The sequence below is a fragment of the Manihot esculenta genome, chromosome 8, assembly GCF_001659605.2.
Source record: "Manihot esculenta cultivar AM560-2 chromosome 8, M.esculenta_v8, whole genome shotgun sequence".
NCBI classification, from domain to species: Eukaryota; Viridiplantae; Streptophyta; class Magnoliopsida; order Malpighiales; family Euphorbiaceae; genus Manihot; species Manihot esculenta.
The window spans coordinates 34,440,194-34,510,818 of record NC_035168.2 but is presented as its reverse complement, the minus strand read 5'-3'; the positions used below and the strand labels follow the sequence as shown (position 1 = coordinate 34,510,818).

General features: G+C 35.7%; 6 protein-coding genes across 16 annotated transcripts in view; 5 read left to right on the top strand and 1 right to left on the bottom strand.

Moving 5' to 3' along the window:
• Positions 1-6,149, top strand: part of LOC110621351 (protein PELOTA 1) — a 6,372-nt gene extending 223 nt beyond the window's left edge. The window contains exons 2-16 of one of the 2 annotated variants that reach the window (XR_006351773.1): positions 49-131; positions 232-307; positions 413-487; positions 565-621; positions 1,207-1,252; positions 2,212-2,287; positions 2,477-2,552; positions 2,757-2,789; positions 2,921-2,989; positions 3,164-3,270; positions 3,824-3,896; positions 4,066-4,109; positions 4,816-4,910; positions 5,500-5,606; positions 5,725-6,149. Coding sequence is in view for 1 of the 2 variants with exons in the window: in XM_021765607.2 (XP_021621299.1) it covers positions 49-131; positions 232-307; positions 413-487; positions 565-621; positions 1,207-1,252; positions 2,212-2,287; positions 2,477-2,552; positions 2,757-2,789; positions 2,921-2,989; positions 3,164-3,270; positions 3,824-3,896; positions 4,066-4,104; positions 4,816-4,910; positions 5,500-5,606; positions 5,725-5,798 (1,086 nt within the window). In the remaining variant the exon portion in view is untranslated. The remainder of the gene's footprint in view (positions 1-48; positions 132-231; positions 308-412; positions 488-564; positions 622-1,206; positions 1,253-2,211; positions 2,288-2,476; positions 2,553-2,756; positions 2,790-2,920; positions 2,990-3,163; positions 3,271-3,823; positions 3,897-4,065; positions 4,110-4,815; positions 4,911-5,499; positions 5,607-5,724) is intronic. The other variant, XM_021765607.2, reaches the window with a different exon arrangement.
• Positions 6,150-6,744: 595 nt separating this feature from the next.
• Positions 6,745-12,027, top strand: LOC110620239 (protein TRIGALACTOSYLDIACYLGLYCEROL 3, chloroplastic). 3 transcript variants are annotated; one of them, XM_021763884.2, is made up of 11 exons: positions 6,745-6,896; positions 7,201-7,457; positions 7,643-7,771; positions 8,544-8,639; positions 8,788-8,865; positions 8,955-9,016; positions 9,166-9,241; positions 9,572-9,679; positions 10,613-10,788; positions 10,861-10,945; positions 11,602-12,027. In XM_021763884.2, exons 2-11 carry the CDS (start codon positions 7,266-7,268, stop codon positions 11,638-11,640), a joined length of 1,041 nt encoding a protein of 346 aa, XP_021619576.1. In that variant the 5' UTR covers positions 6,745-6,896; positions 7,201-7,265; the 3' UTR covers positions 11,641-12,027. The 3 variants fall into 3 exon arrangements, with proteins under 3 accessions (XP_021619576.1, XP_043815243.1, XP_043815244.1); XM_043959308.1 differs by having other exon boundaries at positions 6,752-7,457; positions 7,661-7,771; XM_043959309.1 differs by lacking the exon at positions 7,643-7,771 and having other exon boundaries at positions 6,752-7,457.
• A 140-nt stretch (positions 12,028-12,167) lies between these two features.
• LOC110620238 (receptor-like protein CLAVATA2) lies at positions 12,168-15,049 on the bottom strand. The gene is made up of 2 exons (XM_021763883.2): positions 14,935-15,049; positions 12,168-14,812 (listed from the first exon to the last, which is right to left on the bottom strand). Exon 2 carries the CDS (start codon positions 14,474-14,476, stop codon positions 12,287-12,289), a length of 2,190 nt encoding a protein of 729 aa, XP_021619575.1. The 5' UTR covers positions 14,477-14,812; positions 14,935-15,049; the 3' UTR covers positions 12,168-12,286.
• Positions 15,050-38,516: 23,467 nt separating this feature from the next.
• Positions 38,517-43,072, top strand: LOC110620942 (CBS domain-containing protein CBSX6). The gene is made up of 3 exons (XM_021764896.2): positions 38,517-39,169; positions 39,252-39,613; positions 41,978-43,072. Exons 2-3 carry the CDS (start codon positions 39,270-39,272, stop codon positions 42,915-42,917), a joined length of 1,284 nt encoding a protein of 427 aa, XP_021620588.1. The 5' UTR covers positions 38,517-39,169; positions 39,252-39,269; the 3' UTR covers positions 42,918-43,072.
• A 4,070-nt stretch (positions 43,073-47,142) lies between these two features.
• On the top strand, positions 47,143-49,268 carry LOC110620631 (auxin efflux carrier component 5). The gene is made up of 5 exons (XM_021764437.2): positions 47,143-48,013; positions 48,092-48,177; positions 48,279-48,436; positions 48,620-48,696; positions 48,954-49,268. Exons 1-5 carry the CDS (start codon positions 47,343-47,345, stop codon positions 49,024-49,026), a joined length of 1,065 nt encoding a protein of 354 aa, XP_021620129.1. The 5' UTR covers positions 47,143-47,342; the 3' UTR covers positions 49,027-49,268.
• A 3,607-nt stretch (positions 49,269-52,875) lies between these two features.
• On the top strand, positions 52,876-57,660 carry LOC110620497. Of its 8 annotated transcripts, XM_043958812.1 has the most exons (16): positions 52,876-53,277; positions 53,741-53,863; positions 54,017-54,076; positions 54,185-54,280; positions 54,557-54,640; positions 54,729-54,847; positions 54,934-55,035; positions 55,402-55,518; positions 55,607-55,663; positions 55,810-55,876; positions 56,009-56,062; positions 56,477-56,566; positions 56,755-56,793; positions 56,922-56,960; positions 57,067-57,094; positions 57,235-57,371. In XM_043958812.1, exons 1-15 carry the CDS (start codon positions 53,260-53,262, stop codon positions 57,076-57,078), a joined length of 1,077 nt encoding a protein of 358 aa, XP_043814747.1. In that variant the 5' UTR covers positions 52,876-53,259; the 3' UTR covers positions 57,079-57,094; positions 57,235-57,371. The 8 variants fall into 8 exon arrangements, 7 of the variants coding, with proteins under 7 accessions (XP_043814747.1, XP_043814746.1, XP_043814745.1 ...); XR_006351616.1 differs by having other exon boundaries at positions 56,922-57,094; positions 57,235-57,309; XM_043958811.1 differs by having other exon boundaries at positions 57,067-57,377.
• Positions 57,661-70,625: the final 12,965 nt, after the last annotated feature.

Here is a 70,625-nt window from a genome sequence, read left to right as displayed (position 1 = left end):
GGGGCAAAAGATTCTTAATTCTTGTCGAATTTGTATGTGCTTGCGTAGATGACGCCAGTCGATTCAGATGATCTTTGGTTCGTTTATAATTTGATATCTCCGGGTGATTCGGTTATGGCGGATACTGTCAGGTAATCTCACATGCTCTCTCTCGTTCTGATTTTGTATGGTAAAGATTGAGTTTTGTCTTTTTTTAGTAGTTTGGTAAATGTTGGTTTCATTCTACCATAGGAAAGTTTTGAGAGAGGCGGCGTCCGGTGGGAGAGATGCTGAAAGAGTGAGGCTGAAGTTGGAAATAAAAGTTGAGGTACGAGAATGTTAGTGACCCAATAGATAATTGTGATATTTCGGTAATGTGTTTGTATATGCTTAGCAATTGTAAGAATTATTTCCTCCGTTTCCTGCTTGTAAGACTGTAGATTATGATAAAGTTGGGGCTGCCTTGCGAATTCGCGGAAAGAATATTTTGGAGAATGAATATGTAAAGGTGAGTGTAGCATCAACTGAACTGTTATTTAACAATCGAATGTTTCTCGTGTAGCACTCATCCTAGTTTCTTTGCAGATTGGAGCATTTCACACTTTAGAGTTAGAGCTGCAACGCCCTTTTGTTTTGAGAAAGGTGTGTGCCTGCTTAGTTTCTTTTTTGTTCCTGTCAAAATTTTAGCAAATCAATTTAATTTTACAAATATATTAAGATTTTGTTGAAGTTAATCTTGCACTGAGAACTAGTGGTAACTCCATAAATCACTAAAGTATTCAGGTTCTGCATATAATAAAATTGGTATGTAAAGTTCTCACAACTTTTCATATTAAAATACTTTTACATGGTTTTAGTGTATTTTAAAAAAATTAAATGAGTGGCTAAAATTGATATTTATTAAAAAGCTTTTTTTGATGATTTGGTATCAATTTAATTTAAATTGCTAAAATTGAAATAAACCCTTAAGGTAAGGTTGGATTGCCAAAATTGAGAGGAATTATGAGGTTGTTGCTTTTTGGCTGTTTGACCTTATTTTAACTGCTTTCATTGTTTCATGTACACTTCCTGTATATTGGTGTTACAGTTGCACTCCCCTTTTTTTTTGGTATCTTTAATAAATTAATTCAGTACAAACAGGAAAAAGAATTTATCTACATGATCTTCTATTTTGTTGTGTTTATAGCCTTTTTCATCTGCTTGCTTACTTTGGCCAATGTATCCTAGGAAGTTTGGGACTCAATGGCATTAGATGTACTCAATCAAGCCTCTGGTATGTTCTTTTGATCTATGAATTTTGTGCCTTTTCTTAATAGTTCTTTTCCTTTGGCTAGCTATTTCTGTTACTTGAATACATATCCATGTGGGAATAATTTCTTTAGAAGTTTCACACTGTTGGTTATTTAGAATCCCGTGGGAATAATTTCTTTAGAAGTTTCACACTGTTGATTATTTAGAATCCCAACCATGTGGTTTACATCTGTTATGCTCAAGCTGCTTGTAGTTAGGCGTTGACTCCGGCTATTAAGAAATTACTATTGGTGCACGTGGTGCTCTTTGTTGCAATTTTCCTTTTTATTTTTTAGTTGGAATAGTAAGAATCACTCATTTAATAGCATTATGTGCACCTTGATTTCATTGAAGTGTCAAATGCATCATGCAATTGACTATTTTTATAGAAAAGTTAAGCCCTGTCGGTGCTCACTCACACATCATAGTTTACTACTGAGCAATTATAATGCCAAAATGCAACTGAGCAATTGAGGATCCTAACTAATGAAAACTAAATGTGGTTGTCCTCCTATAAAATGCTCTGGTTTACCAGAGATGTTAAAGCTACTTGCAATAAATAGTGCCTAGAGGAGAATCTGGAAAAATAGTTCTTCTCTTCATAATCAGTGTCTCACTAAAAGGACATTACTGTACGGTGCATGGAAATGCATGCTACATCTAGAATTCCTAACCTGTTGGACCTTGATGGCCTAAAACTTAGTTTCTTTAGGCTGGGTGTTGTCCCTTAACTTAGTTTTTGCACCCTTGAGCATTACCTGCCTGGCAGTTATTCCTTTGTTGCTGATGCTAGCTGTTTGTGTTCCACCTACTGAAGTTGGTCCTTTAGGGTTTTATAGGTTTGGTGCTTTGAATTGCTCAAGTAGTCTAATTGATGAACTTAAATATGTATAGACTAATTTAATTACTTTGTAACTGATGTTTCTCTCCCTACAATTTCAGATCCCGGTGCAAGTGCTGATCTTGCTGTGGTTTTAATGCAAGAAGGACTTGCACACATCTTACTTGTCGGTAAAAGGTAAGATAATTCTTTGATTTTTTGGTTCATTTGTTTAAAAATAAATAATCACATAAACATGAAGCAACAAAGCCTATAGGGAATGACTTCCACCCTACTTCATATCTTATTTTCTCGAATATTTTTTTTATTGTCATGTTGTAAACTGTTATCCTGGTGCCTTATGGTGCTGTGAATAATACAATACAGCGTGACAACTACTCGATCAAGGATAGAGACTTCAATTCCTCGAAAGCATGGCCCTGCCATTGCTGGTTATGAATCGGTATGCTTCTTTTCTTCCAACACAGTGAATCCAAGTCATTTATATTTGAGTTGCTATTGGCTTATCAATTTACTGGAGTTGTTATTACTGATGTGGCTTCTATGGTTCTGCCTCCCTTCTTTTGCATGGATTCTAAGGATTCATGAATTTATCTGAAGTGCTTTAAAACTCTATATTTTACATTTCTTGTTCTCCGTGCTGCAGGCATTGAATAAGTTCTTTGAGCATGTTTTACAGGTGAGGACTATTTGATTTGTATTTTATGGCAGTACGCCTCTACCCTGCTTCTGAATTCACAATATGTTTCAGGCAAATTAAATACCTGAAGCATTTCTTCACCAGTTCTGATAGATTTTATCCATGTGTAGGCTTTCCTAAAGCATATTGATTTCAGTGTCATTCGGTGTGCGGTGATTGCAAGCCCTGGTTTCACTAAGGTTTGCAATAGATATGCCATTCCCCCCCCCCCCCCTTTCTAAATTGAAATGTCTCATCTATTATTCGTCCTGTTTTCATTCAAATTCCTACTTGCTAATATGGCTTTGATCTCTTGTGAAATGATTTTTTTTTCTGCAGCAATATATATAATAGTTGAGTGTTTTATTCTTCAGGATCAGTTTCATCGTCACTTATTGTTGGAGGCAGAGAGGAGACAGCTGAGACCCATTATTGAGAACAAGTCACGCATAGTGCTCGTGCATACAAGCTCAGGATATAAGTATGTTTGTTATCTTTGCTTCCAGTGTTAACAGTGGTTAAAACAATGAATGAAACTTTGCAGGGGTAGAGGTATCAAGCATAATGGCATACTGGAATATAATGTTTTGGGATAAATTTCTTGAGCATATATACTTTATGTTTATATAGTACTGGATTTTCTTGTTAACTTGGTTATGCGCCCTGAAGTTCTTTTCTTTTTCCTGTTCTCTTTTTTTCTTTTAGAAAAATTATCTTCATCCATTTTCATCTTTTTGTCATTTGGAGTGGAGATGGTTTAGCTGTTTGTAACTGGAAGGAGGATTATCCTACTACTATATTAGGTCACAGCGGCTAGAACACAACAGAACTTGTTTTGTCCTTCCTAAATTTAGTGAGATGCATAATTTTAGTCATATTCTACTGTATTCATGATGGGATTGAAAAATTTTCGGTGGTCCACCTGTGAGTTAGCTTATTACACATCTTGCCAACTGTTTGTGTTGATGGTAGATATTTTAAATGCTGTGCAGGTTGCTTCTTTTAATTACTGAACATTAACCTTTGTTACACAGGCATAGCTTGAGGGAGGTTCTTGATGCCCCAAATGTTATGAACATGATTAAAGACACTAAGGCAGCACAAGAGGTAGCGTGGACGACCAATTTTTCCAGCATTTTCAACTTGTCTCTTTTGTGGTTTGCTAGAAAATACTTGACCTGATGCTAATTCAATGCCCACCTGAGTTTGTGGAAGAATACTGTATCCAATGTCTGTTCAAATATAATAACAGTAACAGGTTGTTTGTCCTTTGCAGGTTCGAGCACTCGAGGATTTCTTTAACATGCTTTCAAATGTCAGGTTCTATTCTTGAGATAAATGGTCTCCTGTTTTCTTGTGAAATTTTCTTTTTATGCCCACAAAAACTCAATGATAGGAATGCATACTTGAAAATAATGTAATGATTTCAATTAACGCTGAGAACTACAACACAATGAGATCTGATTAATCTCAACATGCAAGTAGTTAGGGTTGTCCAATAGGTTGATTTGGTTCCAAACAGAATCAAACCAAAAAAGTGAAATAGAAGAACAAAAATAACTGAAGCAAAGTAGGGGTTGAACTGGACCTAACTGGAAGTTTGCAATTGATTCAATTTGGTTTATTAGTTTGGGCCTACTTTGTTGTGCCTGTTAATTTCTTTTTTTATTGTTCTTTGAGTTGAGCCTACTATAAACTACACACTTATTCCATAAAAGTTCATAAAATCAACAAAAATCAATTATGAGGTGGACAAATTGGTCGGTTTATCTTTTTGGGATTTTTTATGAAACAACCTAACAAAAATGAGCTTCCCAAAAAATGCTAACTGAACCGAGCTAAAAATACCAACAAATTAATCGAAACATAAGTAGAACATTTTGGTTTTGTTTTTCCATTGAGAGATTTTTTTCTCACCCTATAAGTAGTGGTAATTGGTTAGGATGTGCTTTTACCTATTCACATTCATGTATCAAGTCCCAAATAAATTATAAGGATGTGCTTCAATGTGGGGGTTTTCTGCTAGGATCCAGCTCGTGCATGCTATGGACCAAAGCATGTAGAGGTTGCCCATGAACGCATGGCTGTCCAAACTCTTCTCATCACAGATGATCTTTTCAGGTTAGTGTGATTGTATTACTTCTAATTCTTCAACAGTGGTGTTTTCTTGTTAAACTTGTATGCATAGGATGTATATACTCTGATTCAGGTGGATGGTAAAGCCTTGTATCTTTTTTTTTTTTTTTTGAATTAAAATTACTGTCATTTACAGGCTAAATGGCTATAGTGGCAACTTAGCTCACTTCGAATTTTTTTGCTGTAGACCGACCTTGTGCTCCCTTTTTCTGGGGAAGACAAGGAAAAGGACAGAGCTCTTAGTTGCATTTGATACAAAATGTTAAAAGATAGGAATATATCAGAATAACCCTTCTCTGAGCTTGTTTTGATGGAAACACCAGTTGTTAACGACCTTGTTTCTCATGGAGAAATGCCATTATTAGCTTTCAGAATACAATGTGCAAATTATTCTCTCACATGCATACTTTGACACATTTATGGTATGGCTCACCCATTTTTTTCAAAGTGCAAGTATGAAATCATGAAGTCTTCATTCAGTGGTTCCTTGCGAAGAGTCTGTGTCCTATTTTCTCACCATTCCTTCATCTAGTTTTCAATAAAGAGATCAACATTTTCTACTTGTGGCTTTCAGAAATGCCGATATACCAACGAGGCAGAAGTACATCAATCTAGTCAACTCAGTGAAGGGTTCAGGGGGCACTGCTCATATATTTTCATCAATGCATGTCTCAGGGGAGCGTGAGTATCATTTTGCTTTGCTTCTAGTCATTTAACACCCACATAAAATTTTAGTCAGAGAATGCTTCCACCTAATTATAAGCATTCTAAATAATACTGTTTTACCTTGTGGAAACAGAATTGGCGCAATTGACCGGCATTGCTGCCATACTTCGATTTCCGCTGCCAGACCTGGAAGACATTGAGATGTAAATGCACAGAGCTTGCTTTGGTGTAGTGGACTGGGACTGGGACTGGGACGAGGATGTGCCGTGGAAGGATTGGTCTATATACTAATTCTGCCTGTTGCCATCAGCATGTTGTACTATATTTAACAGATGCATTAATATTATACCCAATGCAGATAAATTTTACCAAAATAATTTGTGGGTAGATTGATTCATTAATAAACTAGGGCATTTGTACAACAGCCTGCCCCCCCTCCTAATTATTTCCTCTCCCCTTGTTTAAATTTGTCTGCTAAGGTGATAGGCCGACGTTGTATATGTGAAGGGGTGGTGGTCGTTAATATTTTAAAATTTACATAATTTTTTCTGTTTCTAATTGGAAATGGGTTAATATCGCATATTTCTTGTTTTTTTCTCCCAATAAATTATCTTTGTATATAAACTTAAAACTAATTTATCATCAAGTGTAAATTAAATATTTCTAATTGTACTTTCTTGAAATAATTAGTTTTGATTTTATAAGTAAATGATTCTTTACTAAAATATAATTTATATTTTCTTTGTGATTTTTTTTATTATCCTAATAACATATGAATTCAATTAGGACAATAGTTTCTCCACACTACTCAAATTACCATTAGTTTGTTTGAATTTAATTTAATTAATTTTTTTTAATAATTTTTTTATTTAAAATGAAAAAATTCAATTTATTTTAATTGTAAAGAACGAGTTTTACTTTAAATTATATACCTCTCCTTTGAGATGATTATTTACAAAATAGCCTATTAATTTATGCTATTTCATTAAATAAATTTTTTAAAAATGGATATCTTAAATGAAATTTCCGAGTACGCCGCCGCCTTATTGAACTCTGGTGTTCGCTGTTTTTGTTAAGGTCCAATAAAACGTTGCCGTATAGAAAATGGGCTTGGATACCATTCTAAACCAACCGGGTCGAGTCCATTCTCTCCTCGGATCACCGTCCTCCTTCTGGGAGGAGAGAATCAGAGACTTCCCAGAAAGGAGGAGAAGGAAAATTTGCGTCACAAGGGACCTCACCTAAGATTAAGAAAGACTGCAACAATCCCAATACGGTTCTTTACAAAAGCACTACAAAAACGTGGTCCTTTTCTATATTTGTTCTTTTTTACCCTTTATTTCTAATATCGTATTCATTCACATCGGCCTGCCTTCTTGGTTCTTGGCCGGGTTTTTGCAAGTGTTTCTAGGACATTTCATCTGGTATTTCGATCGCAAAGTTGATTTACCTCTAAGTTTCTCATTTTAATTGTGAAATTCGATTACTTTGTGAAATCTTGCCCATAAATTCTTCTGAGTTTGCTTCAAATTTCATTCTCCATCATTCATAACCTGTATTCCACCTCATTTTGGATATTGTTTGTGTTTTGGTAATTTTTGGCCTGAAGATCGATCTGGGTGTGCTTCACAATCAGTAATATCATCATCCAGAATCTCAATTGCTTCTGCAAGTATGGTTTCTTTGACTGGTTCAATGTTATTTCCTGCTGCTGTACAGCATGGCTCTACTGGGTCTGCTAGATTCTCTATTTGGGGTACGGACACAACCTCTTCGTTCTGCTATAATCAGAGAAAGGTTCTCTGCGCTTGTATGGCACCTCCGCGAAACATAGGCAGCGATGAATATGGAGCAACCAAATTCAATGTAATTCCCTTACGCTAAGTGTATTTGTCTAGTTTCTGTAATTTAGATTGTTTTTAGTTTTTGCGGTGTCTTGTTTGATCGTTTGTTGTTCAGCGCTTTTCTTCTTTTATCTCTTTTTGCTCTATCGTTAACTTAATTTGCGTCAGTTTCCTACTATGTTTTTCTTTTCTTTTTGGTGTGACCAGGACTCTTATAATTCAAAGCAATTAGGGACGGTATTGGAACCAGAGGATGATTCTGATGTTCTAATTGAATGTAAAAATGTCTACAAGTCATTTGGGGATAAGGATATACTGAGAGGTGTCAGCTTCAAGGTGCCTTTTGTTAGAAATTGATGCTTGTTCTCTTTCTATCTAATGGTTCTTTCTTTTATTAGCATATATTCTTACAACTGTTATGCACAGCATATTAACTCTTGATCAACATTCTTGTGGTAAATGTCGTTCTCTGTTCTGTTCACAATTCAACTTTTGAGTGATATTGAGCTATTGTTTTACTGCTTCTGCTTGTGGTTTGCCTATTGCACCAAACAATGTAAAAGAAATTATGGTAACAACTGGTTTTCGTTGAGCTAAGGCCTTTCATGTGAGATTATAAAATTTGATTCAAAGTTACATAATAAACTAACGACTCTTTTGAAGAATGAGCAAGGAATTAGGAACCAAGTATGGCTGTTAGATATACCTATTGAATTGTTGTTTAATGATTACAGGCTTTAGGGAACCAATCCCTGAATTGTCCAGTGGAGGGGAAGGTTTCAACATTTTTCTGTACTGGCTGTGTTATTATTTTGGTCTTGACCTTGTGCACAATCTTGAGTTGCATCCAGCTCTTTTTAGATGTTTGACTTGGTTTATGAGGTTTATAATGGGAAAAGGGAAAAGTAAATCTTATTTTCTTTGTTTCAATATTATTAGTCAATAGTTCAACCAATGTGTTTAATTTGCATTCCTTTGCAATAATTTTTAGAGCCACTATTGGAAGGTGATTATTTGATCAGTTAAATCTTGAGGGTGCCTCTGTCTTTGCTTCATATTTGGATTTTCCCTCTTTCTTTACACGTATATTTTCTCTCCACTTGTATAGATTAGACATGGTGAAGCTGTTGGTATAATTGGACCTTCAGGAACTGGGAAATCTACAATATTGAAGATTATTGCAGGACTTCTTGCTCCAGACAAGGTAAATAAACAAGTCTATTTCATATGCTCCTATCTTTGCTTTATTGTATTATTAGATTGAAACATGATGAATTAATTGTGGATGCATTACTTTTGTGCTTTATTGTTATAATTCTTAAACTGCTGTATATACAATGTTGATTGAGCAGGGTGAGGTTTATATTCGAGGTAGAAAGAGAGATGGTTTAATAAGTGATCAGGACATATCAGGGGTTCGAATTGGATTGGTAAAATTTGATTTGAGTTGCAAATAACAGTATGACTCTCTTGGCTATCTTACTAGTAATTTTTTTCTCGCTTTTTATGATTATTACAGGTGTTCCAAAGCGCAGCACTTTTTGATTCTTTGACTGTACGTGAAAATGTTGGTTTCCTTTTGTAAGAGGCCTTCGACGTTACCTCTTTCACTTTGGGATTTGGGACTGATAACATCTTTCACTTTCGGATTTGGGACTGATAGCATGCTTTCAATGTAATCCCATGTGGAAAAAGAATGTCTGAATAGCTTAATGTTTTGAATTGTTCAGGTATGAAAACTCAACCATGGGAGAGCATCAAATCTCAGAGCTTGTGAAGGAAACGTTGGCTGCTGTAGGTTTGAAGGTAAGTTTGGATAGTAGCTGAAAGCTTGTACATGGTCAGATGATTATTTCTTCAGTGTACACTTTGGAGTCAACTTTATATGCTCAATTTAATAGGTTAAGGCAACATGTACCTTCTCTTCCAGTGCGTATTTTTCATAATGTATCAAACAATAAAGTGCAATTTCCTGTCAAAAGCTTAGAAACTGTCTTATGTTCTTGACTTAAGTAATGCTTGCCAATTATATGTTGTGAACTTTCCTTTCTCTCTTCTACTATCTTAATGTTTCCTCTGCAGAGACAGAATCATAGGTTTTGATTGATTAAAATTCCTACATAAACTTTTGTTCAGGGGGTTGAGGATCGATTACCTTCAGAGCTATCTGGTGGAATGAAGAAAAGAGTCGCCTTAGCTCGATCTATAATTTTTGATATCACAAAAGAATCAATAGAGCCAGAGGTAAGTTTAATACCGACTGAATATTTCTAGAATGAGAAGTGTAATTTCATCTGCATAGTTCCCTGTAATGTAAGGGCTATTAGGCAGAAGAGACGAAGAGGACTAATGACACTGATAAGACATGGGGTAAAATCTCTGGATATATTTGCTTTTTGCTCTTACTGCATTGAAAGTTCTGTTTATTATTACAAGTTTATAACAACTAAGTTTTAATTTCAAACTCTCTGGGGTCAACTATATGATTCATATTTCACAATTAAGCTTTATTTGAGACCAGTTACTCTTCAATATTAAAAAGCTTTAGAAACTTCTCCCCACATCATTTTAAGTCTCTCAATTTTCCTTCTCACACCTTTTATCATTAACTTGTCACATTTTTATGCAGAGGTATTTAATGTACTACATTGAATGTGACTAAACTTCTTAATCAAACCTTTCTTATTTTATCCCCAGTGTGTGCTATTAGGCTTTCTTTCCTAAGCTTATCCATTATCATAATACTGTACGTAAATTCTAACACTTGCATGTCTGCTACATACATCGTATTGATATGTACCTCAGATACCCAACATTTTCTCCCATATAACATAACTGGCCTAATTGAGTTATGAGAATTTACCTTTACCTTTCACTTTTTCAGGGATCCTACAATTGCATAGAACACTCGTTGTACTCTTTCATCTCATCCATCCTATTTTAAGCCTATAAGTTACATCCTCATTTATTTCTCTGTTCTTCTGGATGATAGCACGTGAATACTTGAATTTGGTGCATTTTGGCACCAAAGTACCATCCAATTGAGCTTCCGTCCATTACCTTTCAATTAGATTTATTTCTTGTTGTGGTGTTATTCAAAACAAAAATTGTTGGTTTATGTATTTTGCCAAGTTCTTTTTACCTTTTCTTATGACACTCTTTCTTATTCCTGAACAGGTGCTTTTGTATGATGAGCCAACTGCTGGACTTGATCCAATTGCATCTACTGTAGTTGAAGATCTTATCCGTTCTGTCCATATGGTAGGAGATGATGCAATAAGGAAACCAGGAAAAATTGCGTCTTACGTGGTTGTTACGCATCAGCATAGTACCATTAGGAGGGCTGTTGACAGGTAAGCTGCAGCCGGGGCTGTGATCTGCCTTTTTTTGTTTCCTTCTGTATCTTAAATATTCTGTTTGTATAGGTTGTTGTTCCTTTATAAAGGGAAGGTTGTTTGGCAAGGAATGACTCATGAATTCACAACCTCCAGCAACCCAATTGTTCAACAGGTAATTGCTAAAAGTAGTTTCTGAAATATTAAGATTTTAGTTTGCAATGAAACATTTGATTGGTAAACATCGTTTCAATATGCCATACTAAAATAAGCTAACAGATTGGTTGGTATCAATACGGGACTGATTGTTGCATATTTGCACTTTTGCTCCACGCAGGAGCCTGCATTGTTAGTAGATTAGTGTTAGCAAAGAGTTCTACTGGAAATGGATTGTGGGTCTATTTGGGTAATCAATAACCCGGTCCGCCACTCTTAAGGCCACTATAGTGGCCAACTAGGCAACCATGGTTGTCTATCAACAGTAATGGAGGTGTGGCCCATTATTTTTTTACATGGATTAATTAAAACTCGTCTCTCAGTTGGATCTTGAGTCCTTATTTGTCCTTGCATACAAGGAAAGGACAAAGGTTTATCAGCATTAGTTCCATATGAGGAAAGGATACATCCTTTTCTTTAATACTTACTTCCTATGGTGTAAAACAGAAATTTTGAAGCTGTTATTTTGTATATGTTGCTTTTTTCATTTTGCTTTTTAATATGAGATTTCCCCTTTGAAACCCCTCTCTTTGTATCCTTTATGTTTCTATGCGCGTCTTGGAGAGAAATTTGATATTTGCTCTAAAGAGTTCCCTTTTTTCTGTGTGTTTTCAGTTTGCATCAGGGAGCCTGGACGGGCCAATCAAATATTAGGACACAAATCTTGGTGGTGTTTATTATGTAATTTGAAGGTAAGAATTGTTAGAAGCATTTACTGCAAATTTTGGCAGTGTCCACCTGATCTAGATTTTCGCACGCGTCAAGCTGACCGAAGCTGTTGGCGTCGGTAAAAATTAAACTGACCGCCGAGTCGTCAATCTTGATTTACAAGAGATGGGAATTTGACATTTAGAAAAGAGAGAGGAGAAGAAAGAAAAGAGAAGAAATGTGATATTCTTTGTAGTTTGTAATACAGTTCATGAAATTTGGCCATTTCTGTTAGTCATTGTAGGTAAGGGCAACAAATTATAGACAATAGCAGTTCCGATCGTACTCCCACATAACATAATTAAAGGTGTTCATCCTCTATTTTGTGTTTAATCTCTGTTTCTGCTTTTCCTCGGAAGATTTCTTGTTCTTTTTTGAAATGCAAGTGTCAAATTAGAATTAGTCAATTTAAATGAGTTGGGTAACAACCAAATTAATGTGAAAAATTAGATGGGATGATTGAGAAAGAGACATTAGCACAGAAGAAGAAGCTTTGCATCCCAAGTTGCAAGATTCTATGTATGTTAACTCGAGACGAGTAAAATTTCTACTGCAACACGGCCAGGAATGTACATAACTCACATAAGCTGGATTAGTCTTTTGAATGGAGAATATAAGTTCTCGCTCGAGTGGAACAAAATAGAACCATAACACCCAAATAGAAACTAACAAAAGCACTTAAACAGAATACCCAAACAGAAATCGGACCTTCCATTTCTTCTGATGACTTCCCAGGAACAGCTGGAAGACTAGCCGTGCTGCACGCTCCACCCGAGGACTCCAAACACAAACCTGGATTCCCAGCAAATGCTCCTGGAAACCTGCGATAGCCTTCCTTCTTGGGAACAATTCCTGAGAAGCTGTTGTATGATAAGTTCAGGAGTGTAAGACCTTTAAGGATAGAGATGTTCCCTGGGACTTGACCTGACAAAGAATTATGTGACAAATCCAATGCCCTCAAACTCAACATCTTCTCCAAACCTGGAACCTCACCATCAAGAAAATTGTATGATAAATTCAGGTACTCTAAACCTTGCAGTCCAAATAGTCCATCTGGAATCTCCCCATGTAATAAATTATCAGACAAATCAATCCCAACAACTGAAGATAGATGGTAGCTGAAGCTTAATTCATTACTACCAATGACCAACACTGATATTTTTATCTCCACGTTTCGCATCACATCAAAAGGCTCCATGGCCAATCTTTGAACAATGTTTCCATTGTTGAAATTTGAGCTAATGTTGAAGTTACCATCTGGGATGAAGCCAGAGAATTTGTTGCCAGAGAAATTCATCATTTGGATTGCTTCAAATGTGAACAACCAACTCGGTAGGCTTCCACTGAATTTGTTCCGAGCCAAGGAGAGATACCTGAGGTTTGACCATTTAGTTATTGCATCATTCAAATTCCCAGAGAGATCATTGGAGCTGAAATCTACTATCTCAAGTGATTTACAGCCTGCCAAAGTCAGTGGGATCTCCCCAGAAATCTTGTTGTTACTTATGTCCAATATCTTCAAGCTATCCAGAGCATCAAGTTCTGGTTGAATTTCACCAGAAAGATTATTATTATTGAGTACCAATGCAAGTAGCTGAAAGCACCCAACAATATTTAAAGGAATTGATCCCGACAAATAGTTATGAGAAAGATCTATCACTTGAAGGTAAGTCAAATTTCCAATCCTTGCTGGAATTTCCCCACTAAGAAAATTGTGAGAAAGAAACAATGCTTGCAAACTTTTCAGCTCTGTGATCTTCAATGGGATACCACCTGAGAAGTGATTGTGAGATAGGTCAAGGAGAACCAGCCCTGACTTATCTGTAGTCTCAGCAATCTTGGCTGGAAGTGGACCAGATAAGTCATTGAAACTCAAGTCCAACACAAGAAGCTCCTCTGAAAAAACTAGTCTTGGAGATAGTGCATAATCAATGTGATTAAATGACAGATTTAAATGTGTCAATTTTTTTAGAGAAGAAATGCATGTAGGAATACCCCCCACAATAGAATTATTAGATAAATTCAAAAAACTGAGATACTCTGCAGAAGCAGAAAAACAAGGCAGAGTACCCGAAAACAAATTAGACCCAAGATTGAGAAAAACTAATGGCTGATAGAAGTCATGAAGATCACCTGATAAATTATTGTTTCCAAGATCCAAATACTTCAAAGAACTCAAATAAAACAAGCTTTCAGGTATTTCCCCTTGAAACGAATTGAAGCTCATGTCAAGTTTTTCTAAATTTAACGAAAAATTTCCAACCCAACCCGGAAGGATACCTCCCAAATCATGGTTGCTATTCAAAACAAGCTCTCTCAGCTGCCCAAGCCTCATGAAGGTGTTTGGAACAAGACCAACAAACTTATTGTGACTAAGATCAAGGCTTCTGAGATTGTGCAACCAACCTAAGCACATTGGGATTTGACCAGTGAAGCTGTTCTCAGACAAAACCAAGGACTCAAGAGACGCAATTTTGCACAAATTAGGATGGATATGACCTGACAAATTCATGTTGGTCAGGTTTAAGGAAATGACCCTGCCTGTCTGATTCTGGCAGCCAATTCCAGTCCATTTTGTGCAGTTAGACCCAATCCAGGTGGCCAAGTAATGGTTTGGGTCTTGAACCCATGACCCGAATAGTACAAGTGAAGCCTTGTCTTTAGGATTAAGAACAACGGAATGAGATTGGTATGAACATAAAAGTACCAAAATCAATAGCGGCAGTTGATATAATTTAAGAGCCTTACAGTGTTCTACAGCTGGAACCCATTTCAGCTCCATTAGTGACTCAGGCAAACAAGCAAAACCGAAGCTTAAAAATTTTAAATAAAAGTAAAAAAAATCAACAGCAGAAACTTATCTTCTTCAGTGGATCACAGTACAAGATTGGCTGTAACATGGGATACACACTTGCACAGAGTGTCCAGTGGCAGTAAGTGTAAATTAAACACTACAAAAGGGTAAGCTGCAGAAACCCATCTTCTAAGAGGAAAGAAAAAAGCAAGATAATGGTGCCCTATGAACTGATAACACAAAGTGAAGGACTTGTGAGAGGTTATGTTCAGTGGCTGTACTCAGTAGACGTAAATGAAAACCAACAAAGGAGAGAAAACCTAGCTGTACGAAATCAAAGTAGGGGAAAACACAATCAAAATCAAACAAACAAGAACTAAGAAACTGAACATAGATTATGGTTAGAATATAAAAACGCAGAGAGAAGTAGAAAGCGAAAGACTCACTAAGGATAAAGATGAAGCATTCTTGGAGAGACAGAGAGATGAAGATGCAAAGTTCTGTTGAAAAATGGAGGACATTCTCATTCCTCTTCGCCTCGTTATGAAATTAAAGCATAAAGTGAAGATAGCACTTTCTTTTATTCCTTTTCTTTTGCTTTTCATTTGCATTATCATTAGTATGATAAATTATTATTTAGTTTTTAAATTATAAAAAATTTATTAATTATTTTTTTTAATTTTAAAAAATATATTAAAATATTTGTAAAATTTTAAAAAATTATTAATCAATACTTTTATTAATTTTAATTATTAAATATTATAAAAATAACTTTTATTATAAAAAAATTAATTAATAATTTTTTTATAATATTAGAGATCAATTAATAATTTTTTTAAACTATTAAAAATGAAATGATAAAATATTTTATGTGTAAAATTAATGAAACGATTGTTTAATATTTTTTTAAATTTTAAAAATATTTTAATATTTATTTCTAAAAGTAAGTAATCGATTTTTTTTGTAATATAGAAATTAGATAATAATTTATTATTATTATTATCTTCTGTTGTAATCTTTTAGAATTTTTTAAAAATTTATTAATTTATTTAATAAAATATTTTATATTTTATAAAATTTAATTTTTTATTTCATAAAACATTATTAATTAATTTAAATATTTAATATTATTTAAATTTCTATAATTTTATTTATATATATTATTAGTTTATATATTTTTAAATATTTATATTATTTAGTATTCTTTTAATTAAAATTAAAATAAATTAACTATAATTTTAGTCTATACTAATAATTTATTTGATAAAATAATTAAAGTATTGAATTTTACTAAATATATTAGATATTTTAAAATAAAGATAAATTAGTAAATATTTTAAAAGTTCAGGGATCAATTTGTTTGTTTAAAATATTTTTGTGAGCAAAATTTTTTATTAAAGATATTTTTTAAAGAAAATAATTTAATTTCTATTATTTAATTATACTTTTAAAATATGAATAAATTTATAACAATTAATATAATTTAAAAATAAAAAAAAGGCTTTTTTTTTCAAAAGTTTTCTGTTAAAAATATTTTTTAATAAAATAATTTATTTTTTATTACTAAATTTTAATTTAAAAATAAAATATACTAATAAATTTATATTTAGTGATATTAATAATATTTAAAAATATAAAAAATAGTTTCATATAATTTTGAATGAAATTGAATTGAAATCGAAACGTGATCAGGTCTCACTTAGGGGTGACCATTCGGTCGGTTCGGTTTAAAATCGAACCGAACCGAATAAACTAAAAATTGAAATTTTAGTGTTTATGAAAACCGAACCGAACCGATTTTGGTCAGAAACCGAATCGAACTGAATCGGTCTGATTCGGTTCGATTCGGTTCGGTTTGATCGATTTCAATTTTTAATATTTTTTATTTTTTACACTTTATTTTTTATATTTTAAAATTTAATTAAAATATTTTAATTTTAATATAATTTAATTTCTCTGTATTATTGAAAAAACATATTATTATCACTAATCGATTCGGTTCAATTTTTTCAGTTTTTTCTGATTAAAACCGAACCGAACCGAAATAACTGAAATTTCTGAAATTAAAAATCGAATCGAACCGAAATGTATAAAAAATCGAACCAAATTTTCAAATCAATTTGGTTTGGTCGATTTTTTCAGTTTGAACCGAATACTGCTCCCCTAAGGTCTAAAACTACTAATATGAAAAATTAATTCCTACAAACACAAAACTCTTGTACTAGTACTAGTGTTCTTCGAATTTTTAAGTTCGTTACTATAAGTCTTTTTGATTGAGGGTATTTAGATTTTTTTCAGTATTTAATGGCTAAAATTATTATATATATTAATGAATAAAATTTTTAAAATTTTAAAAATATTTTAATATATTTTTTAAAATTAAAAAATTAATTATTAAATTTCATTATACTAGAAGAACACGATCGTAATTTTTATAAAAAATAATTAGATATAAATGATTATTTTTTAAAATTTTAAGGGCGTATTTAGTTTAAAAAAATATGCCTATTTTCTAAAAAAATTATTGTGTTTTAAAAAATTAAAAAATAGATTTTCTATTTTTTAAATTTTATAAAAAAATAAAAAATGCTGAAATAATTAATTTCCATATATTCTTTATTATATTGAAAAGTTAAAAAAATAATTTTTAAAATAAAAAATACGGAATTTTGTATACAAATAGAACAAAACATGATTTTTTAATAATTTTATTTATATATTTAAGCATACATAAATTTTTTTATTTTAAGTTAATATAAAATAGATGAAAATTTTTCTTTATTTTAAATTTATATAAAAATTAATGTGAGAAATATTATAAAAAATAAAGATAATTTAAATATATTTTTTAGTTATTTTAATTGAAAATAATTTTTAATATTATATAAAACGAATATGTTTTTTTCATTTTTTTTATAGAAAATAAAAAAATAACACTAAAAATAAAAAATAAAAAAAATATTTTATATAACTAAACACATCCTAAATTTTTAATCATGACTTAAATAGCTTAAATGAGTTTCATCGTATATCGTGATTTCCCGTTTACTGACTTGATAATTAAAAATGAGTTAATGCCACGATATGAAAATTTGCAACTTCTCACAAACTTACGTCTAGACTGTTAATTAAAAAATTATGAAATTATAAGACTTTGTTTTTTAAATTTTTTTTAACGCATCAATAATAATTAATAGTGTTAAATAAAAAAAATTTTATTTATTAATTCATATAATTATAAAGTATCAGTTTGTCATATATTTAATTATAATTTTATTTTATTTTATTTTATATTATGCTTTTTAAATTTTTTTATTAGATTTACACTAATTATATATTATTACTTTTATTAAAATAATTTCAATGACTTTATGGTCTAAATTATATATAATTTTGAATTTCTATTAAAATATTATTGTAAAACTCTTTTTAAGTTTTTTTTTTCAAACTTTTCCCTTTTTTTATTTTTTATTTTTTAAAATTTCAATCCGTCAAATCCTGCCAATTTATTCCTTCGGTTCTTGATGCAATATTTAATATAAAAATTTTATCTCACTTTAATTAATTTTAACTATTAAATTATTACATTTATAGTCTTAATTTGATAATAAATATATAATTTAGAGATTTCAGATTTTATTTTTTCAATTTTTAATTTTTTTTTAAATTAAATTATTATATTTTCTTAATTATTAATATATATTATATTTAAAGAAAATATAATAAAAATAATTACACTTTAGTTATAATAAAATAGAAATTGAAATAAAATTATTATTAATTTTAAAGAATAAAATTTGAAATCTCTCAAAAATATTTAAATGCACTTACCATCATATTAAATTTGTTAGTGCATTATTTACTTTATTAATTTATAAAATTATAACACTATTTATAATTATTTTTCTTTCAAATTATATATAAATATTTTATGTGCATAAAAAATAAAAATAAGTGTAGAATTTTTATGATAATTTACACATAATGATTTATTTATTAGTAAATAATATTAAAAAAACACTATACGGCCGCATTTCCTAGACACTATAGCTCGTTATCAACTGAATAAAAGGCAAAAAATTACTTTCACTCTTATATATATCAAAACTAACACGTATCTCCTTATTTCTCAAACTCGATATTTTTTTCACTTTGTTAGATTAAAAGTTCTAAGTATATATTTTTTAATTTGATAAAATTAAAATTAGTGTCGAAAAGTAATATTGTATTATAATTAGTTAAAACTGTAAAAAAAAATATATGAAGTGTTGTTGTATGTCTACAACGGCCGCTCCGATAATCAAATTGAGAAATATGTGAATATAATGAAATATTTAAAATCTTAAAAGTATAAGAAATAGTGTAATTTTACCTATATGATTCTTTTTTTATATCTTAAAAAAATAGAGATAAATATAGATGTGATCGCTTGATAAGTAATATCGCTAGCTAATAAATTGGTAATTCTGCGATTACATACGTAATAGAAATACGCTGTAATTTTATATTTAGACTCGTTTCATTTAGAAAAGGGCGAGTTTTAATAACGAATCAAGTGTTTGAGATATTCAGATCTTTTATTTTTCGGATGGGATCCTATTATTTACTTATAAGCTACGGCTTGTTGAGATGTTACTTCCTTCGGATCGTGGATGGACGTTGGGGCTTTTGTGATTTTGCATTGTCTAGGTTGGAGAATAAGCTTGGTGCTTATGCTTTTGTCAAGGGTTGAGTGTTTGGAAGAAGGCCTAATATTATGATGTCATATTTAACTCTATGTGCGAATGATAACAGTTCATGACTCATTTTGTTATGTAATATTTGTGCAGAAGCAGAAAAAAGAGAGAGAGAAAATGAGAGCTTTTATTTAAAATGAGGAAAAATGACGTTACAAGCTGTTCTGGAAGCATCGCTTCCTATTTATACCAGACAGACCCACATGCACAGCATGTGCATACAGACAACTCAGCTTAGACAAAACGACACAGTTTAGATGTTCAATACAAAATAATAACTACAAGCATTAAAACGACGTAGCTTTTAACACCCCCTCCTCAAGTTGAAGCTGGGAGAGGCAAAAGATTCAACTTGCGGGTTAATGTGCCATGGCGGGAGGCTGGTAAGGCCTTGGTGAATAAGTCAGCCATCTGTTCTTCAGTAGTGACATGGTGAGGTAATATAAATCCCCTTTGAAGTTGATCTCTCACCAGGTGGCAGTCTATCTCGATATGCTTCGTGCGCTCATGGAAAACCGGATTGGTGGCAATGTGTATGGTAGCTTTGTTATCGCAGTGCAGTGGAATGGGCAATTGGATGTGAACCTGCAAATCCTGCAAAATATAGCTAATCCAGAGGAGTTCACACACAGTGTTAGCCATTGCACGATACTCAGCCTCAGCTGAGGACTTAGAAACAGTAGGCTGTTTTTTTGTTTTCCAAGAGATAAGGCAAGGGTCCAAGTATATACAATATCCAGATAGTGACTTTCTGGAATAAGTGCAAGCTGCCCAATCAGAGTCACAGTAGGCATTTAGAGATAAATCAGTACTTACAGGAAAACAAAGGCCCTGATGTAAGGAGCCCTTAAGATAGCGAAGCACATGTAAAGCAGCCTCCCAATGAGGCTTTCGGGGCATGCTCATAAATTGACTCAAGTGTTGCACAGCATAACATATATCAGGCCTTGTGAGATTAACATAAAGGAGCCTCCCAATGAGTCTCCTATATAAATCAGGTTTATCAAAAAGCTCTCCTGAATCAGGAGATAAATGTAAGCCTTGAGGTAAAGGACAAGAGGCAGGTTTACAATGAAACATGCCTGCATCTTTCAATATGTCTGAAATATACTTAGTTTGACTAAATAAAGTTGCTTGAGAGGATCTAGCAACTTCCAGTCCCAAAAAATATTTCAGGGGTCCCAAATCTTTGATAGTAAATTTTGAATGTAAAGCAAGCTTGCATTCATTAATGGCATCAATAGAGTTTCCAGTTAAAATAACATCATCAACATATATAAGCAATATCAAAGTTAAAACACCAGTGTGCTGTGTAAAGAGACAATGATCATGGGGGACTGTACAGAGCCTAAGCCCTTCAGAAAAGTGGTAAATTCAATATTCCACTGTCTGGAGGCTTGTTTAAGCCCATATAAGGACCGTTTAAGCAAGCAAACTTGCCCTGGCTAGGCTTTGTAATAACCTTGGGGAGGTGTCATGTACACCTCTTCATCAAGATAACCATATAAAAAGGCATTATTTATATCCAATTGAAAAATAGGCCACTGTTTGGAAGTAGCAAGAGCAATCAAAACTCTTATAGTTGTAAGTTTGGCCACAGGTGAAAACCTATCCTTATAATCCAACCCCTCAATCTGGTTGTAGCCTTTGGCCACCAACCGGGCCTTATATCTCTCTATATCCCCATTTGGCTTAAATTTCACTTTATAGACCCATTTACAGCCTATTGCTTTCTTACCCTTAGGTAAATTAGTGAGCACCCAAGTGTTGTTATTTTCCAGGGCCTGAAGCTCTTGCTTCATGGCTTCAACCCAATGTGCATCCTTAGATGCTTGAGTGTAAGTACAAGGTTCAGAAACCTTGTTGACATTGCAAATGTAAGATTGATGTAAAGGATGGAAGGTCAGAAAGGATATTTGCTGGGAATTAACATAGTCTTGCATCCAGATAGGGGCTTGTCTATGCCTTTGTGTCCTTCTAACTGAAGGATAATTCTGTAGGTCATCACTGGTGTGACCAGATGAACAGGATTCAATAATAGGGCAATCATTCTCAATCACAGGAATAGGAATCACATAGTTTTCAATCATATTGTTATCTTGGAAGGGAAAGATATTTTCATGGAAGATAACATCCCTACTAATAAAGAAGGTTTTATCACTGATGTTATAAAGCTTATAGGCTTTGTGTATGCTGGCATAGCCTATCATCACAGCTTTAATGGCTCTTTCTTGAAATTTGTCCTTCTGAGTTCCCACAGAAGTAGCAAAGCACAAGCAACCAAACTTTCTCAAGTGAGAATAGTCAGGTGAGGTCCCATAGAGCCTCTCATAAGGCATGGACCAACCAAAATGCTCCATAGGCATTCTGTTAATTAGGTAGGTTGCAGTTAAAATGCATTCTGACCAAAATTGAATAGGGACTTGTGATTGTATTTTCAAAGCTCTAGCAGTGTCAAGTATGTGTCTGTGTTTTCTTTCTACAACTCCATTCTGTTGTGGAGTGTAGGGGCAGGATCTTTGGTGCTTAATTCCTTTGCTCATGAGCAAAGAGCTATAATTATGGCTTAGAAACTCCCTTCCATTGTCAATTCTAATGACTTTGATGGTAGTATTAAACTGATTTTCTACCATGTGTATAAAGTACCTAGTTGTAACGACCCGGAAACCGGACCGCTACCGGCGCTAGGATCCAGATCGACTTAAGGTCGCCGGGACCCGTAGCAAGCCAAACATACATCCTGAATACCTGTCAAATCCCATACATTATCATACATATCCATAAACATGAGAACGTTTTCTTTTCTTTTACCAAGCTCAACCTGCATGCACATAAACATAAACATAAACCACACACTGGAGCCTCATCACATACTCCAATGGGGTATCTCATCAGACATCAGGCTTGGTTGAACATAAACATCATAAAACATAGATCATGTATATACATGGGATTATTCAAACATACTATGGTCAAGCACAATTCTAATCCTCAATATCAATATTACATAACATGACCGCTCATATTCTTACATCATTTTACAAATCATCATGTCCACATCTAACTATTACAAATCACATGACTTTACTCTTCTTGATTCCCTGATCTAGCCTGTACCTGCAAACCTGGGGGATATAGGGAAAGGGGTGAGCTATTAGAGCCCAGTGAGCAGAATACTAAAACATTTAAAACATATGCCATCATGTAATGCATCATATCACAGACAAATCACATCAAGGGTGAACCTGTCACCAAATAGTCCCAGCATCATATCCGTGCCAGGCCGTAGAATGGGGTCCTGGTCTTCTTGTCATATCATAACATTACTTACCATTGCCCCAAGGCCTCATCTGAGCACCTGGTCTTCGCGTTCCATACCGTGCTAGACTGTAGAATGGGGTCCTGGTCTTTCATACCGTGCCAGGCCGTAGAATGGGGTCCTGGTCTTTCCTCAGGGACTAATCGGATCATACAGCATTCACCCACATCCACAACAAAGAATGCAGTGCAGTATATTCGTGGATTCTAATGCAAGCACCCTAGTATATCTCATGGCATTCATGATGCGTGTATCATGCTCAGAATTTATTTATTTACTTTGAAACAACATAAGGTATTCCACTCACCTCAGGCTAACTCTGACAATGAACTGAAGCAGCTGACTCACTGCTGGGGTCCTCGGTTCCTTGGGTCCGAACCTACACAGGTGGACTCAAATAAGGGACCAAACATACTAGAACATGACTCTAAAAAAATATCCCCCAAAACCCCCTAAAACACCTCAAAACAATCAAAGAATTCATGCAAAGGAGGGCTGAACAGGGCACTTTCGGCGGCAGGTTTGGCGGTCGAAAGTCCCTCCAGAGCCGAAAGTCATGCACCTTCGGCGGCACTTTCGGCGGCCGAAGGTTCTCTCCAGAGGCGAAACTCATGCATGTTCGGCGGCACTTTCGGCGGCCGAAAGTCCCCTCCAGAGACGAAAGTCCACTTTCGGGGGCAGGCTTCGGCAGCCGAAAGCTTGCCTCCACAGGCAGGTTCGGCGGCCGACAGTCTTTTCGGCTGCCGAACCTGAGTTTCTCCCAAAGTGGCAGAAACGGAGAAACTCGGCTCCTATGCACATTTGCCTCCTAAAACCTTCAATCATGCATACAACTCAACCCAAAACATGCATAAATACATACATAAGCTCCTAGGGGCTTCAAACTATCCTAAACCCCAACTACCACACATCAAAAGCAACTCAACAACCTACATTATCCACAACACAAAACCTAACAAAGCTCAACTAACCTAAGCATGCATTTCTACCCCAAGAATCAATTTGAAACTTGTTTAAAACATATAATGAGCTCAAGATCAGCTCTTACCTCTTGAAGATCGAGAGGAAAAACGATCCTAACTCGGAGATGGGAGAGATCGAGTTCCTTGAACCTCCAAGCTCCAAAACTTGCTATTTACTTAAAAATCTTCAAAACAAAGGTGAAAACTCATAAAAATCATGGAAGATTTGAAGGAAGAACTCAAGATCGGCATGAGAGCGGCGGAGACTCACCTTGGCTGAAAATGGGGAGAAAAAGCTCACCCGTTCGGACATGGGGACCCCTTTATAGGTGGCTGGCCAGGCCACTTTCGGGGGCCTAACGTGCCTCCGCATGCATGTCATGTTCGGCGGCCGAACCTGGACTTCCCTCACTTATGCCTTCGGGGGCCTAAAGCACTCCCGAAGAGCATGCATGTTCGGCGGCCGAACCCGAGTTTTCCTCCAATGCCATTTTTATGCAAAAACTCATTTTCTTTCTTGCTTAAAAACATAAAAATGCATTAAAACATTTTATAAAAACATGGTTTTACCCTTCTAGAAGTCTCCGACACCCGAGATTCCACCGGACGGTAGGAATTCCGATACCGGAGTCTAGTCGGGTATTACATTCTCCCCCCCTTAAGAACATTCGTCCCCGAATGTTCCTCAACTAGCACATGCAAGGCATGTAACACATCATACACATAAAACACATGAAACACACAAGAAACTAACCTTAGAAAAGATAAGGGTATTGCTGGAGCATGGACTTCCGTGTCTCCCAGGTGCATTCTTCCATATTGTGGTGGTTCCAAAGGACTTTCACCATCGGGATTTCCTTGTTTCTCAGCTTCCTGATCTGGGTGTCAAGAATCCGCACTGGCTGCTCAACATAGGTGAGATCTTCTTGGATCTCCACATCAGGCTCATTAAGAACCTTGCCCGGATCTGACACGAACTTCCTCAACATGGAAACATGGAAAATCGGATGGATTCTTTCCATTGAAGCAGGTAAATCCAGCTTGTACGACACATTCCCAATCTTCTGCAATATTTCAAAGGGTCCGATGTATCGTGGGGCTAGCTTACCTTTCTTCCCAAAATGAACCACTCCTTTCATAGGAGACACTTTGAGCAATACCAGATCTCCCTCCTGAAATTCTACCTGTCTCCTGCGGATGTCTGCATAGCTCTTCTGTCTGCTCACAGCAGTTCTAATCCTCTCTCTGATAATGGGCACCACCCTGCTGGTGATCTCAACAAGTTCAGGGCCTGCCAAGGCCTTTTCCCCCACTTCTTCCTAGCAAACAGGTGACCTGCACTTCCTCCCATATAAAGCTTCATATGGAGCCATCCCTATATTAGCATGATAGCTGTTATTGTAGGCAAACTCCACCAAGGGTAGATGCTGCCTCCAAGAACCGCCAAAATCTAGCACACACATTCTGAGCATATCTTTTATAGTCTGGATGGTTCTCTCCGACTGTCCGTCAGTCTGGAGATGGAAGGCAGTACTGAAATCCAACCTGGTACCCATAGCATTCTGCAGACTCCGCCAAAATCTAGAGGTGAACTGGGGCCCTCTATCAGACACTATCGAAACAGGAACCCCATGCAGCCTTACCACTTCATCCACATACACCTGCGCTAACTTATCCACTGAGTAGTTGCTCCTGACAGGGATGAAGTGAGCAGATTTGGTCAGTCTGTCCACAATCACCCATATGGAGTCTAACCTGTTAGACGCTGCCGGTAACCCCACTACGAAGTCCATAGCTATATTCTCCCATTTCCACTCTGGAATAGGTAGTGGGTTGAGCATTCCAGCCGGCTTCTGATGTTCCAGCTTCACCCTCTGACATACCTCGCAGGCTGACACAAACTGTGCCACTTCTCTCTTCATAGCTGGCCACCAATAAACTCTTTTCAGATCTTGGTACATTTTGGTGGCTCCAGGGTGAACACTGTACCTGGCATTATGAGCTTCCCTCATAATGTCTCCCTTCAGTCCTACGTCATCTGGTACACACAATCTGTTTCCATAGCGGAGGATCCCCTTGCTGTCGAATCTGAACTCACTATCCTTGCCTGACTGAACAGTCCTGGCAATCTTTACTAACTCTGGGTCCTCATGCTGTTTCTGAGCCACCTGCTCCAGAAACACGGGTGCCACTCTCATCTGGGCTATCAAAGCACCTGTACCAGAAAACTCCAACTGTAGACCTTCATTCATGAGCTCCAAAAACTGCCTCACCACTGGCCTCCTCTCTGCTGAAATATAGGACAAACTGCCAAGTGATTTCCAGCTTAAGACGTCTGCTACCACATTCGCCTTACCCAGATGGTACTGAATCTTGCAATCATAATCACTCAGCAGCTCTACCCATCTTCTCTGTCTCAAGTTCAAATCTCTTTGACTCAGGATGTACTGCAGGCTTTTATGATCGGTGAAGATCTCACATTTTACCCCATAAAGGTAATGCCTCCACATCTTGAGTGCAAAGATTACGGCTGCCATTTCCAGGTCATGTGTAGGGTAATTCAACTCATGCTTCTTCAGCTGCCTAGAAGCATAAGCTATCACCCTTTCATTCTGCATTAGCACACAACCCAGTCCCACATGAGACGCATCGCAAAAGACTGTGAAGTCCTCATTACTAGTCGGCAGAGCTAACACCGGTGCTGAAGTCAACCTCTTCTTGAGCACCTCAAAACTTTCTTCACACTGGTCGGTCCACACAAACCTCTGGTTCTTCTTAGTCAGTCTGGTCATAGGAGCTGCAATCTTAGAGAAGTCCTGGACAAACCTCCTGTAGTAACCTGCCAAACCCAAGAAACTCTTGATCTCTGTCACCGTAGTGGGTCTAGGCCAGTTAGCTACAGCTTCCACTTTCTTGGGGTCTACCTCGATTCCATTTTCTGACACCACATGCCCCAAGAAGGAGATGCTCCTCAGCCAGAACTCACACTTGGAGAACTTGGCATACAAGCCATGTTCCCTCAAGGTCTGCAAAACCAACCTCAGATGATGGGCATGCTCCTCTGCATTCCTGGAATACACTAAGATATCATCTATGAAGACAATAATAAAGTGATCCAGGTACTGGCTAAACACTCTGTTCATGAGATCCATGAATGCTGCAGGGGCGTTGGTTAACCCGAACGGCATCACAAGGAACTCATAATGCCCATATCTGGTCCTGAATGCTGTCTTTGGCACATCCTTTTCTCTTATCCTCAGCTGATGGTACCCCGATCTCAGATCTATTTTGGAGAAACAACCTGCTCCTGCTAGCTGGTCGAATAGATCGTCGATCCTTGGCAACGGGTACTTATTCTTGGTAGTGACCTTGTTCAACTGCCTGTAGTCGATACAAAGTCTGAGAGATCCATCCTTCTTTTTCACAAATAGCACTGGAGCACCCCAAGGTGAGGTACTCGGTCGGATGAATCCTCTATCTACCAACTCTTGCAACTGCTCCTTAAGCTCCTTCAATTCTGCTGGTGCCATCCTGTAGGGAGGAATAGAGATCGGTCTGGTTCCAGGCATCAATTCAATTTCAAACTCTATCTCCCTAGCAGGTGGTAAACCTGGCAGCTCGTCTGGGAAAACATCTAAGAACTCTCTGACCACTGGCACTGAGGCGGGCTCTCTGACATGACTATCCAGCTCTCTCACATGAGCTAGAAAACCCTGACAACCCCTCCTGAGTAGCCTACGAGCCTGAAGGGCTGATATCAAACCTCTAGGTGTACTCCCCCTGTCTCCTCTGAAGACAACCTCTGACCCATCCTGACATCTGAACCTGACTACCTTGTCTCTGCAATCCAAGGTAGCACCATGGGTAGATAGCCAATCCATCCCTAGAATGACGTCAAAATCTGTCAAATCTAGAACCACAAGGTCGGCGGACAGGCATCTTCCCTCCACAAAAACTGGACTATACTGGCAGACTGACTCTGCCACTGACGGGTCACACTTGGGTCCACTGACCCATAGGGGACACTCTAACCCAGAGACCATCAATCCCAACCTCTCGACGGCCCTCGGAGCAATGAAAGAATGAGATGCACCAGGGTCCAATAATGCATACACATCTGAACAACCAATGATGAGATTACCTGACACCACGGTGTTGGATGTGTTTGCCTCCTGCTGAGTCATGGTGAAGATCCGTGCTGGAGCTGACGGACCCTCACCCCTGAAACCCGCTGAAGAAGAGGTTGCCCCTCTCCCTCGACCTCTGCCACTAGCCTGAGTCACGGCTGGAGCTACTGGCTGAGCTACACTGCCAGAAGCTGTCTGCTGGGACTGTGCCATAAGAACTGCTCTTGGACACTCCCGAGCCATGTGTCCCTCTTGCCCACATCTGAAGCAGACTGTCGTCCCAGCCCGGCAGACTCCCTTGTGTGGCTTACCACACCTTGCACATACTGCATTATCTGCACCAGAGCTTGAGCCACTACCTAATCCCAGACCCGACTTGATCTTGCTCCAGAACTTGTTCTTCTTAGACTTGGCTTTACCCCATCTCTTACTGCCTGAAGCTGCTGCACTCAAGGTAGAGGGATCTAGCCTTCCCCCACCCGGGGTCTTGGAACCAGAAGACTGTGCCACTGATTGCTTAACTGTCCCCTGAATGATGGCACTGGCCTCCATTTTTCGGGCCATATCCACTATGGCATGGAAGCTCTCCCTATCTGCTGACTGGATCAAGGAGGAATACCTGGAATGGAGTTTCATGATATACCTCCTTGACTTCTTCTGGTCTGAGTCAAGATTTTGCCCTGCAAACGGCAACAGCTCCAAGAATCTGTCTGTGAACTCATCCACACTCATCTCATCCGTCTGCCTCAGCTGCTCGAACTCAATCATCTTCAATTCTCTTGAACTGTCAGGGAAAGCCCATCCTGCAAATTCATTTGCAAACTCCTCCCATGATAGGCTGTCCAACCTCGGGTTCACATAGTTCTTAAACCACTCTCGGGCCTTCTTGCATTTTAGTGTGAACCCAGCCATCTGAATGGCTCTACTGTCATCAGCTCCTATCTCATCTGTAATTACCTTGACCCTCTCAAGATACACAAACGGGTCATCACCGGTTTCAAACTGGGGGCACCCAGCTTCATGTAATCGGTCATCTTGACCTTGCTCCCCCAGATGAGCTAGGTTTAGGCATTTGGGTTTCTGGGATAGTAGGTGCTGCTGGTGGTGGAGGAGGTGCAGCATCCCCTGGGGTAGGGTTTGCTGTACCTGGATGGTAGGGTGGGGGTGGATACATAGGGTACTGTGGGTACGGTGGGTAGAAAGGTGGGTATGGCATCTGAGAGTGATAAGGGTTAAAACTGGGGTAATCCGATGTACCTCCCATCGAATACCCGGGATTATGTGAAAAGGGTGGGTAGTAAGGTGGCTGAACAAATCCCGAGGCCTGAGTGCCTCCTTGGGACTCTCCCATCCCCTCTTCCGACATACTTACTCCGAGACTGCCATCCCTCCTCTGATCCACATCCATCTGATCCCCCACATCCTCTGACATATCCCCTTGCACTGTTCCCCTCACTGATCTGCTTCTACCCAGATCCAAAGACCTTCTAGGGTCTCTTACTGCTCTTTCTCTGCTGGACCTACTTGACATTGCCCTAGGCAATGCAGGAGGACGGGCATCAGTGCCCTCGTCCTGGGGTGGTACTCCAGTCAATCGTGCAGATCGACGAGTTCCTCTCATCCTGTTTTCTGAAAAACAGCATACATCACATAGAACATTAGCATCAAATGGTTCATGTGCAAACACATGAACCCGCATCACATACATCACATACATAGCATATCATTAATGCACATGCATAAAATCATGGCATTTCACATCATCATACAAGACAGGACTCCACATCCTATCCTAGTGGACATGATCTTTCCTATTGTGCTTGACCTTCTATGACACCTATGAGCCCGACACACTGTAGGTCCGACCATATGAACCTAGGGCTCTGATACCACTCTGTAACGACCCGGAAACCGGACCGCTACCGGCGCTAGGATCCAGATCGACTTAAGGTCGCCGGGACCCGTAGCAAGCCAAACATACATCCTGAATACCTGTCAAATCCCATACATGATCATACATATCCATAAACATGAGAACTTTTTCTTTTCTTTTACCAAGCTCAACCTGTGCATGCACATAAACATAAACATAAACCACACACTGGAGCCTCATCACATACTCCAATGGGGTATCTCATCAGACATCAGGCTTGGTTGAACATAAACATCATAAAACATAGATCATGTATATACATGGGATTATTCAAACATACTATGGTCAAGCACAATTCTAATCCTCAATATCAATATTACATAACATGACCGCTCATATTCTTACATCATTTTACAAATCATCATGTCCACATCTAACTATTACAAATCACATGACTTTACTCTTCTTGATTCCCTGATCTAGCCCGTACCTGCAAACCTGGGGGATATAGGGAAAGGGGTGAGCTACTAGAGCCCAGTGAGCAGAATACTAAAACATTTAAAACATATGCCATCATGTAATGCATCATATCACAGACAAATCACATCAAGGGTGAACCTGTCACCAAATAGTCCCAGCATCATATCCGTGCCAGGCCGTAGAATAGGGTCTTGGTCTTCCTGTCATATCATAACATTACTTACCATTGCCCCAAGGCCTCATCTGAGCACCTGGTCTTCGCGTTCCATACCGTGCCAGGCTGTAGAATGGGGTCCTAGTCTTTCATACCGTGCCAGGCCATAGAATGGGGTCCTGGTCTTTCCTCAGGGACTAATCGAATCATACAGCATTCACCCACATCCACAACAAAGAATGCAGTGCAGCATATTCGTGGATTCTAATGCAAGCACCCTAGTATATCTCATGGCATTCATGATGCATGTATCATGCTCAGAATTTATTTATTTACTTTGAAACAATATAAGGTATTCCACTCACCTCAGGCTAACTCTGACAATGAACTGAAGCAGCTGACTCACTGCTGGGGTCCTCGGTTCCTTGGGTCCGAACCTACACAGGTGGACTCAAATAAGGGACCAAATATACTAGAACATGACTCTAAAAAATATCCCCCAAAATCCCCTAAAACACCTCAAAACAATCAAAGAATTCATGCAAAGGAGGGCTGAACAGGGCACTTTCGGCGGCAGGTTCGGCGGCCGAAAGTCCCTCCAGAGCCGAAAGTCATGCACCTTCGGCGGCACTTTCGGCGGCCGAAGGTTCTCTCCAGAGGCGAAACTCATGCATGTTCGGCGGCACCTTCGGCGGCCGAAAGTTCCCTCTAGAGACGAAAGTCCACTTTCGGGGGTAGGCTTCAGCAGCCGAAAGCTTGCCTCCACAGGCAGGTTCGGCGGCCGAAAGACTCTTCGGCTACCGAACCTGAGTTTCTCCCAAAGTGGCAGAAACTCGGCTCCTATGCACATTTGCCTCCTAAAACCTTCAATCATGCATACAACTCAACCCAAAACATGCATAAATACATACATAAGCTCCTAGGGGCTTCAAACTATCCTAAACCCCAACTACCATATATCAAAAGCAACTCAGCAACCTACATTATCCACAACACAAAACCTAACAAAGCTCAACTAACCTAAGCATGCATTTCTACCCCAAGAATCAATTTGAAACTTGTTTAAAACATATAATGAGCTCAAGATCGGCTCTTACCTCTTGAAGATTGAGAGGAAAAACGATCCTAGCTCGGAGATGGGAGAGATTGAGTTTCTTGAACCTCCAAGCTCCAAAACTTGCTATTTGCTTAAAAATCTTCAAAACAAAGGTGAAAACTCATAAAAATCATGGAAGATTTGAAGGAAGAAATCAAGATCGGCATGAGAGCGGCGGAGACTCACCTTGGCCGAAAATGGGGAGAAAAAGCTCACCCGTTAGGACATGGGGACCCCTTTATAGGTGGCTGGCTAGGCCACTTTCGGGGGCCTAACGTGCCTCCGCATGCATGCCATGTTCGGCGGCCGAACATAAGGTTCGGCGGCCGAACCTGGACTTCCCTCACTTATGCCTTCGGGGGCCTAAAGCACTCCCGAAGCGCATGCATGTTCGGCGGCCGAACCCGAGTTTTCCTCCAATGCCATTTTTATGCAAAAACTCATTTTCTTTCTTGCTTAAAAACATAAAAATGCATTAAAACATTTTATAAAAACATGGTTTTATCCTTCTAGAAGTCTCCGACACCCGAGATTCCACCGGACGGTAGGAATTCCGATACCGGAGTCTAGCCGGGTATTACACTAGTCAAGCTAAAAGCCTGACCTTTTAAGTGCATCATAAAGGTCCATACAACCCTACTATAGTCATCAACAATGGTGAGGAAGAATTTAGCTCCAGTGATAGAGCTGGTCTTATATGGCCCCCAAATGTCAATGTGAACCAATTCAAAAGATTTTGAGGCTAAGGTGTGGCTTCTGGGAAAAGGTAATCTGGCTTGTTTAGCTAAGGGGCAAACAGGACAGCATCTCATAGCCTCATTACTGATGTTCATGCCTTTAACATGTTTGAGCTTACCTACTGATGCATGCCCTAGTCTATCATGCATGTCATTCATGGTCACTACATGCTTATGTGTTTGTTCAAGTTGCATGGAATGTTCTTTATTCAAATCCATTTGGGAGAAAGTGCTATTTACAAAGCTGTGAAGATTAGCATTAGAGTTCATGATTTCAAACAAACAATTCCTTACATCAGAATGAGAAAAACTCATTTGGTTCAGCCTGAAGAGGCCTCTTTGTTTCTTGCCTATGGCCACCACCTTCTTATTCAGCGGGTCCTGTATAAGGCAATAATCCTTCCACATTACTATACAGTAGCCATGGCTATTCATTAATTGACCAACAGAAATCAAGTTATATTGAAAGTGTGGAATGTAAAGAACATCATCTAAAATCAATTTGCCAAAGAGATTTAGCTTTCCAGATTGAGTAACTTGAGTTGTTTTCCCATCTGGAAAGCACACACAGATGTGCTTGTGTAGTGGATGTAAAGTGGTGAACAGATTGCTGTCTGAACACATGTGATTTGTGGCTCCAGTGTCTAGGATCCAATTAGAGTCAGTTTGCATTTGTGCATTGCAAGTGTTATAGACAGTAGACTTACCTGCAAAGTCCATGAAATGTGCCTCAGATCCATGAGATGTGCTTGGGGCAAGAGTTCCTTTCCCTTTTACAAGCTGGGAGACTTCTTGTTTTAAAGAGCTCAGCATGGATGTCAATTCATATATTTTACTTGATGTGTCCAAGTATTCTAGAGGATTATCCTCTTCTGACTTGTTTCCCTCAATAGCAGCCATAATTCTGGTGCTTCTATTTCCTTTGAAAGATTGGATTCCTGCCTTGTTCTTGCCCTTGAACCAATCAAGATACCCAATCAGTTTAAAACACCCTTCTCGAGTGTGGCCATCCATGTTGCAGAAGGTGCAGTGGCCCTTCTTGACCTCAGGCCTTCTTGGTCTGGACAGATTCTGAGCTTGAGCCTTATTTAATAAGGCAAGAGATTCTGAGTTGTCATTCATTGCCCCCAAAATCTCCCTTTGAGACTCAAATTTTACAACCATTGAGTAGGCCTTGTTTACTGTTGGTAAAGGATCCATCCCCAACACCTGATCTCTCACAGACCCAAAGGCCTCATTCAAGCCCATTAGGAATTGCATGAGCCTATTCCTGTTTGTTATTTCAGCTATGTCCCTAGAGGCACCACAGATGCAGGTTGGAAGAGGTTCGACTGACCCAAGCTCATCCCACAGCCTCTTCAGCTTAGTGAAGTAGACAGATACAGACTGGTTTTCTTTGGAGATGAGAGATATTTTCCTGTGCAACTCATAGATCATAGGACCATTGCACTCTCCAAATCTCTCGCAGATCTCTTGCCAGAGATCTCTGGCAGAGGCGGTATATATGAAACCATCGACTAACTCCTTAGAGATGGAGTTGAGAATCCAAGATGTGACCTTGAAGTCACATCTTTTCCACTGTTCATAACCTTCACTGTCTTTACTAGGTGCCGAAGTAGTGCCTTCGACAAAACCTAATTTCATCTTGGCTCCTAAGGCTATTCTAATAGCCCTACTCCAAGATCTGAAATTAGTTCCTACAAGAGGTGCGGAAACTAGACTCATACCTGGATGGTCAGATGTTTGAAGGCTCAGTGGGTCTCCCATCCCCGCATTCGCGATCTGCAATTTTTCTGGAGCTCCGGTCCCTTTCTGTTCCTTGCTACTGCTCGCCATGACCAGATCTTTCGAAAGAACCAAGGATCTCCCCTATGCAACCGGCGACGCGCCGGCGTGAGTTAGGAACCACGCTCTGATACCATGTGCAGAAACATAAAAAAAGAGAGAGAGAAAATGAGAGCTTTTATTTAAAATGAGAAAAAAATGACGTTACAAGCTGTTCTGGAAGCATCGCTTCCTATTTATACCAAACAGACCCACATGCACAGCATGTGCATACAGACAACTCAGCTTAGATAAAACGACACAGTTTAGATGTTCAATACAAAATAATAACTACAAGCATTAAAACGACGTAGCTTTTAACAATATTAGAAATATAAAAATTAAATTATTTATTTTAAAAAATTTAAAATGTTAATGATTAAATAATATTATATATTTAGACATAATTCGATTATTTTAAAAATAATTAATAGAAAATCCAATAAAAATTTTTAATTTAATAAAATCAAAATATAAAAATTGAGCTATTAATTTTTAAAATAAAAAGATATATGCATTAAATTAATGCATTTCATAGCCATAAAGGTAATTTACATATAAAAGGAAATCAACAACTATGCATGTTTTTTCATATTTCCATTGTTTTCTTTGCCGTGTGCCCAAAATCATAATTCCAGCACAGAAATGTAATATAATGACAAATAACTAAGTTAGCCAGTGGGCCCATACTTTGAATTTGAATTTTCAAAACTTTCATATGAGACAAAGAAAAAAAAAATCATAAGAAGGCACGTGAAACTATGCATGTATTACACTATAAAGAGCTCAGCATGGATGTCAATTCATATATTTTACTTGATGTGTCCAAGTATTCCAGAGGATTATCCTCTTCTGACTTGTTTCCCTCAATAGCAGCCATAATTCTGGTGCTTCTATTTCCTTTGAAAGATTGGATTCCTGCCTTGTTCTTGCCCTTGAACCAATCAAGATACCCAATCAGTTTAAAACACCCTTCTCGAGTGTGGCCATCCATGTTGCAGAAGGTGCAGTGGCCCTTCTTGACCTCAGGCCTTCTTGGTCTGGACAGATTCTGAGCTTGAGCCTTATTTAATAAGGCAAGAGATTCTGAGTTGTCATTCATTGCCCCCAAAATCTCCCTTTGAGACTCAAATTTTACAACCATTGAGTAGGCCTTGTTTACTGTTGGTAAAGGATCCATCCCCAACACCTGATCTCTCACAGACCCAAAGGCCTCATTCAAGCCCATTAGGAATTGCATGAGCCTATTCCTGTTTGTTATTTCAGCTATGTCCCTAGAGGCACCACAGATGCAGGTTGGAAGAGGTTCGACTGACCCAAGCTCATCCCACAGCCTCTTCAGCTTAGTGAAGTAGACAGATACAGACTGGTTTTCTTTGGAGATGAGAGATATTTTCCTGTGCAACTCATAGATCATAGGACCATTACACTCTCCAAATCTCTCGCAGATCTCTTGCCAGAGATCTCTGGCAGAGGCGGTATATATGAAACCATCGACTAACTCCTTAGAGATGGAGTTGAGAATCCAAGATGTGACCTTGAAGTCACATCTTTTCCACTGTTCATAACCTTCACTGTCTTTACTAGGTGCCGAAGTAGTGCCTTCGACAAAACCTAATTTCATCTTGGCTCCTAAGGCTATTCTAATAGCCCTACTCCAAGATCTGAAATTAGTTCCTACAAGAGGTGCGGAAACTAGACTCATACCTGGATGGTCAGATGTTTGAAGGCTCAGTGGGTCTCCCATCCCCGCATTCGCGATCTGCAATTTTTCTGGAGCTCCGGTCCCTTTCTGTTCCTTGCTACTGCTCGCCATGACCAGATCTTTCGAAAGAACCAAGGATCTCCCCTATGCAACCGGCGACGCGCCGGCGTGAGTTAGGAACCACGCTCTGATACCATGTGCAGAAACATAAAAAAAGAGAGAGAGAAAATGAGAGCTTTTATTTAAAATGAGAAAAAAATGACGTTACAAGCTGTTCTGGAAGCATCGCTTCCTATTTATACCAAACAGACCCACATGCACAGCATGTGCATACAGACAACTCAGCTTAGATAAAACGACACAGTTTAGATGTTCAATACAAAATAATAACTACAAGCATTAAAACGACGTAGCTTTTAACAATATTAGAAATATAAAAATTAAATTATTTATTTTAAAAAATTTAAAATGTTAATGATTAAATAATATTATATATTTAGACATAATTCGATTATTTTAAAAATAATTAATAGAAAATCCAATAAAAATTTTTAATTTAATAAAATCAAAATATAAAAATTGAGCTATTAATTTTTAAAATAAAAAGATATATGCATTAAATTAATGCATTTCATAGCCATAAAGGTAATTTACATATAAAAGGAAATCAACAACTATGCATGTTTTTTCATATTTCCATTGTTTTCTTTGCCGTGTGCCCAAAATCATAATTCCAGCACAGAAATGTAATATAATGACAAATAACTAAGTTAGCCAGTGGGCCCATACTTTGAATTTGAATTTTCAAAACTTTCATATGAGACAAAGAAAAAAAAAATCATAAGAAGGCACGTGAAACTGCTTTGCCTAATTTTATTGGAAGCCATATAAAATAAAATAAAAAATTATTAAATTTTTATAAAATTAATTAAATAATTTATATTTTAAAATTATTCAATTAAAAAATATTTTTATTTTGTACGATAAAATTATTTATATATTTTGTTAAAAATGGTTAGTGAACTAGTTTTAACTTTTGTCAGATGAAATATATAGTTTATTTATTTAAAATTATAAGAACCAGATAATAAGTATATATAAAATTATAAAGATTAAAAAATATAAATATTAAAGGTTGAAATTTTTTTTTAATAAGACGACTACAAAGTTAATTTTACAAAATATATAAATATTTTATTTAAAATAATTTTAAAATAAAAATAAATTAATGAATTTCTTAAAATTTTAAAAATTTAAAAATAATTTAACCATAAAATAAAGAGAAAAAAAGTTAAAAAAGAGATTTTTATATTTGGATAGTGAAAAGAAAAAAAAAGTGAGTGAGAAGGTGACATGGTTTAAAAATAATATTTAGTTGAGATAATAATTTATAAAAAATATATTTTTTATAATGTCTATAAAAATAATTACTCACTATTAAAATAATTAATATTTCTAAATAAAAACTAAATATTAGCATTTTGACTCAATTAAAATACTAAACACTATTTTTAAAAATATTACCCAATAGAGTTTAAATTAATAAATTAAAATTTTATTTAAAAAATCTAAATTGATTTTTTATATTTTTTTATCTAAATAAAAAACCAAAATTTAGCTAAAATTATTGGGGTAAATTGAATTTAAATTGAAATTCTATATTAAATAGGGCAAAAGTTTGAAAATGGATTAAATTGAACATCTCTAAATTTTGCTAAACTTTATATTTAACTAGGTATGTATTTTAATTTAAATGTTTTCAGAAAATTCCATATAATTATTTTTATTTAAATATGAAATTAATAACGAATTTCCATGATAATATTTTTGATAAATAAATAATTTAAAATTTCTTTTAATATGAGTTCCAAGAGAAACATTATATAAAATCCTGTTTTTATGTAACTTATATTTCATTTTCATAATATATCGTCATACATAAATTATTTTAATATAATTTAATAAACGTTGGAATTATAATATCGAGACCAGATAGATCCAAAATCTATTAAAATCTATCAATACACTACTCAACTCGCGACTAAAGCATATTGAACTAATCGAAAGTCCGAACCTGCTAGAAGAGAATCTAACTCTTTTGATGTGACAAATAGTTGAGAGCAGAATCAGCTAAGTCACCATTATTAAATAATATAATAATATTAATTTAAATTTTTTTAATAAAATTTTAATTTTTTAATTTAAACTCTATTGGATAATATTTTAAAAAATAGTGTTTAGTATTTTAATTAAGTTAAAATGCTAATATTTAGTTTTTATTTAGAAATATTAATTATTTTAATAGGGAGTAATTATTTTTATAAACATTATAAAAAATATATTTTTTATAAATTATTATCTCAACTATTAAATAATATAATAATATTTTATTTAAATTAAAATATTAAATACTATTTTTAAAATCAATGAGAATGGATCATAAAAAATTACTTCTTATGAATATTTTGATTAACCACTATTATAATAGTAATATTATCAAATAAGGCAAGTAAAAAATTAGAAGTTGAATTTTTTTTTTCCTTATTTAATTGAGTTTAAATGGAAATTTGGAGCTAATTTGGATAAAAATGAAATTTCCCAAAACATGTAGTGGTGAATATTTGAATTTTTTATTTTATTCATTAGTTTTTTAACCAAATTTATTTATATAGATAAATAATTAAATATAAATATTTATTTTATAATAAATATATATAATTTGGCATATAATATTTTAAATAAATAAATATATGAGCTATTAATTGAATCATAAAAATTAAATGATTTTTTAAAATAATTAAGATATTAATATTTAAATTTTAATTTGAATTTAATAGTTTAGGAAAAATTTCAATGAACTTTGAAATGGGTATAAATTTCGGATTGACAGATAAATTTAAGAATGGAGATCAAAATCTATAAGACAAAAATTGAGTTTTTTTATTTTTTTATTTTTTTAAATTTAGGTCTAAATTGAATTTTGATAATTGCTAGAGCAGACCACTTCAATAATTCATCGTTATCGCACTGCCTATCAGCCCCACCAGATTCTCTCTCTCTCTCTCCCTCCTCGCTGGTCTCTCAAATCTATCTTCTCTCTCTATAAAAGCGGCCCAACTTTCACGCCCCTTGCGACACACGAGCGCCGGAGCCAGTGATCCACAGGGGGAGAGAGAGATAGCCAAACAAGGATCTTTCATGGGCCTTTACCTTCTGCGGTTATTCAATGGCCAATTCTCTCTTCTTCTTCTTTTTATCCCTTCCTATCAAAACTAGCACCAATCTTCTTCTTCTCACTCTTCATCGTTTGCCCATTACCGGACTTCACCTTCTCCTTATCTTCCTTCACTCTCTCTTATAGCGCTCTCCTCACCGGTTCTCCGGTAACTTTGATATTCTCTTTCTTTCTGTTTGTTTCCTTAGAAAAACTGTCCATACAGACTCCATTCTCCAATTTTCTAGAGGATAAGTGGAATAAGGAAACGCTTTTTATATAGGCTACCTTTTGCTTTATTTATTACCAGACAAAAAGAGGTAATCGCAGCACAAGATTTTCTTTTTCTGCATACCCCTTATTACAAGGTAATTTTCCCAAATTCTGTTTGGTGGAAAAAGTGGGAAGGGATATTCAGCAGTAATCTAAGAATCGTTAAAGATATCCAATCCTGGTAAGCTCATTCCTTTATTTTTTTTACTTTTCATCATAGCCAAAAAGGAGAATTGCTGAATAGTTTCGCTCAATTCTTCCAGTTTAAACAGTTAATTTGGATGGCGTCAGTGTTTCTATACCATGTAGTGGGGGATCTGACGGTGGGAAAGCCGGAAATGGTGGAATTCTGCGAGACTGAGACGGTGGAATCGGCTATTCGGTCAATCGGAGAGTCAACGGAGTGTGGAATTCCGGTGTGGAAGAGGAGATCGCACTTGGGTATGATTGAGAGTAACGAAATGAGGCAACAGAGATTTGTGGGTATCCTTAATTCTCTCGATATAGTGGCGTTTTTGTCTAGAGCTGTGAGCTTGGAGGATCAGGACAAAGCCATGAAGACCCCGGTTTCTGAGGTAGTTGTTCGTGATAACTCCGTATTGAAACAGGTTGATCCTGCAACAAGGTTAGCTCCCCAATTTTGTAACTTATATTGTTTAGATTTGTTCTCATGATGTGTTTTTTCTCATGAGTCAGTGTGACTATTGCATGGATTTTCTGTCTTAGCTATTGGTATCTTATAGGATTCAAATACTTGGATTATTTTGACTTACTGTGGTTTATGATGCTGCTCTAAGAATTTGTGAAGAAGTTACCTCTTCTTATGCTACCGTAAAAGTTTTCATTGTTCATGATGATGGATCTTAGGTTCATTCGTGATTTATATGTAAAGTACTTTGATGTGATTTAATTCTGTTTAAAGTGCTGACAGACTGACATGGTTCTTGTAGTTCTTTTGGTTTGCTGGTGTATAAGAATGCTTATGGCATACTGTTTGTTTTCCTACTTAATAAAGGATAGACTAGCCATTACTGCAAGTTTCCCATAAAATGCCATTGTCCGCCAATGGTGAATGTTGGGAATTCAAGTATTGAAACTTGAAAGTGGCTACTTCATCTGGTGTATTCCGCTGGCTATATTCCTCTACTCCCTCCTTGAATATATATTTTACAATCTTTTGTCTGTCCCCTCACAGAAGAGGATGTGGATTTTGTTGCTTGTTGAAGAGTCTTATTAGTTGCATGATTTTATGATTTTTCTCCTCATTTATGTATTTTGTATACATGTTAATAGTATATTGGATAAGTTACAATTAGGAGGGGATCTGCCCATGAGTACGCTCCTCTGCTCTGTTGGGGAATGATAGCCACCTCCTTACTTTCACAACTTGATCTTGAGACGGTGACTTATAAGATGTTACTGTCACCAGACTCACCACCATGTGGACAAGTGAAATAAACATGTCTGTGCTTGCTTTTATATCTGATCTTTCTAAGAATTGTATAAGCCCTTTTCTTTTTGCACTCTCTGTTTGAAAACCCAAGTATCAATAAAACCTTCCCACCATACACTCCCACATCAGTGCAAAAGTATTACTTGCCTCCTGTCTCTTGTTGTAATTTACTTTTATGGATCAGATAAAAACCCATTTAAGTGGGGTGTTTGTTCACCCCATGCAGCAATGACCCCTAAACAATGCTGCAATCAGTTTGGAGAAATAACAGAAGCCTGCGAAGGAGGGGCCCAGTGGGTGGTTGTGGACCTTATATATATCATGGTCACTCTTGGGTAGCAGAGACAGGATTGCGTGGTTATGTGCCAGTTAAGGCCTGTCCCAGCCATTTTTTTTGGGAAAAAAAGGATAAATATTTGTTCAAGGAGTTGACTAAAATTTAGGAATGCAATTGATGAGCATCATGCATAAGATGAAAGATATTGAATCTACTCATTATCCTTTATTTACTATTCAACTTTAGTAACTAGTGCAAATGAAAAACAATGGCCTCTTTGTTCCTAGTTGTTGGCTGTTACATTAACCATCTGAAACCATGTTGTTGTGTGAGAAGCAACGGTTGCAGTAAAAGTAAATTAATTGGAGGTCAGAGAGGTTGCAATTAACTTCTATATCATGATATGGATGAAGGGTGAGGTCATGGAGACTCAGATATGTTCAGTTGGCTCATACTGTTTTATGTGTTTTAGTATAACTCATAGGATAGGATGTTTTGTTGTATTTGCACTTATGTATCTTGGATAAGTATTGGGCTTGATAGATGCTGGCTTGGTCTTGATGGGGTGCATTCTTCAAAGAAACACATTTAGGCTTCATGGTTGATTTTGGATGCCTTGAACTCTTTTCAAAAATCTTCCCTCTTCTTTTCTAGTCTTGGATAGAACTGAACTGTAATACCCATTGGCTGCATGAATAATATGGTTAGTATCATTGGGCCTGACATCGATTATTTATTCAAGCATCCCCCTATCCTTCAAGGCTACAGGATTTTTCAGATTACTTCTTGTGTTTGAATGTTGTTTTAATTCATGATATATATTATATGAGGTAAGAAAGTTCCTCGTTAAGTATGGCATTCTTAAAATGCTTTGTGATCAAATACTAAGGCTTTATTTGTTTGCGACGAATAACTTATATGGAAAATATTTTATGGAAAATGATTTCAATTTCCAAGAAAATAACTTATATTCCATTGTTTGATTGTAATTTAAAAGGATATTAATAAGTTTATGTTTAATAATAATGTAGTAAAATCCTCAAAGATCAGAAAATTACTCTCTTTTGAAAAGAGGTAGTAAGAGGTAGTGATTTTCTGGTAACCCATTTTCCTGAGTATCTCAAACGTTAGAAAATGTGGAAAATATTTTCTTAAAAGATTTTTTTTTTTCGTGTAACAAACGGAGGATAAATACAATTGTAATTCATGATACTTGTTGCTCAGAAAATTATTAAATAACCTTGTGGTGTTTCTGACAGGTTAATAGATGCACTGGAGATGATGAAGCAAGGTGTAAAGCGCCTTCTAGTCACCAAGGGCATAGCATGGAAAGGCATGAGCAAAAGATTCTCAATCCTTTACAATGGTAAGTGGCTCAAGAATGCTGACTCTGGCAGCAGCAGCAGCAACAACCTCACCGTCAACCCTGGTCGCCCTTCCTCATCTTCCACCAGTTCTTGCCGTGACAAGTTCTGTTGTCTCTCTAGAGAAGATGTTATCCGTTTTCTGATTGGTTGCCTTGGCGCTCTAGCTCCAATTCCTCTTTCCTCCATCTCTTCTCTTGGAGCCATTAACTTGAACTACTATTCAGTTGAGGCCTCTCTTCCAGCCATTGAAGCTACACAAAAGCGGCCCAAAGACCCTGCTGCCATTGCCGTGGTGGAGCACATGCCAGATGGGCACTGTAAGATTATAGGAGAAATATCAGCCTCCAGGTTATGGAAATGCGATTATTTGGCTGCAGCATGGGCTTTAGCCAATCTTTCAGCAGGCCAGTTTGTTATGGGGGTTGAGGACAATTTGACTGCAAGATCATTTCCTGAGTTTACAGTTAACTCAGCAGCTGGGGAGAATAATATAGGTAATGATGGTGGTGGATCAGCGAGAGCAAGGAAATTCAGCAGCAGGAGCATTGGGTTCAATCCAGGAAGCTCGAGTTTTGGAACTGGCAGGAGCATGTATAGGGGAAGAAGTGCACCCCTAACATGTAAAAGTACGAGTTCATTGGCTGCAGTTATGGCTCAGATGCTGTCTCACAGGGCAACCCATGTATGGGTGACTGAAGATAATGATGATGATGATGTTTTAGTTGGTGTGGTTGGTTATGCAGATATTCTATTTGCTGTAACCAAACCACCTTCATCCTTTATTCCTAGTAATCAATCTTCTGAATGTTTTGCAACTGAAAATCAAAATTGACTTTTATTTATTTACTATATTGACATTGCAATAATTGTAGTTAACTTCCTTTGCTTCAGCAGTTTTTTGAGGGATTTAAGCTTTTATGGGGTTCTTGAATGTTTCTTGATGAGTTGTACAATGTTGTGGTAATGAAATTGATGTATTTGCTGCGATATGTATGCCTCCTTGTATTGCATAATGGCCTTTTTGTCTATTTATTAGTTCTTCTTTCTTTTATTTTGGTCATTTATATTGATGATGCATTAATTTAGGTTTTGTAACAATTAACTAATGGAATTAAAGACATCTTCGTGGAAAAAAGATGAAAAGAGCTATTACCACTATCATCTCTTGATACTAGTAGCATTGAAGGTCCAAATAGGCCAGTCATACAACTCACATAGACATATTTTTTCATGAGTGTTATGCATTTTGCTGGCTTACAACTGCATATGTGATTCTTTGTTGCTCTTTCTTTTTAAATGAAAATATAGATTTGAAAGCATATGCAAATGGGTTTTCAATTTTCACTCTCTTCATCATGTAGAGAATGGTATTTGGTAGATCCATCTAACTAGAGGTAGAGAAATGTGGAATGATGGGAACCATCCAAATTGGAATTTGTTCTTGAGACAAATAGCTAGCCTAGTTGCTCTTTCCATGAAAAAGTTGTCAAAGAAAAACAATAATGGAGCATGTGTGTCTGCTCTATGGTATTGGTATGTTTTGCAAGGAAGAAATAGACTAGCTATTAGAGAAGTGTGCCAAATGCATCCTTAGTATAAGCAGTAGAGGAGGGAGATCATGAAGTATGGATAAATATCCTTTTATTTTGTTTAATTAGTTTATAATAATCAAATAGTTCTTATAGACTATAAATTATTTTAAATCTATAAATATTTAAAATTTTAAATAAATAAATAAATTAGTTTATTTTTTAAAATTTATTAGCTGATTTTTTTTTATCTAATTAGTAGCTGATTTGAGCAGGCAAGACAAAACGGCTTTTTGCTTAATAAAGATTTTTTAAAAAATTAATTTATAACTGTTTTGAAAAAAATTATTTTTTTAATTAAAATAAATTTAGAAATTACTGTACCTTTAAAATTTAAAGTGCCATAAAATTTACTGTAAAAAGAAAAAAAAAATGCTGCACGATACTTAAAGAAAATTAAAAAAAATAATGTAAATGAGGTAAGGTATTTTATATATATATATATATATATATATATATTAAGTTAATAAAATTTATATTATTTTCTTAATTTCTAAATTTATTAATTTTTAATTTATATCAAAATATTTTAACATAATTTTATATTAAATATCTTTTCAACTTTGTCAAAATAATAAATTACTTTTATAAAATTTATATACTATTTTTAAATATAGAAAATAAATTATTATAAAAAATAAATTTTAAATGATTAAATTATTATAGTGAATTTTAATGAAATAATTATTTTATTAACATAATAAAATTTTAAAAATTAAATTATTTCAGTATTTTATTTTTATTATGTTAATATAAATAATTTAATTTAAATGTTTGTATTTTATTTTTTTTATTTCATGTAATATATTTTTAAAAAATTATATAAATTTTATAAAAATAATTTATTACTTTAATATAATTGAAAAAATATTTAATATAAGACTGTAATAAAATATGTTAATATAAATTAAAAATTAAAAATTTAGAGATTTAGAATTCGAGTTTAGAAAAATTATTTAATAAAAAAATATTATAAATATTTTAATATAAATTAAAAATTAAAAAAATTACAATTTATAAATTTGTATAACAAAAAATATTTAATATAAAATTGCTATAAAATATCTTAATATATATTAAAAGAATCTAGATTTTACATACAAACTAATAATAAATTTAAGAGAATAAATATTTTATTAATAAAATAAAATTTTAAAAATAAAATTATTTATTATTTAAAGAGTTTGAATTAAATTATAAGAGATCCTAATATAAATTAACTTTAATATATATATATATATATATATAATACTTTAAGGTATTAATTTTTAATTTATTTTTTTTTCTTTTAATACCGCATTTCTATTCAGTTTTTTTTTTTTAAATGTAGTAGTTTTAAAATTCACCTGAAAAATATTTTTTTCTAAATTAAAATTTAAAAAATATTTTTTTTTAGTTAAAAATCGAATTAAATCAAATTGATTTGATTCGGTTTGATTCGATTCGGTTTTATCGATTTTAATTTTTAATAAATTTTTTATTTTTTATCTTTTATTTTTAATATTTTAAAATTTAATTAACATATTTTAATCGTAATATAATTTAATTTTTCTATATTATTGAAAATAATATATTATTATCACTAATCAGTTCGGTTTGATTTTTTCGATTTTTTTTTTATCAAAATCGAATCGAACTGAAATAATCAAAATTTTTAAAATTAAAAATTAAATCGAATCGAATTAAATAAAAAACCAAACCAAATTTTAAAATTAATTCGATTCGATCAATTTTTTTAGTTTAAACCGAATACTGCTCGCCCTAGAACGATAGATTGCAGACGCAAGGAACAACAACACATTCAAATTATTAATAAACGTTTTAAAATATTAAAAATATTTTAATATATTTTTCAAATTTTTTTTTTATAAACACTAAATAGTAATTAAAAAAAAAATAAAGAAGCAAAAGCTACTTGTCTCTACACTGAAAACAATTTATCTTTTGCAAAGACAGAAATGGGATTCTCAATCAACCATGAATCTGATGCATACATAATATTATTTCAATCTACCTTATTATTATTATTACAGGATAATTCCATATTCCAAACACAGACAAAATACCCATTAGTCTTTTAACTATCAAATCAGAAAAAAAAAAAAAAAAAAAACCCTATCAACTCAATCAACTAGCTCCACAGAATTGAAATCAAATTCTATTGCCACACAGCTATAGTATTTCACATCCCATCAACGGCTATTACAGAAAGAATATGATGGATTTCTACATATCTGATGATGCATGGAATTTATTCTATATGTTTATTAAATATTATAGTATAAATTTATAAATTAATTAAAAAATAATTTGTTAGTATTATTAAATTTTCTATGTATAAATTTATTTAATTACATTCTTTATTCTTTACCATTTCAATCAAATATAATAGAAAATACATTATTTTCTTTTAAAAAATTCCATATATAAATTATCTTTTTACAAAATAATGTCACCTTTATATATGTATTCCCAAATATTTAGGCATGGTGGAAATTGGTTGACGTTGAATTCGCACGTGTAAATGTCATTTTCTCAAAATTATATATGGCCAGGAATTAATCACAGCTTCTGCCTCTGAAAACTCCACTTCCGAATAATGGAGAGAATAAATCAAAATAATTTCACCAAAAAACAGTAATCCTATTTGCAAAGGTAGGTGGAATAATAGTATTCCTTATTCTCAATAGAACGTTTGCTTCATCACTCACCATAAAAATTTCATAAATTTTAAAATAGCATGAAAATGTATTATAATATAAAATAAATATTACTAAAATAGCAATTTTGAATTAATTCCACTCATTATCTCGTACTACTAAAAAAAATTCAATAAAATTTTAAGTAGGAGGTGAAGGATAAAGAAATTCGAATGTGATGATCGCCGGATCTCTGATATTTGGACTGAGGTCGAGTTTCTAAAAGAGACAGGTTCAAAACTTATTACAGTCCACTAATCAAACCGACCCATTAACACATTATTCAACCCGCGCTTAGGGCAGGTCAAGCTGATTGCAGACTCACATCTTCTAAAAGGAGCCTAACCCGTTTAATGTGATAGAAAATAAGAGAGCAAGCCCAATTATGTCGCGGCCTTAACACGCACGCTAAAGGAAAATTAAATGGTCGCCTGAGAAGAATGGACAAACAGATACACCCGTACGTATGTCTCTACATGATAGACATTTGGCACTGTAGCACAGTGGCATAAATGTACACGCACTCTAAAATTTTATTTTTTTTAAATTTCAGAATATCAGAACTTAATGCACGATATATTTTGATTTGTCTTATGAAAATATTATAAGCTGGATAAATAATAACCTATGATAATTAAATTATAGTATAGCAGGAATTCCTTAGGAATATAATTTTCCAACAAAACTATAGGCCATTTGTGAAAGCAACATCACACACCTTGAAGCCATATAATAATTGTTAGGTCACCCTTCAACAATCCAAGGCATAGAATCGTATACACCCACCAACCTCATCTCATCTCTATCAAAGAAGGAAAAAAAAAAAAAAAAGCAGAAAAATAATGCATGGCCTTCGATCGACGACGTCCTGCACATGCATATAAATACTCAACCAAGCTAGTTTCTCCACAGTAGCAAAATAGAGAAGGGTTAGGTTCCGTTCTTTGAAGAGAGTTGACGTATAGAAAAATGATAGGGTGGGAAGATGTTTATAAGGTGGTGGTGGCCATGGTGCCTTTGTACGTGGCCCTGGTGTTAGGTTACGGGTCAGTAAGGTGGTGGAAAATATTCACACCTGAACAGAGTGGAGCTGTGAATCGTTTCGTTTGTTACTTCACTCTCCCTCTTTTCACCTTCGAATTCACAGCCCATGTTGATCCTTTCAACATGAACTATCTATTCATTGGTGCTGATGCTATATCTAAGTTCATTATAGTGGTTGTGCTTGCTTTCTGGGCTAAGTTTAGTAGCAAAGGAAGCTACACATGGTCCATTACAAGCTTCTCTTTATGTACGTTAACTAATTCTCTTGTTGTGGGTGTGCCTCTGGCGAAAGCCATGTATGGGCAGATGGCAGTTGATCTTGTGGTTCAATCATCTGTCATTCAAGCCATAATTTGGCTTACCATTTTGTTGTTTGTGTTGGAAATAAGAAGAACAGGACTTGATATTTCTTCTAATACTAATGGTGAAAATTTAGACAAGGATTTGGAGGGGATAAGTAGAAGTGTAGATCATAAAATGGAAAGTGCAAAGCCTTCTTTCTGGGCTTTGATGAAGGTGGTGTGGTTGAAAATGGCTATGAATCCTAATTCATATGCCTGTATCATTGGTCTTGTTTGGGCTTTTATAGCAAAAAGGTATGTATAAATTTATTTATTTTTTTTTTCAGAATTTTCATGCTTTCTATTATTCTGATGATGGATTTGAATATTTAGGTGGCATTTTGAAATGCCAAGTATCATGGAGGGGTCTATATTGATCATGTCAAGGGCTGGTACAGGCACTGCTATGTTTAGCATGGGTGAGCTGACTCTACAAAATTATTAATTTCTTAATATATTTGGCCTATTATTTTAAATTTTGTTTTCGCTTAACCAATATTAGAATGATTTATATGTGCAGGGATCTTCATGGCTTTGCAAGAAAAGTTAATTGCCTGTGGGACAGGACTAACTGTTGTAGGGATGGTTCTAAGGTTCATTGCTGGACCTGCAGCCATGGCTATTGGCTCTATTGCTGTTGGTTTGCACGGTGACGTTTTAAGGGTTGCTATTATTCAGGTAATCTTCCCCTTTATTTATATTGCAAGAAAATAAAAATCAAAATGAGTTCTTATACAATCATTTATTTTAATTTTTTAAATTAAAAATAATCAAAAATTTTTTATTTTAAATAAAATAAATATTTTAATTAAATTCTTATAAAATTCTATGCAATTTATTGTTATTTCCACTATGTTACAGGCAGCATTACCACAATCTATTACATCCTTTATATTCGCAAAAGAATATGGATTGCATGCAGAGGTGCTAAGCACAGCGTAAGCTTCTTAATTATTAATATTTTAGATAAATCCAAACTAATCCAAATAATTTTTAAATTTATTTTTAATTAATTAAAAATATTTAATAATATTAAACTAAAATTTATATATTATTAATTTAATTGATAATTTATCGATATAAAACTTTTTTCCACAAATAAGCAGCGGAATATTACAAATTTCAAATTAATTAAAAAAATATTTGAAAATAATTTTTATTAATAATGATTGTTATTATTTTGGTTTCAATGCAGAGTTATCTTCGGCATGATAGTGTCGCTTCCAGTGCTAATTGCTTATTATGCAGTTTTAGAATTTGTACATTAGGAATCTCAGACAATTTTGAAACCAAGTACCAAGGGACAAAGAGATATGTTGAATTATAGCTGTGTTAATTGCCACGTTTAATTAATACCATTTTACAATTTTCTTCTAATATATTTATGTCCTGTAGCCAATTATAAATTATAAAAAAAAGTGGCTTTAATTATGACGTCACTATATAATTACTCTTATATTATCATATTATGTAATATTTCATTGAATTTTGTTAGGTTTATTTTTCAAAAGCTAAATTGTTTATTGAAAATATAGGTTTTAGTATATAAACGAGCTCTCCATGCCTAAAAATATGGTAACTAGCATATATCTCCACCAATTATATCCTAGTAAGATATAAAAGGCCGAAAGCCCATCAATAAAATCTAGCAAGCTTGACATGCGACCCGGATCTGTATAAGCCTCGTTACGCCAGATAGAGACCAAACAATTTCAGAAAAAGCCCAACGCTAGGGGACGCCTAAACAAGGGAGGAACCAAGCCAACGGTGGCTAGGGAGCAACGAAGCACAAGAAAATTTATATTGCTGGTACCAATTGACATCCATTTTCCCAAAAAGATAATTAACAATTATTATTTGAATTTTCCCTAACGTTTTGCTACTCTTCTTTTCCTTTTTAGACGGATAAGCTCATATGCTAGATTTAAATTTAAATTTTCATATCATTATTTTTCTATTAAAAAATTTTAACTAAATTTAAAATTTTCACCTAATTCTAATCAAAATACAAAGTTTAATCCTCTGTTTTTATAATTCTCGGATCAGAACGAATTCAAAACCTTGAACAAAATCTGAGGATTTGAGAAATTTCTTCATTTTATTTAATTTTCACCTTATTTCTTTCTTTATTTTAATTTGTTATGGACTTTTAGGGGTGTAAATGAGCCAAACCGTTCGTGAGCTATTCGAGGTTCGATTCGATAAAAGCTCGACCGAGCTCGACTCGATTTCTAAACGAGCCAAGCTCGAGCTTAATTTTTAGGCTCGTTTAGTAAACGAGCCAAGCTTGAGCTCCATAGTATTCGGCTCGTTAAGGCTCGTGAGCTCGACTCATTTATGAGTTCATGAGCAGGCTCGCGAATAGGCTCGTGAACAGTCTCGTTAAGTAAACTGAAATTACTATCATAAGAGAAATAAACTAAACCCTGCATATACTTTCATGAGCCAAATCTGAATTTTTTAAAATTCAGCTCTATGTAGTTTAATTATACTCTTAAACTTGCATATATTTAGATCATTAATATTTAAAAACTCATATTTATAAGTTTACATGCTAATTTATAGATATACTTATTTAACTAAAATTATTTTAGTTTTAAACTTATTAATTTTAAACTAAAACTCATTATACATGTAAATAAATTAAATTACTCGTAAACTATTTAAGACTCAGCTCGGTAAAAGCTCGACTCAGCTCGATAAAAGCTCGATTCGTCTAAGCTCGATTGCTAAACGAGCCAAGCTTGAGCTTCTTAATACTCGGCTCGAGTTCGATATGAGTAAAGCTCGAATTCGGCTCGAGCTCGAAAAAATTTTAACGAACCAAGCTTGAGCTCTTCAAAGCTCGGCTCGACTCGGTTCGTTTACACCCCTATGGACTTTTCCTTTTTTTTTTTTAATTTAAATCAAACATATTTTATTTAATTTTAATTAAAGTCATACTAAAATTATATTAAAACTTAGGAAAAACCCTATTATATATATTGAATGGCTAGGGCTGTAAATGAACCAAACCGTTCGTGAGCTATTCGAAATTCGATTTGATAAAAGCTCGATCGAACTCGACTCGATTTCTAAACGAGCCAAACTCGAGCTTAATTTTTAGACTCGTTTGGTAAACGAGTCAAACTTGAACTCCATAGTATTCGGCTCGTTAAGACTCGTGAGCTCGGCTCGTTTCTGAGTTCATGAGCAGACTCGCGAATAGGCTCGTGAACAGTCTTGTTAAGCAAACTGAAATTACTATCATAAGAGAAATAAACTCAAACCCTACATATACTTTAATGAGCCAAATCTAAATTTTTTAAAATTCAGCTCTATATAGTTTAGTTACACTCTTAAACTTGCATATATTTGGATCATTAAGATTTAAAAACTCATCTTTATAAGTTTACATGCTAATTTGTAGATATACTTATTTAACTAAAATTATTTTAGTTTTAAACTTATTAGTTTTAAACTAAAACTCATTATACATGTAAATAAATTAAATTACGCGTGAACTATTCGAGACTCAACTCGATAAAAACTCGACTCGTCTAAGCTTGTTTGCTAAACGAGCCAAACTTGAATTTCTTAATACTCGGCTCGAATTCGATATGAGTAAAGTTCGAATTCGGCTCGAGTTCGAAAAAATTTTAACGAACCAAGCTTGAATTCTTCAAAACTCGGCTCAACTCGATTCGTTTATACCCCTATGAATGGCTAATGTTACAAACAATGATTAGGGATGAATGGCTAATGTTTAAAACCATAAATTGATGTTTATTATTAATCGGTAATTTACATAGAAAAATATGTATTTATAAGTGATGATAACACAATTATTATGAAAAATTTCGATTAATAAAAATTAATCATTATAATTTAATTGAAACATATTATATAAGAAATTCTCTTTTTTTTATATATATTTATTTTATGTATGTTATTTTTTATAAATCATATATTTAAATTAGACTCCTCAATTAAATTTCCATTGGTTAGTAAAATTCTCATCGAATTTTGATAAAAACTCACGAAATTAACCTTTCATTCGTTTCACGTTTCGCATTTTTTTGTTTTTGAAGAAATTAAAAATTTTCGTTAATAAAAAATATTTTTTTAATAAAAATAAATAAAATCATTTTAATAAAAATAATTTTCTCATCAAAGAGAGGAATTTATCTTCCATACTTTAAATATTTTATTAAGATTTTTATATATAAATTTGTTAGTATATTTATTTTTAAAATTAAAATTAAATAATAAAAAATAAATATATTATTAAAAAATATTTTTTATAAAAATTTTTTTCATATACAGATTATTTTTTGTAAATAAATAGAATCTAAAGGAATAAATAAAAAATAGAGAGAAAAAGCAATAAATCATAAAGCTATCAAAATCATAAAGAAGAAAACAAATAAAACTAGATAAATAAAAATAATAAAGAAGAAAAAAAAACAATAAATCCATACCCAAAATAAATAAACAAATAAAACTAGATAAATAAAAATAATATCAGAGAGAAAAAAGAACTGAATACTGAAATCTCCTCCCGTCAGTTAACAAAACAATATAAATCTTCCTCTTATTCTTTCCTCGCTCTTTCTCTTACTTTCTCAAGAGAGTTTTTTTAATTATATTTATATTAATTAATTGCTTTTTATATAATTTTTTTTACATAAATTTTTTTTATCAAGTATAAAAATTAAATTTTGTGCTAATTTATTCCCTAGTTTTATTATCGACTCTGTGTGTATTTTTTAGGTTATAAAAAAAAAAAAAGAATATATGCTTTAACCATATGATTCTTTTAGTATGCTTTTCATAGTGAATTCACTTTAAATGGAAAATGAATAGAAAACATGCAAAATGGGCAAATTAAAACAGAACATGAAAAACGCCAAAAAGGCAGGGGCAGCAACGTAATTAACATTAAAATGAGTTTTAATTTTTAAAAAATAATCTAACTAATGAAAATATAAAGTCTATTTCGATAATTATAAGTGATAAATAAATATTGGTGAATGTATTTTTTTAAAATTATTTAAAGAAAAAAAACTATGATCATATTTATTTTTATTCATATATAGATAAGTTCAATTTTAAAATTTATATATATATAAAAAAGCTCCATGTCCTTCCAATTCAGGGTCGTGCAAAACGCAAATCCCCCACCAATGACCGTGTTCTTCGGGCTAGAATTTCGTGTTTCTCGTCTTCCTTCATCTTTTTTTCTCATCCTCACCTTAAATGCTTAAAAAAAAAAAAGAAAATCAAACGCCAACTAACTAACGTTTGTGTTGTCCTGTCTTGTTCTGTTTTGTTCTCTATTTATGTTTTTTTGGCAACAGTGGTCGTGTTTATGTTTTACAGTTAAAATTTAAGAACTTTCCTATTTTCCTCCTCCGACAACAACCAAAGAAACATGCTTTCTCCGACGACGCATGATAAGGAGGCCTAACACAGTGTCGTTGTTACGTGAACCGCCGGCGCTGGATTGAGTTTCGTGGGATATGAGGTTGTTCAATCCTGTAAGTTTCTATTTGCAGTAAAAGGAATATGGGGCTCTGTTTTACGTGAATTAATGCATTTTCCTTATTTTTCTCATTCTAAAGTTGTTACAAAAAAGCGTTACAAAGTGAAAAAGGCTGAAAGCCAAAGTTCTGTTTTTTCCTTTTTTCTCTTAAGACTTTCAAATTGATTCTGATAGCTGCCTGAGTTAATTTTTTTCCCCTCCGTTCGTAGATAAGCTTACCTTCCTGGAATTTTCTTGCCGGAGCTGAAACTGGTTAAGATTCTCGGGAAAACTATAAATTTTTGTTTTATGTTAATCTTCTTTCTTCTGGCTGGTGTTTCATTGAGAACAAGCAGTCCATTTGTTCTTGTTTTGGTTGCCAATTGTGTGTATATATGGATTTATATTACACGTCGTAGAAGGGAAGCTGGTGATTTATCTAGCCATTGAAATTATTGTGTCTTAATTTTATTTTTCAGGTACCTTTTTGTATAGATCCGAAGAGTAGGAGATCGTTCTTCTGTAGCTTTCTTCCTGCAGCTTCTTTTCTTCTTATAGTTTTCTTCATAGGAAGCGCATTCATAGTTCCAGATTACAAAGAGGTGCAGATTTTAGTTATATTATACATACCCAGAACAGAAAATTGAAGAAATTTGAAATATTCTGTTCATTTTCTAGTTCTGATTTCCTTTTTCTGGAACTTCAAAGATTGTGTTACGTTTAAAGTGTGGAATAACTATGAGCCTGCTCTGCAGAAATTATCAAGATGGAGATTAGTTGATGGCTTCCAGAATTTAAAATTCGTCACTTGTAAGGTTAGTTTTTGCTTGCTGGGAAGTTTTTTGTCATTTAAACATGGAAATTAAATGCTCACTGAGGCAAATTGCTGTGATTTGTGGCTTAAATGTGTTCATCTATTCTAGAATACATGCAGGCCTCCTGGAAGCGAGGAATTACCTGAAGGCATTGTTTCAAAGACTTCCAATTTGCAAATGAGGCCATTATGGGGCTTTCCAAAGGTATAGGTTTATAAGTTCACTGATCAAAGTTTCAGTCAGTGATGGTGGATCTCTTTTTCTCCAAATATTTGATTCTTTTACACAGACATTAGCATTTGTTGCATATCAGTATAACATAGACATGGAATTTACAGTCGTATGTGGCTTTGAATTTTGGGTATATTTTTTCATAGCCAGAATCATTTAGATTTGGTTGACATTCTTTTATCTTCTTCTTCTTTGCCTCATTATTGTCATTGTTTGATTATAATGTTGACTTGGATATGGTTTTCACAGAGCAATGATAATTCTTCAAGTAACTTATTTACACTGGCTGTTGGAATAAAGCAAAGAGATATTGTTGATGAAATGGTCAAGAAGGTATTCTAATTTAAATGTGCAGCTTATACAGCATTTATCTGCTTTCATTTTAGGATTCATCATTGATCATTCCTCCTTTAATTTGCAGTTCCTATCAAGTAATTTTACTGTGATGCTTTTCCATTATGATGGTGTTGTTGATGAATGGAAGGATTACAAATGGAATGATAATGTTATACATGTTTCTGCCAAAAATCAAACTAAATGGCGAGTTGCCTTAGTCCTTAATCCTATTATCTTCTTCGAACGCAGTTTCAAAACGTAATTTTACTGATTTTTGTTTGTGTTGCTAGGTGGTTTGCAAAACGTTTCTTGCATCCTGATATTGTTGCAGAATACAATTATATTTTTCTCTGGGATGAGGACCTTGGAGTTGAAAATTTTGACCCTAAACAGTATGTATTGCAAAACTTTTCTGGATTATAAGAAAGCACCTTGTAGATTAGAATCTTAAAATAATTCCCCATATTGTCAATACACCTGCTCTCTTTTCCTAGTTTTCAAGATCAGTTTGTGATGTAAATGTGTAAGAACAAAAGCAAGCTTGTGAAAGCCTAATGTGTATGTGTTGGTGTCAAGATTTAAACCATGTCCACTATCTTCACCATACTTCAACTTTTCAAAATTATGTTCAAGGCAAATACACAACTCTCAGACAAGCGAAAAAGCTCGCAGAGATGCTAATAACTAACTTGCTTCTGTATGGTAACTTTATATTTTTAATACTGCTTGCATGTGATATTTTCAATTAACATTGCTAGGTATATATCAATTGTTAAAAGCAAAGGGCTTGAGATATCACAGCCAGCATTGGATATTGGTAAATCAGAGATACACCAGCAAATTACTGCTCGTGTGAGGAACTCAATAGTACACAGGTTTAAAAACTTTGAAGTTTTAAAGTTGATCTGCCTTGAGACTCTTGCTTTTCTGTCCTTGTAAATGGTTTGTTTTCAATGTTAGCAGCAGAACTTTCAAGTCTGGTGTTTGTGATGGCAATAGTACAGCTCCTCCATGCACAGGGTAAAATTCACATGTATTTAGCTTTGAATATCACAATTCGAGTATGTTTTTACTTTAGAAGTCCTTTTCTCTTAGTTATTTGTTTAGTACAAAATTTCAGTTAATTTTTTTCTTGATGAAACTATGCTGAAAATCTCTGATCATAGATGGGTTGAAATGATGGCCCCAGTTTTCTCAAGAGCTGCATGGCGTTGTGTGTGGTATATGATCCAGGCATGTTATTATACTGCATTAATCATTTTGGTTTCTGAAAATGGCCACAATTTACTGGTGTTATATGTTATAACTTGTTGCAGATCTTATCATCCTCTTGTCCATCTTTCTGACTGACATTTTCTTTTTCAGAATGACTTGATCCATGCTTGGGGTCTCGATTATCAGCTCGGTTATTGTGCACAGGCAAGCTCCTTTCCATTTTATCACAATCTTGTTTGATATCTCTTCCATACACTACAATAAAAACAAGTCCAAGGTGATGGCCGTAAATTGTTATTTTAACTGTAACTACAAATCAATAGTAATAATTTGAAAACCATTACATGTCTCCAATGCTGAGCATAAGGCAGCAGATTACCTATTCGTTTCACAATGGATAAAAGTACGGCTAAAATTATAATTTTATTAAATATAAATATATATATAGTAAAAGGGTAAATTTTTGTTGTAACAAATTTAAATTGCTATTAAACTGTTGTCTTAGTAATATTAAGACAATAGTTTCATAACCACTGCTAAGATATCGTTGTCTAAACTCTAATATGTAGTAGATATCTGCTTTCTCGCAACTTAATGGCTTAGTCATTCTTTTGATAGGGTGATCGAATGAAAAATATTGGCGTTGTGGATGCTGAGTACATAGTGCATTATGGTCGTCCTACGCTTGGAGCTACAGATGAAAATAAGGTTAGATCTTTGAATTAACCACTCTGATTACATTATTGCAGATAGCTTCATTTAGTCAGAGGTCTTTAGCCGATTTTGAGCTAGTAGTTTTGTTAAAGATTTTGGTGGCTTTGACTCCATAATCCAGGTTATGTAAAAACTTATTCTGCAGTATCTTACCTGATATAATCTGGCTATCTGTATTGCAGGAATCATCTCCTTCCAATGAAAGTGATCATAGACTGGAAGTAAGTATTTTCCAAATACAAGTAATTTTCCGGAAACAAACGGGTCTTAATGCCAAGTTTATCTAGTAAAAAACGCTTGAACTTGTCTAGTTTTACCAGAACCTAATAATTTGGCTCTTGTATTGCAGGAACCATCTCAGTCCAAAAAAACCGATCCTAGACACGAAGTAAGTATGATCTTCTGAAACCCTTTGTTTTTTTCAGTTTTTTCATGGTGAGTTGAAATTTACCATTTTTTTCCCCTCATTCTGTCATCAATGCTTTTGTTTAAAGTTGCCAGCCTAATGAACCCAAGATAAAGGTAAACTTTTACCTCTATGAAGTAGGAAACTCTCATGCTTATGTTTAGCAAAAGGGTTCATCAAATAAGAGATGAAGGCAAATACTAATGATGCTTATCTTCGTGGAGATCCTTTAATGCTGAACATAAACATTACGCAGGTAAGGAGACAATCCTTCCGCGAGTTCAAAATATTTCGAAGACGATGGGAAAGAGCAGAAAGAGAGGATAAATGTTGGAGAGATCCATACAAACAAGCAGATAAACAAAGCTTGCCTAGCTTTCATTTATCCCCAAGACCTCTGTAATTATGTAGTACTATACAATACTGATGTTTCTGAACAAAGAATAAGATTAGGGAACAAAGTGCAGTGATGGAGATGGGTTGTGCAGAGTTCTCAGGCTGTGAAGGATAAATATTTCAAGCATCAAATGGAGCATCCTCGGATTGCAGCTGAGTTTAAGATGCACATCTTTGTACATTTTGTAATTTCAGGAATTGTAATTGCATCATTCTTTTGAGCTCAAGAATGAAAATGTAACTTACATACTCTTTTCGTCCCATAATTTTTGTTCGTTCTTCGTTTTTTAATTATTCCAAAATTATCGTCAATTTTAATAATATATAAATAGAATATTATACATTAGTTTCGGTATTTTTAAATTTAGCTATTAGTCTCTTCCATGAAAGATGGTAAATCACTATTACTGTATTATTTTTTAAGGATTAATTTATTATGTGTATTTATAAAAACTAAAATGCTGGAATATATTAAACTGAAGAGCTATACATGAATTAAGTTGTTGATTTTTTAAATAATGACTAAATAATTAGCTTTTAAAGGAACTCAATTATTTAATTATATTCTTTCAAATTGAAAATATTTATGGTTCAAATGGAAATATCTTTAAAAACATTTGAGGGTAAAGAAGAAAGAGAGAAAATATATATATATATAAAAGAGAAAAAAAGAAATCCAGAGCGATAATTAGGGGTAGTATTCGGTCGGTTCGATTTAAAATCGAACTGAATAAATTAAAAATCAAAATTTTGATATTTATAAAAATTGAATCAAATTAATTTCGGTTAGAAACCGAATCGGTTTGATTCAATTTGATTTGATTGATTTGAATTTTTAATAAATATTTTATTTTTTATACTTTATTTTTAATATTTTAAAATTTAATTAAAATATTTTAATTTAATTTAATATAATATCTCTATATTATTGAAAATAATATATTATTATTATTAATCGATTCAGTTTAATTTTTTTGATTTTTTTCTAATCAAAATCAAATGGAATCAAAATAATTAAAATTTTTAAAATTAAAAATTAAATTAAACTAAAATAAATAAAAAATTAAATTAAAATTTTAAATTAATTTAATTTAATCAATTTTTTTTATTTGAATCGAAAACTGTTAATTCTAACTATAAGAAGTGTGATTGAGTGGTAGCAAGGCGGTGCTCCTTGTTTATCTTAGACTTTTCGTTTGATCTTTCCGTCGCCAATAATTTTTGCCCTGCCCTGCCAGAATGATTTTGGTTTTGGTGTGGTTTCCGTGAGCCGCTGATGCTTTATTTGTGTAGACAAGTTTTTTCGTATCTTTATTTCTGTACGTGCTGGCCTGCAGGTCTTATTTAATGCAATCTTTGCAAAAAATAATGGGAACAACTTTACAATTATGTCAACTTCATAGAACTTGTTCATGTGGCGATAAGTCAAGATGTATAGTTTAAGTTGGTAGCTTTGCAACTGGTTCGCACAACTAAACATAAATTACTCAACAGCAAATATTATCAATTAGTAAATTGTGGGGACTTGTAAATGTGATCACTGTTTGGAAAAAATCAATTAAATTCACAGTAATTTATAAATTTTATTTTATTTTGAAATAAAAGTGGTTTAATTTAGATTTAAATTTTAATAAATTTAATTTTTATATTTAAATAATTCATTTATTTTGGTTTTGATTAATTTGACAGTAAACTAAATTGATCCATGCTCAAGCCTTGGGACCGGAGAGTAGGCAATGAAATTAGTCAAATTCAAGATTGAAATTAATCAAATAGGATCAAAACCGGGTGGTTCAATTTATAATTTTAAAAAAAATCTTTTAAAAATTTTTGATATGGATTGATTTGGTTCTTTTTGATATTAAACAAAAAAGTAAATAAACAATGTATTATAAAACTAAATTTTATAAATTTATGTATTATGATATATATAAAATACTAATACTATTGTTTTAAAAAATTTGAAAATCGAGTTGAAATTAAAATCGATTTGAACTATAACTCTATTTTACCATTTTGAATCAAACTTTTAAAATTAAAATCATTTTAAAATCAAATCGATTTGAATTGTAAAACTCTACAAACCGGCTATACTAACTAGAAACCAGACCAAAACCAGTCGGTGGCCCGGTGAGCTCTACTATCAGCTGGGGCATGTTTGGACATGGCCCAAATAATTGAGTTATGTAGGACAAAACCCATATGCAAAATTTGAGGTTCATCTTAACTCTAGAAGAGTAAATCAAATAGGATAAAAGCTAGTTGGCCACCACTTGATACATTGTTAAATCTAAAAATTTAATCTCCAAAGGAAAATATGAGTATCATATAAAATTTTATCCAAAAATTTTAAAAAATATATTAAAACATTCTAAACGTTTTAAAAAATTTCTTAATTAATATTTTTATTATTTTATCCATTAAATATTAAAAAAATTTAAAATATTTATGAATGGACCCATTAATAAATTTTTTTAAAATTAAAAAATTAACCAATGAATTTTTTTTATATTATAAAACTTAAATAGTAATTTTTTCTTTTTTTTTTTCAACCTTAATTTTTGTCTGGTTATTCACTAGTTTAAGGTTGTTCATAGGATATAGGCTACTGTGATGAGATCTTGTTTTCAAGTGATAAGTGATGACAACTTGCTCTTTGAAAGTTTGAGCTTTGTTTCATTAATTTTTTCATTGGTACTTTTTTTAATTTAATCAGCACTTTTTAATTTGTATACAATAAATAATTTTCAAAAAAAAAATTTAAAATTTTTATCAAAATTTCAAATTGAAATTAGAAAGAGTGTCCCATTTACCTGACAAGTGAAAGTGATTTATTTTATTATTATTTTATAAAGCCTACTTCACGATATTTTTATTGTTTTATAATATATCCACTTCTTTATTTGTTATAAATCTATCTTGTAATAATATTTATAATTTATATATACATATTTTTAATTAAAAATAAGAATTCAAATGATTTTTAAAGTACTAATTTAAATAAATTACAGTTTAATTCTTTTAATTTAATGAAATATATACTTTAATTTATATATATATATATTTTTTGAAATAGAGGGTTGGGGGAGTCGAACTTAGACCTCTCAAGACTACAAGGATGCACTTTCCACCAGGCTAAGCCTCGGAGTGCTAATTTATATATTTTTTAAAACTTACAATTTAATCATTAACATTTGAAAAAAAAACTACAAATTAATTTCTACCATCAAATTCTTAATTAGTCTATCATTTATTTTAATGAAAATTATTAAACTATTCTTTAATATATATTTTTAATCTAAAACAATATAATTTTCGAAGTTTTATTAAATTCACAATAATATCTCTATAATATTTTAAATTGATCTTTACATTTTATAATTCTTTGGAGATAAAATCTTAAATCTTTATATTTTACAATTAAATTTTTAAGTATATTTTAAAATAAGTTGTGATAATCTGAGATCCAGAAAAATAGTGTTTTACAAGGGTCTTGTGAATTTAGAAAAACTTAACCCTAGAGGAGAGTGTTTCCTCCCTTTTATCCTCTTCCTTCTTCCTCACGCGAGATGGCCTTTCCGCTATAGGACCACCTACCCCTTGGTGCAGGTTTGTATATACGGATAACCCTCGAACCCTCCCTGTGTTAGACAAGCATTTAATTCCCTTCGGCGTGCGAGTGGAAAGGGCTACGAAATGACTGGACCTACAATCGTTTCTTCTTGTGACCGGGTTTGAGGGAAAAGGACCGGAACCTAGGAAAGGGCTGGCTTTAAGGCTGAAATGGGTCGGGCTGGTCTGATTGAGTGACTTAAATAAGAGTCCGATCAGGAGGATGAACGGGTTGGACCTGGCTTATTCGGGGGCTTAGGAGCCTCCTGATTGTGGGCTGCTACTATCGGCCCGGCCTCGTAATGGGATGGAGAAATCCAACGGTCATCAAATGCCCCTTTACCTTCTCATCAGTTATTGCCCGACTGATGAGGGGGTAAATACCGAGAATTATTATGACCGCACCATCTAAATACAGTTTGCCTCAGAATACCCTTTCACCTTATCGTCATATTGATTTCCAAATTTTCTCCGTCTTTTCCCAGTTCATGCTTTCCTCGGTCATTCGTGCACGCTGCTATCTGCGTTCCCCTGTCTTTATTTTCACGGTACGTTTCTTCTTTTACCGGGGATAGCTCTAATCTCTCGGATGTCGTCGACCTAGAGTTTAGCATCACTCTGTTTAACATCTGAAACTTCATTCCAAGAAATACCTGGATATCCCTTTTTCTACGTTAGTGCCCCTTGCCGGAAGGGGGGAATCGTTCTCCTTGATCCTCATCTTTCTGGTTTAATCGACTCTCAGAAAGATGTGAGCTTGATTTTGTCTTCCTTCGAATCTGTTGGTCTGAGCTGGGGGTTCATACCCACAGTGCGTCTGTTCATCGCCTTCTTCAAGAGGGTCAAGACAGGCAAAAAATCTTATTACTTTATCCCTCGTGGAGGCCCGTTTTAATCTTATTTTTGTGATTTTCGCTGAGAAATCTTCTGACTTGCCCCGATTTTAGATTTTTTGCAGCTTCTGAGATGAAAATGGGTCAAATTAAGCCCTCTGAGAATTTCGTGCGCTCCTGGTAAGACATGAATGCTGCCTCGGGCGCCTTCCTAGCGGGGCGATCGAGGGGGGAGACTTCCCAACAAGTGGCCGAAGTAAGATCGTCTAAGTCGTCTTTCCGGCCTCCTTCCCCTGCTCTTGCCCGAGCTCCGAAGTCGGACCCTCGAAATGCTAAATCTTCAAGGCCGTCAAGCTGCAGCAAGTCGGGCTCGGTCACTCAAGCTGTTCAAGCCCCTAAGTCTCCACGGACTTCGAGATCGAGCAAGAACTCCGGGTTGACGGGGATGAAGCCGGCCTTGCCCTCTGGTGATGCTCTCGAAGGGGGACTCAAGACCTCCACAGCTGAGGTGAAGGTCCTTGCAAGCGAGACTAAGATCGCGCCTGTGGGGAATGTTCAGGGGGCCCCAGTCGAGGGTGTTCAGGTTACAGAGGAGAGGGAGTCCGGTTCTGCATATGGCGGGAGTGTAGCGGAGGAGGTCAGGGGTAAGCATCCTGCTCCTATCGAAGTGCCTACCCCGGTTCCCATTCCAAAGGAGTCCCGGGCTTCTAGGAGACCAGCTTCTGTCCTCCCTCCTCTTGAGAAGAAAAAGGACGCTCCTGTGGTGTCTCTGATGTCTGCTCCTGACTCGAATTCAGGGAACAACATGATTTCTGAAGTTTATTATGGAATACAAGATGCAGCTCACACATGTAATATAAAGCAGATCATGGTAGATTCGTGTCAGGATTTCCTTGCTAGGAATGGTGAAGATGATCAGTTTACTGTTGATTTTGATGCAGAGCGCTTGTGCTATGAGAAACAGAGATCTGCTGCACTCAGTCAAGCCTCCGTTGATGCTTTTCGATATGTGTTCCGTGATATTCAAAGTTTAGCTTACAAATATGCGAGTAGGGACAATGCGTTGATGGCTATGTTTAAACCAGGAAACAAGGGTAATTTGCTAAAATCAGTCCAACATAGTATACGTGTAGGTTTGCAACATTTATTTGTCCCATAGCCCTTCAGAATGCTTTACCGGTTTTCTTGTGCTGCTTTAAGTAAGCAAAAAGGGTGACAACGCTACTGAATTTGCCAAGTGTCATATCCCATCTGTTGTCGTTGAAGGTTCTCTTTTATCCGGCCTAAATCTCCTTTTGAGGGTACTTGGAGGTCTGAGTCAGAGGGTGCTGGGTCTCCCACAATCAGCAATGTAGATAGTATAAATGCAGATTACGTAGATGATAGCGCCCCTAGGCATGTAAGTCCTTTAAGGACGGTCTTCCTTCTATTCCGCGTAGGCGATGAGAATAGGCTGTAATATACTTTTCTTTTAATGAAAATTTATTTCTGTTTCTTACTTTATGTTCATACCTGAGTTATTTTCTGTCTTGTGTTTATGCTTGAATTGTTTTTGCCTTTGTCTGTTTGTTAATACTCTACCGAGCTATCTAAACTATTACAAGCCCAATTTGTTCAAATTTTTCCAGAATGAAATACTCAAACTATTCTCCGTAATTCATAAGGAATTGAGCACACAGTCCTTTTCCGCTTGCTTTTAAGCTAACCAGGGCTGAAGACTTAGCCCAAGACTTGGCTTCTGACTTGTAAATTTCTTCAATTTCACAGGGGCCTTCTCACCTGGAGGCTTTTTCCGAGTTGGATTTACCGTAAGGATAAGACTCTGAGCTGTGCCCCTTTATAGGTTTTGACCCCATTAGGTCCTCGGCCTGAGTTCGGTTTTTACCAGTTGACCAGTCGTCCTCAATTTTCCTTTCATTACTTCATGCATATGATCTCAGGCGTATAGCCTTTGTATAATCAAAGTAAAATGGATCATGTACCTTTTAAGGGGGTAAACAGGGCTGGCCTTCTTAGTTTTAGTTCTGCTCTGACAGGATTTGAGGCTGAGACCTTATCTTCTCACGCCATTGGACTTTTTCTTAGCTTATAGGAGGTGTGTTTTCTTCAGTTTGATTTTTGAGCTTTCTGAGCTCAGCTTTCTTTTGCTTGGTTTTCTGAGTTTGTGTTTTCAGGTCGGCACTTTTGGCCCATTGTCGTCTTTTGTCTGATGATTCAGTTCTTGGGTATGCCTCGGTTGGGTTCTTTGTTGTTTAGATCTTCCTCTAGGTTAGCTGAGTTAGTTTAGTGCCATTGGTCAATTTTTGTGGTTGTTGTCTTACTAGCCTGTAATCTGAGTTCGGATTTAGACTTTTATACCTGCTTTGGTACCTTTTTGAGATTGGCACGGCGCTTTGCCTCCTTTGGCTGTCGCGTGAGATCTGAGTCCTTTTCTCTCAGGACCCGAGCTCCTTTGGGTGGTCGGGGTCTAGTTTTGCTCCCGGAGATCTCGGGGATCTCGCCAGCCGTTTTTGCTCCGGGAGATCTCTGGGATCTCACCGGCCGTTTTTGCTCCGGGAAATCTTGGAGATCTCACCGGCCGTTTTTGCTCCGGGAGATCTTGGGGATCTCACCGGCCGTTTTTGCTCCGGGAGATCTTGGAGATCTCACCGGCCGTTTTTGCTCCGGGAGATCTTGGGGATCTCACCGGCCGTTTTTGCTCCAGGAGATCTTAGAAATCTCACCGGCCGTTTTTTGCCAGGAGGTCTTGGGGATCCTGGTCTTGTACCTCTTTGAGGTCTTCTGTAAGATTCGAGCTCTGTGGCCTTACTGCCGTTTTGTCATCTCAGCCAGTTTTGTGGTGGCGGGGATACTTTGAGAGCCCGGTCGTCTACCTCACTGAGGTCTTCTGGGATCTGTTCTTTTCTTTTTTTTGAGAGAGTTAATACTCACAGTAATAGAGATAGTCATTGGTTTGTCAAAAGAAGGTGTTATTCCATTCATTCATGTTTTCATAGTACAAGAATTTTCTTTACAAATATTCTAGGGGAAGTACCTCTTTAGGTGCTGGATATTCCAGGCGTGAGGCTCAGGGTTCCCCTGCATATCCTCGATTCGATATACCCCCGGCTTGATCACTTTTGTTATTCTGAAAGGGCCCTCCCAGGTCAGTGCCAACTTGCCTACCACCGCTCTTTTTCCTGTAGCCTCTAAGTTTCTCAGGGCCAAGTCTCCTACCTTCAAGTTTCTTTCCCTGACTCTTTGATTGTAATAGCGGGCCGCTCTTTGTTGATAAGCGGCAGTTCGGATTTGGGCTTCCTCCCTGACTTTCTCCAGGGCATCAAGGTTACTTCTCATGTAACGACCCCAAAAAGGACCGTCACCGGCGCTAGGATTCAGGTCGGCTTAAGGCCGCCAGAACCCGTAGCAAGCCTGCTATACTCTCTGTGTACCTGTAAACCTCATACATGATCATACATTTGCAGTGAAAATAAAACTCTTTTCTGAACCAAGGCTTAACCTGTGCATGCACTATCTCTGTACTCTGTACTCATGTACTCTGTACTCTGTATCCCTGACTAGAGCTTGCTCTAGATGGGTTCATTCATACCTGTTAAGCCTGGTTTTCACATACAGGACAAACATATATACATATACAGATCATGTACAAAACATACATCACTAGGTCTAGGTCAAGCAATAACTAGTACATCTCTTTAATATTACATGTCCACTCTAAGCTATTACAGATCTCTGCACTTTTTCTGTACTCTGCTGGACTGTCCCTGTACACTGCATACTGAACCTGCAAAACTGGGGTTAAGGGAGTGGGATGAGCTCTATAGCCCAGTGAGTAGAACAGTAAAACATCTTAGTAAAATATGATCTCATGGAATGCGCCATAACACAGACAAGCCACATCAAGAGTAAACCTGTCACCACATAGTCCCAGTAACTCTGTGCCAGGGCGTAGAATCGAGCACCTGGTCTTCCTGTCATATATGTATATGTGTATATAACACCTGTAAACTTACCATTGCCAGGGCGTAGTCAAAGGCTCCTGGACTTTACTATATACCTGCCAGGGCGTAGTCAAAGGCTCCTGGTCTTTGCTATACGTGCCAGGGCGTAGTCAAAGGCTCCTGGACTTCCTGTCTGAGACTATTGGATCATTCAGCATTCACTCACATCACCAAATAACAATGCAATGCAACATAGTCGTGAATACTAATGCAATCAACCTATGGCATAAACATGATGCATGAGATATGCTAAAAACAGGTTGTGGTTCAATTAAAAGTCATAAGTTTAGTTCCACTCACCTCTGGCTATCTGGACTGACTAACTCTGCAGGTTTACCTCTGGAGCAGTACTCACTGCTGCTCTCTCTGGTTCCTCTGGTCTGTAATACATAAAGATTCAAATGAGGGACCAAACTATCGTAAAACTACCTCTTTTAAACTACCCAAGAAAACCCCTTCATCTCACTCTAAAACTCATGTAAAGCAAGCAAAGGAAAGCTGGACAGAACACTTTCGGCGGCAGGTTCGGCGGCCGAATGTCCTCTCCAGAGACGAAACTCAAGCACCTTCGGCGGCCGAATCTCAAGCTTCGGCGGCCGAACCCTTTCGGGGGCAAGTTTCGGGGGCCAAAACATACTCCAGAGACGAAAGTCTCTAACCTTCGGCGGCACCTTCGGCGGCCGAAGTCCCCAAACAGAGCCGAACATGCAAAACTCACGGGGGCAAGCTGTGGCAGCCAAAGCCACCATGCAAGAGGTTCGGCGGCCGAATAAACCTTCGGCTGCCGAACCTGAGTTCATCCAGAACTCAGTTTCAACGGCAAACCATCTCCTTCTTTCCTTCAACTGCTCAAACCATGCAAACGTCACCTCCTCAACATACATATACTCATGTATATGATGACACAGGGGTCCAAAACTAGCTAATAACCCCAAACAACAAAACAATCACAACACATAATCATGTATACATGCATAACTCATCAAGAACACTACAACTCACTTCAACATACATCTCTCTCCCTTAACTTCCATAAAACCTTCAGAAAACGTAAAAACAGGTTTGTTAGATCTTCCCTTACCTCTATAAACAGGAAGATGCACGTACTGAACAAGGGAAAAACAGGTCAACCTCTCTTCAACTCTCAAAATCTCACAAGTGTAACGTTTATTTCTCTCAACTCTCAACACCTTTGCAAGCACCTCAAACTGCTGTAAGAACAACCAAAAACATGTACAGATGAGTCATAAGAGACGTGGTCATTCCATGGCAAGAATCTGAGGCCAACACTTGTCAAAACAAACATGACTCAGCTCACTAGCCAACTCATCGTCGGCTGCCCAATCACAGGCAAGACCATGCAACCTTCGGAGGCCGAACTTCCCTTCGGAAGCCAAACACTTTCGGCGGCCGAACTTGGCTCACCTGCCTTAGGTCATTTCAACTCAAAACTCACTTCCCTTACCCTTAAAACATCTCATAAAACACATAATAGCACTTAAGAACATAGAACACACTTCGACATCCTGGATTCCACCGGTAACCAGGAATGCCGACGCCGGACTCTAGCCGGGTATTACATTCTCCCCTCCTTAAGAACATTCGTCCTCGGATGTTCCTAAAACACACAATTAACACACGAAACAGAGAAAACTCACTTCAAAACAAATGTGGATACTGCTGGAGCATAGACTCCCGCGTCTCCCATGTGCACTCTTCTAGATTATGGTGGTTCCATAAAACTTTCACCATCGGAATCTCCTTGTTCCTTAGCTGTCTGATCTGCGTGTCCAGAATCCGCACTGGCTGCTCTATATAGGTGAGATCTGTATGAATCTCCACCTCAGGCTCACTCAGAACCTGATTCGGATCTGACACAAACTGTCGTAGCATAGAAACATGAAATACCGGGTGAATTCTCTCCATAGAAGCAGGTAAATCCAGCTTATACGACACATTTCCGATCCTCTGCAACACCTTAAAGGGTCCAATGTACCGTGGAGCTAATTTACCTTTCTTCCCAAAACGAACCACTCCTTTCATTGGAGACACTTTCAGTAATACCCAATTACCCTCGTGAAACTCCAACTGCTTTCTACGAACGTCTGCATAACTTTTCTGTCTACTCTGAGCTGTTCTGATTCTCTCTTTGATTATGGGCACCATTCTACTGGTAATGTCTACTAACTCTGGCCCTGCAAGAGCCTTCTCTCCTACCTCTTCCCAGCAAACAGGGGATCTGCACTTCCTCCCATATAAGGCTTCATAAGGAGCCATCCCAATGCTAGCATGATGACTGTTATTGTAGGCAAACTCCACTAAAGGTAGATGTTGCCTCCAAGAACCGCCAAAATCTAACACACAAAGGCGAAGCATATCCTCTATGGTCTGGATGGTCCTTTCTGACTGTCCATCAGTCTGTGGGTGGAAAGCAGTACTAAAATCCAATCTTGTGCCCATTGCACTTTGCAGACTCCGCCAAAAACGAGAGGTAAACTGAGGTCCTCTGTCTGAAACTATAGATACTGGAACTCCATGTAATCTCACTATCTCATCCAGATAGACCTGTGCCAACTTATCCACAGAATAGTTACTCCGTACTGGAAGAAAATGAGCAGATTTCGTGAGTCTGTCCACAATCACCCATATCGAGTCTATCCTGTTGGACGCTACTGGTAAACCCACTACAAAATCCATGGCTATGTTCTCCCATTTCCACTCTGGAATCGGTAATGGGTTAAGCATTCCAGCTGGTTTCTGATGCTCTAATTTCACCCTCTGACAAACCTCACAGGCTGTCACGAACTGCGCCACTTCCTTCTTCATGGCTGGCCACCAATAAACCCTTTTCAGATCCTGATACATCTTGGTAGCTCCTGGGTGAACACTATACTTCGCATTATGAGCTTCCCTCATAATGTCTTCCTTCACACTGCCCTGATCTGGTACACAAAGTCGACTCCCATAGCGAAGGATCCCTTTGCTGTCAAATCTGAACTCTGCAGTATTGCCTGACTGAACAGTCCTGGCAATTTTCATCAACTCAGGGTCCTCATGCTGTCTCTGAGCTATCTGCTCCAGAAACACAGGTGTCACTCTCATCTGTGCTATCAACGCACCTGTACCAGACAACTCTAGCTGTAATCCCTCGTCAAAGAGCTTATAAAGCTCCATCACAACTGGTCTCCGCTCTGCTGCTATATGGGCTAAACTGCCTAGTGACTTCCGGCTTAGGGCGTCTGCAACAACATTCGCCTTACCCGGATGATACTGGATCTTACAATCATAATCACTGAGCAATTCGACCCACCTTCTTTGCCGCAAATTCAACTCTCTCTGACTTAAGATGTACTGTAAACTCTTGTGATCAGTGAAGATCTCGCATTTAACCCCGTAGAGGTAATGCCGCCACATCTTAAGTGCAAAGATAACTGCTGCCATCTCGAGGTCATGGGTAGGGTAATTCAACTCGTGCTTCTTCAACTGTCTCGAAGCATAAGCGATTACTCTTTCACTCTGCATCAATACACAACCCAATCCCACTCGAGATGCATCACAGAACACTGTGAAATCCTCATGACTGACAGGCAGAGCTAACACTGGTGCTGTTGTCAATCTCCTCTTGAGCTCCTCAAAGCTCTCTTCACACTGGTCTGACCAGATAAACTTCTGGTTCTTCTGAGTCAATTTGGTCATAGGAGCTGCTATCTTTGAGAAGTTCTGAACGAACCTCCTGTAGTAACCTGCCAGTCCCAGAAAGCTTTTAATCTCAGTCACTGTCGTGGGTCTGGGCCAGTTAGCTACAGCCTCTATCTTCTTGGGATCTACCTCAATACCCTCTGCTGATACTACATGTCCCAAGAAGGCAATGCTCCGTAACCAAAACTCATACTTTGAGAACTTGGCATATAAACCATGCTCTCTCAGTGTCTGCAACACTATCCTCAGATGCTGGGCATGCTCCTCTGCATCTCTGGAATACACTAAGATATCATCGATAAATACAATGACAAAGTGATCCAGAAACTCACTGAATACCCTGTTCATGAGATCCATAAATGCTGCAGGGGCGTTAGTCAACTCGAACGGCATCACTAAGAACTCATAATGCCCATATCTGGTCCGAAAAGCTGTCTTAGGCACATCTGCCTCTTTGACTCTCAACTGATGATACCCAGATCTCAGATCTATTTTCGAGAAACAACCTGCTCCAGCTAGCTGGTCAAATAGATCATCAATCCTAGGTAGCGGATACCTATTCTTGATAGTGACCTTGTTCAACTGTCTGTAGTCGATACACAGTCTAAGGGATCCATCCTTCTTTCTGACAAAAAGTACTGGAGCACCCCAAGGTGAGGTACTAGGGCGGATGAAACCCTTATCTACCAAGTCCTGCAACTGTTCTTTCAACTCTGTTAACTCAGCTGGCGCCATCCTGTAGGGAGGAATAGAGATAGGTCTGGTACCTGGCAGTAATTCAATTTCAAACCCTATCTCCCTATCAGGTGGTAGTCCTGGCAAATCGTCTGGGAACACATCGAGAAACTCTCGAACTACTGGTACTGTGGCTGGTTCCCTCACCTGACTGTCTAGCTCTCTCACATGAGCTAGAAACCCCTGACAACCCCTCCTAAGCAAACGACGAGCCTGAAGGGCTGAAATCATACCTCTAGGTGTACCTCTCCTGTCTCCTCTGAAGACACACTCTGACCCATCCTGGTCTCTGAGACTCACTAACTTCTATCGACAGTCCAACGTAGCACCATATGCAGATAGCCAATCCATCCCTAGAATGACATCAAAAT

Excerpts from the sequence above, each read along its gene's own strand:
- LOC110620239 (XM_021763884.2), top strand. The coding sequence starts at position 7,266 with ATGGTTTCTTTGACTGGTTCAATGTTATTTCCTGCTGCTGTACAGCAT. Across the intron at positions 10,789-10,860 it reads ATTAGGAGGGCTGTTGACAG|GTTGTTGTTCCTTTATAAAG; the intron begins GTAAGCTGCAGC and ends CTGTTTGTATAG. Across the intron at positions 10,946-11,601 it reads GCAACCCAATTGTTCAACAG|TTTGCATCAGGGAGCCTGGA; the intron begins GTAATTGCTAAA and ends GTGTGTTTTCAG.
- LOC110620238 (XM_021763883.2), bottom strand. The coding sequence starts at position 14,476 with ATGGAGCTGAAATGGGTTCCAGCTGTAGAACACTGTAAGGCTCTTAAA.
- LOC110620942 (XM_021764896.2), top strand. The coding sequence starts at position 39,270 with ATGGCGTCAGTGTTTCTATACCATGTAGTGGGGGATCTGACGGTGGGA. Across the intron at positions 39,614-41,977 it reads CAGGTTGATCCTGCAACAAG|GTTAATAGATGCACTGGAGA; the intron begins GTTAGCTCCCCA and ends TGTTTCTGACAG.
- LOC110620631 (XM_021764437.2), top strand. The coding sequence starts at position 47,343 with ATGATAGGGTGGGAAGATGTTTATAAGGTGGTGGTGGCCATGGTGCCT. Across the intron at positions 48,437-48,619 it reads TAAGGGTTGCTATTATTCAG|GCAGCATTACCACAATCTAT; the intron begins GTAATCTTCCCC and ends ACTATGTTACAG. Across the intron at positions 48,697-48,953 it reads GCAGAGGTGCTAAGCACAGC|AGTTATCTTCGGCATGATAG; the intron begins GTAAGCTTCTTA and ends GTTTCAATGCAG.
- LOC110620497 (XM_021764262.2), top strand. Across the intron at positions 54,077-54,184 it reads TAAAATTCGTCACTTGTAAG|AATACATGCAGGCCTCCTGG; the intron begins GTTAGTTTTTGC and ends CATCTATTCTAG. Across the intron at positions 55,877-56,008 it reads GTGTGTGGTATATGATCCAG|AATGACTTGATCCATGCTTG; the intron begins GCATGTTATTAT and ends TTTCTTTTTCAG.